This window comes from Kogia breviceps, chromosome 11 (assembly GCF_026419965.1).
Source record: "Kogia breviceps isolate mKogBre1 chromosome 11, mKogBre1 haplotype 1, whole genome shotgun sequence".
Classification (NCBI taxonomy): Eukaryota; Metazoa; Chordata; class Mammalia; order Artiodactyla; family Physeteridae; genus Kogia; species Kogia breviceps.
In genome coordinates, this window is record NC_081320.1 from 34,511,767 (window position 1) to 34,583,855 (window position 72,089).

Here is a 72,089-nt window from a genome sequence, read left to right on the forward strand (position 1 = left end):
AGTCAGCAAGCTCTGAGAGATTGTAATCTTTCCTTTCAAGGCAAATTTGATGGATAACTACATCAAATCAACCCAACTATAAACACTTTCCTCCCTTATTTTCAAATTTAGCTTCTATGTTTATCTTGCTCTAGGAATTATCATAACGATAATGGCAAAAACTTCGTGCCTCTTCTGCATCTCATAATAATAGCTATCACTTATTTAGGACTTACTATGTGCCCAGCTCCTATATGCACTGTTCTAAGTTTCTTATATATTAACTCTTCTACTCCTATCACAAACATTTTAAAATATCAACACAAGAAGGAGCTCTTGAAGAGGTAAAAAGCACCTTATAGAGAAAGATCAATACAGCAGAAGAAACTGTCTTTGCATAATGGCCACTGGGTCTCAGAATACTTAGCTGAGCACACCTTCTAAGTAAGGAACCCAAGGGACTGAGAAAAAGTGCTCTTGAGTCTGGAGTTCTAAGGTGTACCTCAGAAAGCTTGACATATCTTTACTCCTATATTTGACCTTTAAAATTCACCATAGATGTCAGATTTGTAAGCAGGTATGGACTGGTAGGGGGCACAAGGGAGCCTTCTGGGTGCTGGAAATTTCTATATCTGATCTAGGTGGCCATTATATGAATGTATACGTATATAAAAATCCATCCATTGAGGTATACACTTCAGATTCATGCACTTGCGGCTTCCCTGGTGGCGCAGCAGTTAAGAATCCACTTGCCAATGCAGGGGATACGTGTTCGAGCCCTGGTCCGGGAAGATCCCAGATGCTGCGGAGCAATTAAGCCCGTGCGTCACAACTACTGAGCCTGCGCGCTAGAGCCTGTGAGCCACAACTACTGAGGCCCACGTGCCACAGCTACTGAAGCCCGCACACCTAGAGCCCATGCTCCACATCAAGAGAAGCCACCGCAATGAGAAGCCCACGCACCGCAACAAAGAGTAGCCCCCGCTCGCTGCAACTAAAAGAAAGCCCGCGCACATCAACAAGGACCCAATGCAGCCAAAAATAAATTATTTATTTTTAAAGTTATAAAAATTATTTTAAAAGATTCTTGCCTTTTATGAAAATTATACTTTAAAAGAAAAAATTAATGACCAGCTCTCTCTTTGAGGATATTGTTCTCTTCAAGAGCTTCAACTATTATTTTTAGGAGTGTGGCAGGGTCAAAATACTGAAACACAAAAGACAAAAGCCTTCTCCCTCTCTGAAAGACTTCATTTGAATTTTGCATTCTAGCCCACGATAGATTAGTATTTGTTCGAATATAAATTATTGTGGGTTTTTTCCCAGCTTGTCAAGTAAGATTAATCCCAGAAGGATGTAACCTGCTCACCCCACGTTAGAGAAACACTTGGCCCCATTGCAATGCTCGCGAGACAGTTTGGAAAATAGTGAAGAGGGGTCTCAGTTAGGGTCCCAAGACAATCTTTTAAGGAGTCTGGCAGATGAACAGTAGCCAGATGTTTGCAAATCAAGTTAAAATTTCTATTATGGCCTTCAAATTATTTAAATGTTAATTTCAAAGTAAACTTGAGCTCTTCCCTAGAGTATTCATTGTCACGTCTGAAGATTAAGTTCACCAACAGCTCAGTGGTTAAAAACAGCAGAAAAGGTAATTCCTTGGCAGTCCAGTGGTTAGGACTCGGCACTTTCACTGCTGGGGCCTGGATTCAACACCTGGTTGGGAAACTAAGAACCCAGAAGCCGCGTGGTGCAGCCAAAAAAAAAAAAAAAGAACAAAGCAACAACAGCAGAAAAAGAAAGGTTCCTCTCTTTTTTCCATTATTCCTATTGTTATTATTATTAGGTGAAGAGAAGTACCTAATTTCAGTGATAATGAGAGGAGAGACGCCTGGAATCCCATCCCCCTACCTTGTTCAAAGTCCCCTGCCTGCTTCTCCCACACAGAGAACCCTGGTAGACTTCAAAGTCAGAGCAGAAGTGATAGACAGAGTCTGGTCTTTGATGCCTAAGAACATCGTATCCCTCAGTTTGATGTGAATGCAAAGTATCTGTACCTTTCAAACCTTTCATGTTACCTCACAGTTGCTAACAATAAAGCTGAAAAGTTTGAGGTGACACACATCAAAATATTTGGAACCAGGAACTTTTCATTTCTTTTTCTATCATATATAGCTTCTTTTACTTTGTGAACCACACTGGATAGTAAATTACTTCTGGCACGCAGCCTTGTCAGCTTGCCAAATTTCAACCGGAGCAAGTTTTTACGGCCGGGCTAATAAGCCCTGAAAATTAGGAGGTAAGTATAATGGAAATAATGACATGGTCTTTAACTGCAGGAGCCTAGAATGACAACGTGAGAGTGTAATAGATTCTACTTTTCAAAGTTTTTTTTTAATTCTAGTGAAATCGTTTAAAAAAATTTTAGGTTCTTGTAGTTCAAAACACATGTAAATGGAAAGAGTGTCTTTTAATTGGTGAAAAGCATTTTTGAGGTTTTTTTTCCCCTGTGGCTTAAGTTATTGCTTTTTGCAAACTCGAAACAAACAAAACCAAAAAGAAAACCAAGAATATGGTAGTTTGAGGATAACAACCTACTATTAAAACAAACTAAGATCTTGAAAAAACATGTTTGGAAATGATTGGCTTCCAGGATGGGGCCTGGCGATTGTTTGTATATGAATACATTTCATCAAAACCATAGCTCATTAGTTACATCAACTTGTTTTCAGTTTGCCCCCAATCCAGATAGAATCCCCAGTCCCTGCTAAGTAACTTTCAGGTCTTTATGGAACAAATCTTCAAAAGATGGAAAATTAATATCACATTTAATTGTTATCGCTGAAAGAAACAGGTAGTATCTATTGCAAGGTAGTATCCATTTCTCTAAATTTAATTCTTACATCCATTCCCCTTGCACAGTTTACAAATGACAAGGAAAATTCTTTTTCCCCTTCTCGTTCTGCCCTCCAATTAGACCTGGACTGTTTAGCTTCAGCATCACATGCTCAGTCCCAAACTGTTTAAGCAAAGAAGAGGTTTGGAGTTGTGTTGTGTGTGTGTGTGTGTGTTTAACTATACTAAAATAATATGGCCTTGCTCCAAAACTGCCAGCTCTCTTATAGCTCCCCAACTATACTGTGCTGTTTTATACTTCTATTAACACTCACTATTCCCTGTGCCTGGGATGTCTTTGTCCCCTTATCCACTTGGCAAATTTAGCTCATGGAAAAAAAAAGGAAGCCTGCCCTTAATGCCCCACTATCCCATCATCACCACCAATTTGTGTACTTATGTATATACATTTATATAAAGGGCTCAGTCTTCCTGTTTTGTTTTGTTTTTGGCTGCACCATGAGGCTTGCGGGATCTTAGTTCCTTGACCAGGGATTGAACCCAGGCTCCAGCAGTGAAAGTGCCAAGTCCTCACCACTGGACCGCAGGGAATTCTACTAAAGGGTTCCGTCTTTGAACCTCTTTTACTCCGTTCTCACTAATTCTCTAGGTCCATAAAACAAGAAACTTATCTAGGTCCGTAACATCAGATGTCATCTTTCAGTGCTGTCCAATAGAACGCCAGTGATGATGGGAATGTTCCACATCTGCACTGTCCAATACAAGAGCCTCAAGCCTCATGCGGCTGTTAAGTATGTGAAATGTGGCTAGAGCAACTGAGAAACTGAATTTTTAATGTCATTTAATTTAAATTTAAATTGCCACATGCAGCTAGTGGCTGTCACATTGGACAGCATAGATCTATGTGACTTCCATATTTCTAACACCAGTTCATAACTGTCCCCTGAACTCCAGACTCATGCCAGTATACCCAACTGCCTACTCAGTATCTCCACTTGCAGATCTTACAGGCATTTGAAAATTAGTACATTCAAAACCAAGCTACTGATGTTCTCCCCCAGTATCTGCTCTTGCTGTAATCTTCTCCATCTTGGTTAATGGCAATTCCATTCTTCTAGTTTCTCAGACCACAAACCTTGCAGTTGTCCCTGACTCCACATCTAATTTGTCAGCAATCTTCTCTGTTCTACAAAATATAGCCAGAATATGACCTCTCCCCAGCATTACTACTGCAATCATCCTAGTGTACACCACCATTATCCCTCACCTGGATTATTGCTAAAGCCTCCGACTCTTGTCTCCCTGCTTTCTTCCTGGCCCTCTTGAGTCTGTTCTTAACAGGAGTCTATTCTTAAGAACAGCCAAGGGGCTTACCTGGTGGTGCAGTGGTTGAGAGTCCACCTGCCGATTCAGGGGATACGGGCTCGTGCCCCGGTCCGGGAACATCCCACATGCCGTGGAGCGGATAGGCCCTTGAGCCACGGCCGCTGAGCCTGCGCGTCCGGAGCCTGCAATCCGCAACGGGAGAGGACACAACAGTGAGAGGCCCGCGTACCGCAAAAAATACAAATAATTTTAGAAAGAACAGCCAATGTTATTTTGTTAGAATATAAGTTAGACCACATCACTCCTCTGCTCAAAGCTCTGCAGTGGCTTCATGACTCAGAGTAAGAACTAAAACTCTTCCACAAGCCTAGAAACTTCCTACGATCTGGTGCCCTGCCCCTCCCTTTCCTTTCTGACCTTATTTCTCACCTGCTCTAGTTTCCTCCACTGCAGATACATTAGATTCCTTGGTATCCCTCCACAGGGCAATGCAGGGCCTTTGCACTGGCTATTCTCACTACCTGGAATTCTCTTATGCAGATAAATTCTTGGCTCATTCTTTCACCTCCTTCAATCTTTCTCAAATATCACTCTCTTGGAGAAGCTTTTCGTATTTAAAATTGCAGCTCCTATCCTCAACAATCCTTAATTCTACTTTCTTGCTTTTTTTCCCTCCATATCACTGATCACTATCCAACATGTTACAGTAGTGTTTATTATTTGTGTCTCTTCTGGCTTACACTGAAACAGAAGCTCCATGGAGCTGACATTTTTTGCTGTTCAATCTCCAGGGTTAGGTGCATAGTAAGTGCTCATTACATATTTGTTGAATAAATGAATGAATATTTGTGCAGTTTACTACTTAGTGTGTGCTGTAACTTTTTTCTTTAATCTACGTCTACCCTGTATAATACTGTGACTTCCATGACAAAGAGAACAAATATTTTATTTATCTTTGAAGTCCCTAAAACCTAGTGTTGGAAAACATTAGGTACTCAATAAATATTCACTGAAAAGAAACAACTCTACTAACACATACTATCTAAGAGTCACTCGCAGAGTTTAATATGCCCAAAACCCTTCCTGCAGGAAACTGATCTACCCACAGCTACTTTTTTCTTACCACCTGACCCTGGGCAATTTGCCACTACTGCTCAGACCACAAGTAAGCTCCTGACTCAAGAACAACCCTTCCATTGGCTGGCCAAAAACCTATAATGTACCTTGGCATGAAAAGATGAAATGAACTAACTTAACTTTCCCTCTTTGGATTCTGAATTAAGAAGTAAAAAGAGAATTACGTGGGGCTTCCCTGGTGGGGCAGTGGTTGAGAGTCTGCCTGCCAATGCAGGGGACACGGGTTCGGGCCCTGGCCTGGGAGGATCCCACATGCCGCGGGGCAACTGGGCCCGTGAGCCACAACTACTGAGCCTGCTTATCTGGAGCCCGTGCTCCACAAGAAGAGAGGCTGCAACAGTGAGAGGCCCGCGCACCATGATGAGGAGTGGCCCCCGCTCGCTGCAACTAGAGAAGGCCCTCACACAGAAACGAAGACCCAACACAGCCAGAAATAAATAAATAAATAAATATTTTTTAAAAATTACGTGATGGGAACATGTGAGTTAAAGCAAAAGAGAATCCAAGAATTAAAGATAGGAGCTTGAGGAGCCTGGCAAGGCAAAGTTTTAAGGTAGCAGAAACTACATTAAGTAGAAACTCCGAAATATAGAAAAGGTGTACAGAGTAAAAGGGGATGGGGGAAGGAACACAGTACCTAAGAGAGAGTCACTGAATAACATTAATAAGCGTGCCCTGGAATGAGGATCCACAGACTCCGGCAATTGAAGTCCCATTTGAACTGTTTTGAATCCAGTACTCTTGAAATTCTGGGCCCCTTCTTGCTCTCTGTGTCACGATAATGCCCAGTTGCTTGAGGTGCCTTAAAGAGATTGTCCCTGTAATTTACAACCCTCAACCTAACTAAAACACCATTCTTGGTTCATACAGTTGCGGTCACCTGTCAAAGAGTGAGAGTATTGCATTTTCGTATTTTCTACCAAATGATACACTTGAGATGTTCTTCAGAGCCTTTGACAATTGACCCTTTGAGCTTTGAACCTTTATTGGGAGGCACAGGGACAAATGTTCTCTTCAGAGCTGTTTGGTTTCCCTTAAAGTCACCCTCCTGTGGCAAGCCAGGATCCACGTATACTGTGAATGTACCTTGCTTTAAACAGATTTGAAACTCTGGATTTACAGCAATAGATTATTATGGGGTCACTTTTAACAATCTATTATTTATTTATTTAATCAGAAAAGTCACATACTGTTAGAAATTCAAAGCATATTCTTTTCAATAGTGAGGATTTATGAACCACAAGAGAGCCACAAACCTCAAGTTCCCTTGCTATGTTTCAGGGACTACCATTGGCTTGGGTAAACACAAAGCACCCAAGGAAAGGTGCTTTCTGCTTCAAAGACTTGGTCACAATCTTTCTCTTTTTCCTTCTCCATGAGTAGCCCTCCCCCATGGGTCCACACAGCTGCCACTACCCAAGGAAGCCAGCTATTTCAAAATGCATTCACTACTTTGCTCAAGGGGCAGTGGGGCATAACTGTTAACACAACCAGCTTTATTTTGAATACGTTTTGGCAGTATCTACCAACATTTTAAACATGCATGCTTAAGGCCCAGCCGTTGATGCCATTCTGACACCTACAAATCTATCCTACAGAAACACTAACGAAAATGCACGAACATATACATATAAGCAGGGTCACTGAAGCAATGTTTGTAATAGCAAAACCTTGGAAAGATCCTACATTGTCTATCAGGGAAGTGGTTAAATGAATTAGAATACGTCCATACAATGGTATACTAGGCAACTATTAAAGAGAATGAGGAGTGTGTTATGTAATGAAATGGAAATAGGCCTATGACACGTTGTTAAATCTAAAAAAGGCAAGTTGCAGAACAGCAGTTATTGTATAATCCATTTTAAATGTGTGTATGTGCGTGTTAGGAGCAAAATAAAAAGTTAGAAGGATTGTCCACCAAACCATTCACACATTGGTTACCTCTGAGAAGTGGAATGGTGACTTTCTACCTTACTATATTGTGGAGCAATATAGCAAAGGTGTATTATTTTTGTCATTTTTATTTAAATAAAACATTTCAATAAAGAGAAAAGAAAAATGAAGGAAGAGGCTTCAGAATCAAACTCTGGTTCAAATTCCAGCTGTGTCATCTTTTTCAGGTTATTTGGGATATTAAAACGAAAACGTGCTTTATCTTACCTTCTGACTGACTTCACAGCAATTGCTTGAAATACCTCAACTTTTACTGTGCACATTGTTTTTAAACACCAGAGAAGATTCTGCCTTAAGGGACTTAGGATCCGTGTTTCACGTGAGGAATACTTTTTGTAAGGTGAGTAATTTCATTCCTTAAGTTATCTGTTTGCTAATAAGGTATTCATAATAAAGAGGACATATTCTGTTGCTTTCGAAAATCCAGCTCCCTTTTCTCCCCTTCTCACCCCAAGCCTCCACAACCTGGGAGCTGTCCAGGTACAAATTAACATGTACAAAGACCTCTAGGTGTTCACACAAGCAGCTCTATTATTGCTCTCTCCTTTACAGCCTTGGTCTGCTCAAAAACCCATATTCAAATTGGATCACATCCACTCCAGCCCTTCTGCACACAGGTATTGTGGCAGAGAGGCTGCTTTTGGCTGCAAACCCCTTTATTCACTCTAAAATAACTTCATTTATAAGGTTCATTGAACAACTAGCTTGTGCCCATCACTGAATCTGACAAAGCATTTTTGCCTACCTGTCACACTAATCCTTACTGAAACTCTGTGGGTGGGTGAAGCTTCATTTCACAGATGAGCAAACCAAGGTTCCAGAAGGTGAAGAGACTTGCCCAAGTTCACACAGCTAGTCAGTGGGGGAGTCTGCTGGGAAATCTAGGCTTACTAAAGGTCTCCAATGGTTCTTTATCTTTTTCCTTTTTTTGAACTAACTAGTTTTAAAAGTCAAATAGTACTCTAGAACATGTAAAGGAAAACAGCCTTCCCCTACCCCACACGTCCCCTCTCTCCTATTCTAACGCGCCTGTGCAACTACATGCAAAGTTTTCAGCTCTGTCTACTGGTTTACCTCCAGATTTCTAGATAAACGCATGACCCGTGTGTTGCACAGATTTAACCATGGTATAACCAAAACACCACTCTACCGTCCACTCCCTTTGCTTGCTCTTGGTTCCTGGGGTCCCCCACCCCGCCCAGCTTGGAAATTCGATCGGGGCCCCTCTCTTCGCTCACATAGTCTCCAGCACCTCCGCTGCGGTAACTAGGCTGGCCAGGGCCAAGGGACCATCATCGGGACCCGGGCCGGGATGCGGGCTGAGCTGTCAGCCTCCTCTGGCCCGGCCAGGGCTCACCCCAGACCCCTCGAGGGCTGCGGACAGGGAGGGCTCCGGGCGGCGGTCGGTGTCTGTGAGCGAGGATTGGGCGGGGGCGAGAGGCTGGGGTCGCAGGAGAGGGTCAGGGTCGGAGGGTCGGAGGCCCAGGGCCTGGCCCGCGGGATGAAGATCCGTGTCAGCGGGAGAAGAAGGTCTGGGTGGGGGGCCGAGGGCCGGGGTCAGGGGACAAGGAACAGAGTCAGGGATAGAGGGCCCAGCGGGCGCAGCGGCGGAGATGGGCACTGGAAGCGAGGCGGAGCGGAGCGGAGCGGGCGCCTCCCCACCGGGCCGCGGTGGCCCTCGGGGGCCTCCTGCCGGCCGTCGATAGAGCGGCCTCAGCCCCGTGGACAGGGCGCCGCCCTCCGCTCCCGTCTGGTCCCCGCAGCTACTCGGCGCCGCAGCCCGGGCCCAACTCGCCAGCCCTCCCCTGCTGCCCGCAGGCCGTTGGCCTCCCAGGCCACGGATTCGCCGCAGGAGGCGGCCCGGGTCGCAGGTGGCGCGAGTTAGGCACCAGGGCTCCGGGTTTCCCGGCCCCTCGGCCCGAAAGCCGCCCCCGAGTTCGGGGTCGAGGGTTGCACCCCTGTCCCTTCCTCGGGGGACGAGAGGGTCCACAATCCCGCAGCCTTGCTCCAAAGAACTGCTGCAACCAAGCCCTCCATTTTTCCCTTCTGGCCCCGTTTGTATGTCCTTTCTCAGACTAAAGGGGTCCAAGACTTGAGCAGTTTCTGAGGGAAATGTCCTTTGTTTATGGAGGGGGCAGTCTGTTTCCCGTTCAATGTGGTATCCTCTTAGCAGTCTCTCACCAACTCTGTCCCCTTTTCTCCACACACACTCATCCTCCCCACACCGTGAGTTAAAACAATTTTTAATTTACATTATTATGCATTGAAAATACTTTTCACAGTGGGTCTGAGTAATACACTATGATTGTATCTCCTGTCTAGTCCCTAGAGTTAATCACTGTCTCAGGTCTTTGTTAAGCATTCTACATGCTGTATCTCACTCATTTTCCCCCAAACTGTAAATCTCCATTCATTCATCAGGTAAAATACATCTTATTTTGTTTTTTCTCGGGAATCTTCCCCCCATTCCAATCTTAACTGTTGCTCACTAAGCCAATTGCACAGGTGTTGTTCTGGGCTTTCCCTTCATCGTCATCCTGGGAATTTTCCTTACCTTTTTGTGTGAGTCCCCTGTGTCCTGGATCCCATGTCTTGTTTTTTCTCCCTCGTTTTGGTGCAGCACATCTTCTGCTAGCTTCCTGAGAAGGAGTGTAAAGGAGGTAATTTTATTTGGGATCTTGCATGTCTGAAAATATCTTTATTTTACCTCCTCACTTGATTGAAGTGATAATTTGTCTGGGTATATAATTCTAGTTTGGAATTCATTTTTCCTTACAACTATGAATTGTCTTCTAGCTTCCAGTTATCTCAACAGTTATTGTTGAGAAGTCTAATGAAATTCTTACTTTTGTACATGACCCATAGTCCTTTGTGTATTACTGTATTTTATTTCTGGAAACTTTGATTATCTTCTATCTTTGGTGTTCTGAAAATGCCCAATGATATACCTTGCTATACATCTTTTCATTCATTGTGTTAAACACTCAAGGGCCCTTTCAATTTAGAAATTCTTGCCCTTTAGTTCTGGAAAATTCCTCACTTTTCTTTTTTTCCTTGCATTACTCATTAGATCTCTCCCCTCCACACACACATACTCTGCTCCACTCCATCCGGATGTCTTCTCTGTTCTTACTTTCTCAAACTTCTCTTATCTGTACATCAGACTCTCCAAATAATTCTAATTCTCTCATCTTTTCTCTTCCACTTCTCATGTCTTTATTTTCCCTACTGTCTGCAGATTTCTTCATCTCTATTTTCCAAACTTTTCATTACCCCTTGGCCAATTTTGCCTTCTAAACAATGTTGTGCCAGTAAATGACTAACAACCAACTCTCCAAAGGCAGGTTGTGTGTGTGTGGGGGGTGTGGAGCCTTGATTGGTAGTGCTTGCCCATTTTCAAAGTGTAAATATTTGCACAGTGGCTGATTTTAAGCTACCAACATTATACCATTGAATGCAGAATTGGGAAGAGAAGCACAATAGTATATAATTATACTAGTATTTCTATAATATAGATACAAGAGACAATCTCAAGAGCATAGGTGATCATAAAATATCAATAATAAAATAATTTGGAAGTGATGGGTTTTGAGTATTACTTTTATTTTTAATATCCTTAATTTTAACCTTATATAACCTAATTTTAAATAACAACTGTGTTTAACAAATGGCTTACAAAATTCCTCAAGATCCACCAGTTGGCTCTTGCAAGCTGGTATGAGCCAGCTCCTGCAAATTATTGTTTCAAAATAAAAAAAACCATGGTCTCGAATGTAATAAAATTAAATCAGAGTAATCCTCCATATGCAGTTCTGATCACATCATTCCCCTGAGTGAAACTCTTTATTGCTTCTCTGCCCTCTGAAACCCTCAAGTCAAGGCTCAATTCACATTCTACCTTTCTTATTTGTTCATCCAAAAATATTGATCTGGTATCTGCTAAGTTCTAAATTAAAAGAGGCTGAGGATCCAAGGATGAATAATATAACACTACTATATTTAACATAGATAATTAATGAGAACCTTCTGTATAGCACAGGGAACTCTACTCAATGTTCTGTGGTCACCTAAATGGGAAGGAAATCTGAAAAAGAGTGGATATATGTATACGTATAACTGATTCACTTTGCTGTACAGCAGAAACTAACACAACATTGCAAAGCAACTATACTCCAAGAAAAATTAATTTTTAAAAAAGGATGAATAATATACATTTCCTTTCTTTGATGTAGTCCCAGTGTAGTAGGAGAAGCAGAAACCTAAATACATTCTATAGAATGTGGTAAGTACCTTTAAAAAGGTATGTACAAAGTACTATAGGAATGTCTAGCAAATGAATAATTCAGCCTGGGTGATCTACCAAGAAAAAACTCAGCATGTTTTTCCTTGTCTTCTAGGTCTACTAGTGGGTCAGGTTTTTAAATTTTATTCAGCATTATATATTTTTCTCATCACAAGCTCTAAGGGTAAAATGGAGTTTTCATTTTGAAAAGTGCTAGTGTATTTTTTTTTAGCTACAAGAGATGTCCTCAGAATAAACTGCTGGTTAATCCAGTTAAGTGCACAAATTTTAGACTGAACTTACAGAGGATTTTTTAAAGCTATGTATGGGAAAGATAGGAATATTAAAGTATGTGGTGCTAAGTTTCTGGACCATATTTACATGTATGAATAGAAGAAATGTCATAGAAATAATGTAAAACATAAATGGAAGTAATAGAATATAAGGCAGTGGATGAAATACACTTAAAAGTTGTAACTGAGCTCTAAGAAGCTTTCAAGAAATCATACAGGTAGAATTTCATAGGACTAGCAATCTTCTTATCAGAGGATCACAGAGATTTTTCTGACCCAAAATATTTGAGGCTATGATCTCATTCCAGACTGAGAATAACTGATCCAGCGGAATCTTCTAATTGTGTAAAGAAATAGGCCCAGAAAGTTGAAGCGACTTTTCTAAGGCTATGTAGATGTTGGTTGAGCTAGGATCCGAGAAGCTAGGTGACTTGGCTCCCACTTCAGTGTATCTTTCCCTTTAAATACTTTCAGTATTTACCTAGGGGCAAGCTCTGATGTCCACCAAGCAGCGCTGAAGCAACTTTATGTAGATATATTCATTTTTTGTTAATTAGTTCAACAAACATTTATTGAATGCCTTTTCGGCAATAGGCTTTAAAGATACACAGATGAATTAGATGTTAGCTAATAGGGTAGACAAGCACATACACTATGGGTAATTTATTCTATCTGGCAAGATTAGGCAGTATTTTCATGTCAGAGATGACATCTAAGTGAAAATGATAAATGTGCAGAACTTTGATGAGGGAAGGGGGGAAGGCATTCCAAGCACAGTAAGAAAGTATAGAAGTGCTCATGGAATAATGCTGAAACCAGTATGACTGGAGAGCAGGCAGTACAGCCAGGAATAGAAAGAGATGAAATATGAAAGTAGGAAGTGTTACAGACAAGGGTTCTTGGCCTACCCCAATCAACAGAAATTGACCAGAGGCCAGGCAAGAAATTCAGGCAAGGCTTTATTGGGGCCCCTGCTGCACCAGGGGGGAGTGAAAACAAGTAACAGGTTCCCTTGCTTGCTGGCTCCCTGAGGGGGAGCAAGCTTGTTCCTTATACCGGGTGAGGGTAGGGGTGTGTCCAGGGGTGGCTTAGGTGTTTTGCTCACTCCTTAAGTGGTGTTGTGTGCAGGGGGAGTGCGCAGTACCCTGCTTTTGCTCCAGGCTCTTCAAAATTGGCAGTTGGGTTTTTTTGGTCTCTTTGTATCTTTTGGATCCAGAATTTGCCCCAGCTGTGCCTGCATGCAGTCCCATATAGTTTCTTTGTATTTTATTGCTCGAGGAGAGGTGTGTCCATGTGCAAACACTGCAGCACTGCAGCAAAGGGTCCCAGGTCCCAGCCTGTCTCAGAAGGACTCTGATTTTGCAAGCCATTTTCCTGAGAAATTAGGGATATTTATTAACTTTGCAAAAAGCCCGATCATAGTGTTGTTGGAAGCAGGATTCAGTAGCTTAGGCACTTGAAAAAGTCTTCAAGACTCATGACTTTCCAGACTACTCGCTATATGCCATACTCCTCGATGAGATACTCTTGAATTCACAGTGTCAGGAAACATTTATCCCAGAATAAAACAAGTTCCCCAACTCTGTTTGGGGTTTCATGGTGAAGTTCCCTCTGTTCAGGATATATTCTGGGGCTTCCCTGGTGTCGCAGTGGTTAAGAATCTGCCTGCCGATGCAGGGGACACGGGTTCGTGCCCCGGTCCAGGAAGATCCCACATGCCGCGGAGCAGCTGGGCCCGTGAGCCATGGCCACTGAGCCTGTGCGTCCGAAAAAAAAAAAAAGATATATTCTGTTCTCCCTTCTTCTGCTCAGACACGTCAGTAAAATTTTAAGATTTCCAAGAAATGAAAACTAGCTTCTAACGAGAAAGAAAAGGAACTCTTGAGTATATAATTGAGTGTATAAGAAACATAATTAGAATCAGAAAGATATAACTGATACTACAATTTTCCAGGATCCCTTAACGTGAGAAACCTGAAACATGCCCCTTATGATGGGGACTCACGTTAAAGTGGAAGCCCCCAGTCTGGAGAGTGAGCTCTGCCAGGAAAGAGGAAGGATAACTGAGAAGTAGACCTTCAACTAGTTTGCTGTCCCCATTGCCTGTTTCTCTCAGTGTTTGCTGGGAAGGGCAATGAGCTGTGCCACCCTTCCTTTTACTGGGGGATTTGGTTGTCACCTCTCTCCTCTGTAACATTTCAAGTTTCCTGGGAAAATGAAATTAGTTCTTTCTCCAGCATATGGCTGATTCACTTTGTTGTGCAACAGAAACTAACACAGTATTGTGAAGCAGTTATACTCCAAAAAAGATCTATTTAAAAAAATGAATATCATGTTATATGTCAATTATATCTCAAGTTTAAAATAAATGAAAACCTGCATGTTGCAAAAAAGAAAAGGTGGTAGCACCTGTTAAACACACAAGTAATTATATTAACAGCACCATCTGGAGCTTCTTGGGGTAAGTGCTCAGGAAAGGGAGAGAGATTGAAAAGAACACGACTACTACTATTGAAAAGCAAACATTAAAATAAAAGAAATAGAGTCTGAGACATCAGTACAAACTCAAGTTTAGCTTAATGTAATAGAGATGACAGGCAGAAATAATTACATATTTGTGTATATGCACATGCTAGAATACATACACATATATCCTATCCACTGAGAGGGCCTAGAAGAAATGACACCTCAGAAGCTATGAGCACACCCAGCACCCACATCTTGGTTTCTCCATCATTTTATCATAATGAAAGGAACCAGAGGTCCTTAGAGAAATGGCTGCTCTAGGACTGGGGTAGGGAATATACAAGATGAGGCTGGCACTTGTCATAGTACAAGAAAGTAAGAAATGGCTAAAAGCAAAACACAAATGATGGTGCTGTGTGAAAGGGGCACATCTCCCCAATGGCCAAAGCAGCAACGATCTGAACAACAAATTAAATGGTGTAGTACTGAATATAGCCCAAAGTATCCAAGTAAATATCCATAAATAAATGATTGCATAAATACAGAAACGAGGGAGAAAAGTCTTCTATACAGAGGAATTGTAAATAACTTACAAAGCTACTCCCCCATCAAGGAAGTGGAGCTTAATTCACCACCACAACCTCTATCACCACACCTGAGTGTGGGCTTCACGTGGGGACTTGCTTTCAAAGAGTAGAGTGGAGAAGACTGTGAAATACTTAGTTGTTCTGGTGGCTAAGGTTAACATCATCAATGACAATCATGTTGATAGCAGGTACCCTGGATATGAAGTGATGAAAATGGCAATTCGTCTCTGGGATCTTCCTCCCCAAGACCCATAACCCCACTCTATTAGAAAAACATCAGACAAATCCAAACTGAGGAATATTATACAAAATACCAGTACTCTTTAAAACTGTCAAGGTCATCAAAAACAAGGAAAGTCTGAGAGCTGTCACAGGCCACAGACCAGAGGAGACTAAGGAGCGTGAGGAACAAAAGTAATGTGGTATCTTGGATGATGACAGGTGGATTGATAGGTAGACAGATATAGATGATTAACTTTATTTGTGTATGTGTTTTCTTTTCTTTTTCTTTCTTTCTTTTTTTTTTTTTTTTTTTTTTTTTTTTTGCCGCGAGTGGCTTGCGTGGATCTTAGTTCCCCGACCAGGGATTGAACCCAGGCCCCTGCAGTGAAAGCGTTGAGTCCTAACCACTGGACAGCCAGGGAATTCCCTAGATGATTAACTTTGGACACAACAGAAAATATCCATATTATTGAAACATCCATGGAACATTAAAAATAATTGACCATTTGGGGCCCTGAAAAAAAGACTGGGGACTTCCCTGGTGGCACAGTGGTTAAGAATTTGCCTGCCAATGCAGGAGACATGTGTTCCATCCCTGGTCCGGGAAGATCGCACATGCCATCATGGGGCAACTAAGCCCACGTGCCCTAGAGCCCACGTGCTGCAACTACTGAGCTCATGTCCTGCAACTACTGAGGCCTGCGTGCTGCAACTACTGAAGCCTGTGCACCTGGAGCCCATGCTCTGCAACAAGAGAAGCCACTGCAATAAGAAGCCTGAGCACCACAACAGAGTAGCCCCCACTCGCCACAACTAGAGAGAGCTTGTGCGCAGCAACAAAGACCTAACACGGCCAAAAAATTAATTAATTAAAAAATAAAAAGAAGTAAAGGTAATTAAAAAAAAGACTGAACAAATTCCCAAAAGCAATTTATACAGGGCTTTTTTTTCTTCTTACCATAGTGTAACACAGAATTAATAGAAGATGGGTTATTGTGCAATTCACCTTCTTACCCGGCACTATTCTGCACCATTTGACATGTTTTGAGCTGAATTTGTTAACCCTTTTTTGCTCCATTGGAGAAAAGATAACACTATTTGCCTTTTGTTTATTGATCATTCAGGAACCAAAAGTAGAACCCAAGTTTTATGATTTTTACAGAAAAGGAACATTAGGATGAATTTAACTTTGTTATAGCACACTAGAAGGTGATTTCTGTGATTTTCTTAGAATTAAAGAACGGGGATAACTTTAACAATAACCTATATCAGTGTTTCTTGATTTTTTTCCCTCGATATCTAATTTGATTTTTGAAAACTTCCTATTCCCCTACCCCTGTAACCCATGTCTATCTTTATAGGGAGATGTGCCTTAAGAACACTGATATCTGGAAAACTGTCTATCTCTTCATGTACCCACTGATACAGAACTTTATTTTCACTGATTATAGGGTAAAAACTGCAGATAGCTTTGTTTTTGCTTTCCAAAAATAAAATTATAATGTTGAACATGATTTTCCACATTACACATGATCTACCTTCAACTTCCAGGGATTCTGTTATGGACAAAAATCACTGGTCTAAATCAATCCTTAATTTTATATTTGAGAAAAGAAAGACCAGAGAACGTAAATAACTTTCTCAAACTCACACTGTGAAATAATGACCAAGTCAAGTCTTGATTGATAGTATAATGTTCTTTCTCCTAAGTTTGTTGCAAAGTGGAACTTGAGGAAAAAAATAGATTTTAAAAATAGAAATAGAGCCAGAAGCATTTCTCTCCTAGTAAGAAAATTCTCCTCGAAGAGTACGCTCTGAAGACAGCTCAACCAAATTAAAATTCGCCTCTGCGTGTCAATTTTGATCCTGATACACTAAAAGTACAGAAACAATTTATCTTGATATCAAGTTGAAGTCACACTCCCCCAATCGCTCTCTCTCTCGTCACTTACAATGCCTCTGTGATAGAAAATGGTTACAGAATTCTGAAATCTATTGTCAAATGCTTTTATGACCTCAATGAATTTTTTCCAGGCACGTAGAGTACTAACTATCCCAGTGGCAACAGGTAAGGTCTGTGCTGTTCTATCAAAAACAGCTGCTAAAGCACTCTGCGGTCTCTTCAGGACACCTCTCTTATTCAGCTCAACCATGAGGGTGGCAACTTTCGCAAATTAGTCACGTGAATAAGTTATTGTAGGAAGCCTTGAGTATGAAGAAAAAAAGTAGTTCAACCAGGAATAACAGCAATGTTTTCCCAGGGTCTAGTTCCACTGAATAGTGTGCAAGCAGAAATAAAATTCTGAGTCGAGTAAGGTGGATGAGGACTTTTTTTTAATGAAGTACATACCAAATATCCTAAAGAATACTGAATGTATAAGCTAAGAGGCAGCTTTTCCACAAATATTTAGCCCTATAGATTCTCTCTCGGCATATACTTAAACCTCCTGTGTGATCTTGGCAAATTAAACTGTGGAACTCAGTTTCCTCAGGTGTATAAAAAGAGGCTTAAGCTAGATACTATCTAAGTTTCCTCTAGCTATAAAATTTGTTTTCATCTAATAAATTAAGTTATAAACAGTAATTGCTAAATGTATCCTACAAACAAAAACCATATCATGGAAAGAAGAACAATATTTGTAAAATGACAACTAGCTAAAACTAAAGACCTGTATCTCTTAATTTGTTCTGATTAAAAGTAGTAATCAGCAATTGTAAAATGAAGGTGAACTTATAAACTTTAAATGGAAATCCAGACTATACCATTATTATGGAAGTGGTATAATACCTAGTTTTGTTGATATTATTTATGAAGAATGGTGACATAGTAATGCTCTTTTTTTCCTCAGAAAATGAAGGAAACATTTAGTTTGGAAACAATCAGTTCACACAAAGATAAGGGGTAACAACAGCAAGACTGAATTTTTTTTTCTCGGCAGGGCATGCGTGAGATATACACAGATTTTTTTCATCTATATTTCATTACTATTAAAGTAATCTTCATTACTCTTAGCATACTCTTGTTTTTAATGGTGTCAAAGTTTGAGGTGAGTATAGCCCAGAATGCATTATTAGTGTCATTTTAGCTCATTGTTTCTCATTATCAGGCTTGGGAAGGTAGCTGAGTGTAATGCGGTGGTTTTCAAAAAATATTTTTTCAGCAAGTAGATCCATTATCTTCAAACAAATTATAAACACATAAAAGCAGAACAGATCTGATTGAAGATGAACGAAAGGGGAAGCAGAGTCCACACTGTTTCCCTTGAGGTAGATTTTTGAAACTCTGGGGCTTCCAAAATGCTTCCTAGATACCTTTGTTATACTGGAAAACACATGGGGTTTTGAGTTCCCTGTAACTGGGTTCAAATCTCAGCTCACCCACTTAAAAGCTGTGAGATGGGGAGAGAGTTACTGAGATTCAGTTACTCATGTGTAAGAGGCTAACAATAGTAAATAACATAACTGTTTATGATTGTTGTATGGATAGAATGCTCAATAAATATCAATTCACTCCTGCTTTTGTTTAAAATTAAAGATAAAACCACCTGTCCTATAGTTTTAAAAATGGGCATAGTAGCTATCTCCAGATGTAGGGCTCCCAAAATTCAGGTTTAGATATTTCCAATTTGTCTCAGGTGGTTTTTCCTCCCTCAAGTTATTAGTGTCAAGTTTCTTTTTGTCTCAGGGGTTCTAACTATGCCTTACTAACACCCTTATTATATCTAGTTAAAACTAGATAAACACACACACACACACACACACACACACACACACACACAAATCAGGGGTTTATTATGAAAACCCCATAATACACAGTGAACGTTCCATGGTTCTTATAGTTTTCTTTTCTAGACAAAGGAAACAAAAATGTGCAAGCTTTTGATTTTAAACTTCAAATAGAACTGTTAAAATTGTTCTTTCACACTAACTTGTATTAGGAGGTTATTAGTATTTTTACTTTGGAGGCCATTCCTTTTTAAAAATCAAATTTGATTATATCTCTCCAAGAATTTATCAGCAAATATAACTTCAGTTCACTCAAAGCAAGACTTAAACATATATATTTTTTCTGATATAGCTTTTGTTGGCTTAGATTCAGTGCTTAATCTTAAGGTGATGGGAGTGGATGGAGGATAGAAAGACACTATACAAGTAAAAAGGAAAACTGATACCTAGGTTATTTTTCAGCAAATGCATTCAATACTGAGGATCATTCATTCCAGTGCATCAGAGGCAATATTTACTAATTTTTCTTGACCTAGAAATGACACGTGCAATATTTTATATCTCTAAAGCTCTCCAGTTTCATGGCATGATGGTCAAGAGTGAGAGCTCTGGAAGCAGATTGTTTGGGTTAGAATACCAGCTCCATTAATTGTCTTGTGCAAGTTACTTAACAAGACTTGCCTTTGTTTCTTCATCTATAAAATGGGAAAAATAATAGTTACCAACATCCGAGGGTTGGTGGGAGGTCTGAATGAGTTGGAATTGTTAAAAGCTTAAAATACTGCCTGGCACATAGTAAGTACTTAATTATTATTATCAGTATTTATGTTTATGCACTGGTGTCCATTCCTATTTATCAAAACTCATTGGATGAGCCCCTCTTCTATGCCAGGCACAGTGACAGACACCTCAGTTGCTAAAACAAATCACCCATCATCTCTGCCCCCAAGAGCTTACAGCCAAGTAGAAAGAAAAAGACTTGATGCTGTGACGCCAAGTTGTAAATCTGTATCAAATTCAGGGAGTCCCCGAATTTAGAGGAGAAAATAAATTACCTCTTTATGTACATTAACCTCTAACTGAAATTTAGCATTTCCTTCAACTACTAATATAGGTGACAAATCACAGTAGTGTTAGCAATGCCTGTGGCTTTGTTTCCAAGAGAAGTTACAGATATTTTCATATCACATTACACTTCTTGCAGGTATCTCAAAATATTATTTGCCCTCATCACTGCTTTGAAATTATGATAGTCATAAGACTGACCTGCTGCTAGATCTTATTTAGTAAATTTAAAAAGAAGCACCTATATTAACACATCACAACTTTGTTGGTTTCCCTTATAATCCAATACATTTTATATTTGTGCATTTACAAAAGAAGTTTTCATAGGCTCCATCAGACTGCCAAAGGGGTCCATGGAACAAGAAAGGTTAAAAATCCCAGCACAGAAGTCTCTGTAAGGCCAAGTGGGGACACTGATGAAAAAGGGCACAATAGGAAGGAGTATAAAATGATTTTTTTGGGTAAGAGAAGCTAAGTGGTCTTCAGTTTTTAAAACATACTTAAAAACCATCAACTTGAGATACTAAGGGTAACTTTATGCTGATTGCAAAAGTGCATAGAAATTGAATTTTAAAAACCTGGGTCCAGGGACTTCCCTGGTGGTCCAGGGAAGTGGTTAAGACTCCGTGCTCCCAATGCAGGGGGCAGGGAACTAAGATCCCCTTTGCTGCAGGGTGCAGCCAAAAAAAAAAACAAACAAAAAAACAAAAAAACAAAAAAAAACCTGGGTCCAACTCACAGCTCTGCCACTAAATGAGCAAATCACTTAACGTCTCTGAGACTATTTTCTCTTCTGTAAAATGAAACTAGTGCCAATTTCATAGGATCATTATGACAAAGTGAGGTAATATACATGAAAGCATACTCACAACTATAAAGGTCAAAATGATTGCTCTTCTTCTTTCCTTGCATGTATATCTAGTCCTGTGCTAGGAAATATAAAAGAAATGAACAGGGGCCTTTGCCTTTTAGGAGTTTACCAATTCCAAATATGCATGAAGGCAGAAACAAAGGAAACCCTGGAAAGCAATTCAAATTCAGTGTGAGTTAGGGGACTAAACATACACCTGTCTTTGACAGTGAATTGGCATCGAAAGTCTCAAAAACTGTTGCCACACCAACCTTAAAAATAACAACACAAAATAAATAAGCTGGCCACAGAAGTGACCAATACTGAGGTGATATACAGACATTTTACCTATAGGACAGAGTCTGATTAAGAGTACTGCAATGTAACCAAGAAAACCCCTCAATTAATTCTAATCTGTCCGAGGGTATAAGGATTTTTTTTAGTGTTCTACAAAGCAGACTACAAAAAGGGAGAATTTGTTACTATGCCCCTCCCATAGAATGGATGGCTTTGATTCTCATGACCAGTACTGGTAAGCGACTGTACGTTAAAACCATGTCCATGCTGAAGCCTAGAACGCTACCATGGCATTCCTAAAGGAAATACCCTTTAAGAACATCCCAACTCCTTTGGCCGCATTTTTCTGTTCATCAAAGATTTATAACCTGTGACTCGGTCTTTTTCTTTGACTGTACCTGTATCTCCACCCTCCCGTCATCGCAAAGAACCCTGTATAAATGACAAAGACTGGTAATTCTGCCAGTTACATTTACTGTTAATTCATAAATGAGCATTCTGGTTTATAATTTGATATCTTGCGATTTGCTTAGTGTGCTTTAGTTCTCCAGACCCTGACTGAATTGATGAAACTTCATTTTCTAACCCTGTAAAGCTAAAGATGAGCAGTTTAGCAAGATCTAAAACCCCACAAGCCTCTAGGGGTGGCACTAATCAGAGAAGGCTTATTTGAGAAATCTAAAGAACAAAACAAAACCTTTTTTTTTCTTGGTAGGGGCGAATATTTTTTAAAATACTGAGTACAGAACAGCATAACAAAGAGAGCATTCTGAACTTTTTGTCTGACTAAAAATATAGACTGTACTTAAAAATCAGCAACAGGTATACATAATTTCAGATGTGTTCCTGAAATGCCAAATTTTATACTACAGGCATCATTTGTAGAGCTCACTTTCTTATGTAGCAAATGCATTGTAAAATCAGCACTTTGGTTATTTAAATAACCATGCCAAAGGTACTTGCTTTGTAAACAGCGTTTTGAAGTGAATTCTAAAGGGCTCAAAGCAGGCATTTAAAAATATTATTGAAAGTATGAAACGGCTCTGTGTTTACAGATTAGAATTTTTGAAGATAATGTTTCATTTTAATGTAACACAAGATTACAGGATTTGACTTGGAAGAACATCCTTAGAGATCATCTTGTCCGACTTGAAATTCAAATCTTGACGAGTATTAGCTCAACTCCAAACCCGTCCGGGCCTATGCATCTCTCTTTTTAAGCGAGACCGGCTGAACACCGGATCCCCTCTCCAGTTTTGGAGCGCAAAATGAGCAGGTTCTCAAAGATGGGTGTAGGTACTTCTAAGAAATCATCCAGTTTGTCCCTCTGGCCACTCCTGTGGTGTCCGGGAATCAAAAATCTAAGTGTTGCTTCCAACACGTTGAGAAGCCACGACCGCTCTCAGTAAGGATCCGGATGCCTCACCGCACCTACAGAAAATCCTTTTCCTCATTTGATAGGACATTCCTGCTCCCTAGAAATCGCTCCCTTTGGTGGAGCCCAGCGGTGTCCGAGAGCAGCAGCCGCAACCCCTTGGCTGCCCCCAGTCCTCTCCAGGGCTCGCTGGGTGGGATTCGGCCAAGGGTGGCTTGAGTCACGTGGTGGCGAGGGGACAGGGGAAGAGATCCTCGCCCTGCGAGCCCCTCAGACCAGAAGCGACCCGACCAACACCAGGCAGGCCCCTTCCTGTGAAGTTAGAGACTCGATGATCCGGCATGGATCTCAGTTCATTTAATGAGCCCCTCGACCCCCCAGCACCCGCCCCGCCGTTCCTCAGAGGCCTGCCTCTCCTCAGGGGTCCTGTATCCCCCGGGGGTGGCGACTGACGACGCTCAGAAGGCGAGAAACGGCTCCCTAAGCCGCTCGCTGGGTCCCTCTCACCCCACAATGCACCGGGGCCAGCAGGAAGGCCGCTCCGACCCCTAATTTTCCCGCGAATTCAGTTCAAAGAGGCGGCAGGGCCCGCGGTCAGCAGCGCGCACGGGCCAACCAAGCTGCGCCTGCGCGAGAAGCGCCTCCGCGTGACTGACGGGGGAATGCGCGGGCCAACAGGCTGGGCATCAGAGCGCCGGGCGGGGGAAGTGAGCGGTCTCCCGAGCGGAGCGGGGCTCTCAGGAGGAGACACTTTTTTTCCCCTCCCTCCTTTCCCTCCTCTCCTCCTCCCTTCCCTCCCCCCCCCCCGCCTCTCTCGTCCTTCCCCCCTCGGTCCGCCGGAGCCTTCTGGGGCGAGCGGTTGGTATTGCCGGCGCTTACTCTCCGGGGCCGCCCGGCGGATAGCTGGTGTGGGGGAGGAGGCAGGAACCGCGAGGGCGCCTCAGGAGCACGGCGGTGGGGGAGGGGGCGGCTCGGGGCCCTGCGCGGGGTCCGGGGGAGGCGGCTTCGGGGGTTCAGTGGCGGCAGCGTCAGGCGGCAAATCCAGTGGTGGGGGCTGTGGAGGCGGCGGTAGTTACCTGGCCTCCTCCTCTTCCTCCGTGGCGGCAGCGGCGGGGGCCGCGGTGTTACCGGTGAAGAAGCCGAAAATGGAGCACGTCCAGGCTGACCACGAGCTTTTTCTCCAGGCCTTTGAGAGTGAGTGTGATGAAGGCTTTGAGGGCAGGAATCCCCACTCTTGCAGCGTTAGGGGGCCGGGACACTCGTGCTGGGACCCCCTTCCTCACCGGGAGTCGGTTTGATTCGGGAGTGGAGGGCGAAATTGAGGGGGCCATTCTGCCTTCCGGGGTTATGGCTCGAGGGGGCCCGAAGTCTAGGGCCTTTGAGGGAGGTGGATTAGGGGGTCCAGGTGAGGTTCGTGCCTCCCCGAAGATTTACACGCGAGCTGAGGCATGGTGCCCCGCGTTGAGAGCAGGCTGCTTTTTAGGTGGGGAGGTCACAGTTGGACTGTACAGTTGGATCTACCGTCAGATCCCAGGACTAGTTCTTGCTTTCTTTCATGCCTTCCATACTCTAGAAGTACAAGGCTGTCGGTTGTAGGTTTAGAGGAGCAAAATTAAGCCTGTGAAGAGAGGAGTGCAGTAAAATCGACCAAATTGTCATTAGTCTGAAATGCCTTCGCACTAACTTGGTGCATTAACATGGCACCGTTTGATGCTCTACACCTTTCACATCTTTCCACCAGTTTCATGGGTACGTAAACTGAGACAGGCAGTGTTTAAGCATCTTATTTCTCTCTAGACGATCTCGGAATTCTGTCCGTTTGTAGTTGTCTTCATTTCGGGACATTTTCTGATGTCAGTTTCTGTTTTTAAGGTCTGTTTCGAGGGCAGAGCTACGACTTAATTTGGGAAGGGGGCAAGGTGTCTGGAAAGAAGCAATAAAATATATAAGAAATGTCATGACTGTGAGTAAGCTGAACTGTTCTTGAATGAATATTACATCCTGATGGTTTTCCTCTTTGCTTTTGTATGGATGTTGTAATTTGGATGACCTTTAATAGCTAGATATCTTACAGAGACTTGAAAAAACTCAGCTCTACCACTCAGTGTCTTTATTTACAATTTTTTTTTTGTGGCATATGTTAAGGGCTTGGTATCAGCTGTTCTTGGAAAGATGTATTACGTTGTTTAATACCCTTCTTTCATTCTCTCTCATTAGTGCTTCATGAAATTCTAATTGGATTTTAATACAAGGAATTTCGGTTTTTATTGAAATTCGTATGGAACCTGCTTGAGAAAGATTCACATTATTCTAGCGTTTGTTCAATATACTTTCAGAAATCTGGAGAGGCTTTCAGTTGGAAATATGGTGGAGAACTAAAGCACAGTGATGACAGTAAACATACATGTTTGCAGCCTTTCTAAAACATCTCATCTCCTTTTAGTTTATTTGAAACTAAAACTAAACTAACTGAAGATTAAGTGGAAATTTAAAAAATTCTTTCCGTATGTAGTGAGAAGACAAATCCTGCAAGAAAGTTTTAGCTGTTTTGCTTTTTTGATGAGTGTACTTCAGAGAGATGAACTGTCATTAAGAGTTAGATATGGTCACAAAACAACTTGATTGTTCTCTAATATTGATCTTAGTTTCTGAGAAGTTTATATGCTTTGATGTATTTACTAATATAGTTATATTAGGTCATTTTTATACCGCTTTATTTAAAGAAACTTAATACTAACAGGTCATTAATGTAACTGCTATTATGGTACTTGTATATAAAATATTTTCTATCTGTAACCTAAGTCCTTTATAACAGATTTTAACTAAGCAGCATTAAAAACACTGTGGGAATCTGGTACTTTAAAAATATGTGTTGAGGCAGTATTTACATACTGAGGTAATATTTACACTGAGCAAAATAGAAACCTGAACTATAACTAGCAATATTCATCGAAAATTTTAGCTAATTTATGTCTTGGATTTCACTTTGATTATATCTGTATTAGGACATCTATCCAGGTAACGGTTTTATTCCATTTCGGCTTACTACTGTACAGACTTTTGAAAAGACCAGTTAAAAAGTGAACATTTTATTTTCTTATTTGGCTTCAATAAAGAGTTCCTTTACTGAATCCAACTCGTTCACTTTAGCTACTTTTTAGAAGGAGATGGGTTATAGTTTTAATTAAATAAATTAAATGAATATAACTACTTTTCAGTTCTTCATACAGCTAGTTTAAAAATAGCTACCTTAGAAATGCAAGGTTTAAGAACTAGATTGTAGAGAAACTTAAAGTAAATGTAGATGCATTTTGTGAATGTATGCTGTAGATTGAATGTCTTTTGATCTAATCGTGCTTACTTATTTTCTTGATGTAAATGTTCACTACATAGTTTCCATAATAGGTTATTGGTTTATATATTGGCTTATATAACATGGTCTGGGTTGGTATTTTCTTAACAATTTAAGTAATAAGTAAATTTAGATAACTTTGGATTTTGTTTCTGTTACCTAGAACCAACGCAGTTCTATAGGCTTCTTCGAACGCGAAATCTTATAGCGGTAAGTAATCAACAAAATTTACTGATATTATTTTTTTCCTAGAATTTCACCTATTTAATTTTAATATTTTAACTTTTTTTATAGCCAGTATTTTTGCATAGAACTCTTACTTACATGTCTCATCGAAACTCCAGAACAAACATCAAAAGGTACATGTTATGAATCTTATTTCAAGTTGTTCAAACCATGTTAAAATTTTGTTTTAAAGTATGATTTCTAATGAAAGATTAAATATGAAAACTGAGGTGAAAGAGTGAATTGGTTGCAAAGTGATTTTTAATAGTATCATTTTTGTAAATCCCAGTTGATTGCCAGTTTTTTCCTAACAAGTGATTTGGTAGTGGAGTAAATGAAGTGATTTTACTGACTAATGTTTTTTACTCTGTGCTAATAGTTATTTTCAAGTTTGGTAGAAGTTGAGGATTTAAGTATTTACTAAAGGGCTCATGGGAACTATCTTTGATACATAAATTTAACAGTTAATGTCTGAATATTTCTTATATGTTCTAACAATAAAGAATTCACTTCTATGAGGATAGGTTCAGAAAGTCTCATTTTATGTCTTTGGTGGTTGTCTTATTAAAAGGGAAATACTTTTGAAGTCAGTAGGAGGAATGTCTTTAAAAACTTCTTAATCTTAATCACCTAGTCTTAAAGTGGAATCTGAAGGTGTCAGAGAGCTTGTTTTTGCTATGTAACATTTAACCGTATATAATTATAGAATGGTAGTTTCTTGTTCTGCACCCATGACTATTTACTGAGCATATCAAGTGAACAACTTTACATTTTTAAAGGAGGGAACCTCTACTAAGCATTTGGTATTGTCATAGTTTTGACTTAGTAAAACCATTAAGCTTTTCAATAAACTTTGAAACTAAACTCCTTTGGAGACTCCTGCTGGTTATTAAATAAGCACCGCTTTTTTTACAGCAAGACATAGTTTAGCTTTGTAGATATATCTAGATGTATTTTGAAGGATTGAAACGTTAAAACTATTTGTCTTCTGGTAATCTTTCTGAATCGAGAGAGAGAGAGAGAGAGAGAGAGAGAGAGAGAGAGAGAGAGAGAGCGCGAGAGAGCGAGTGAGCGCGCATTGCATTTAAGGGGTGAAACCTGCCAGGTGCCTAAATAACTAGGAAGAAGGTGATGAATTAAGCAGCAGAATTATGTCAGCTCTTTACCTGTCTACTCTATGCCAGGAATCAGGAAAATTTTTCTCTAAAGGACTAGATAGTAAATATTTTAGCCTTTGTGGTCCAGGAAACGGAATTGAGGATATTAGGTAGTATGTAGGTACTTACACAGAAAGAGAAAACGAATATCAACATTTTTTTTTAATTGATGAAATTCAAAACATAATAATTGAGTGCAGTGTTTTCTTTTTTTTTCCTTTTCTTTCTTGGGGGGTGGGGGTTGCTGCACGGCTTTCGGGTTCTTAGTTCCCTGACCAGGGATTGAACCTCCGCCCTGGCAGTGAGAGAGCCAAGTCCTAACCACTGGAGCCAGGGAGTACAGTGTTTTATAATATGTGCCTACTAGTGAGAAATGTGGGATTCTTTTATTTTTGTGGGGTAGGGTGGGAGGGATAACATTTAGCTTAATTGGGATTTAGAGTTAGTATTCTCTGTTATCAAATCACTTGCAAATGTTTTATCTGTAAAAACCATTCTTAGCTCATGGGCTGTGCAGAAACAGACAACAGGCTGGATTTGACCAATGGTCCATAATTTGCAGACCCTTGATTTACTCTATAAAACTAGGTGAATTTGATTTAGTAGTAAACTTTTTCTTTAAGTATTTTTAATATGGAAGATCAGTTACCATCTAGAGGGCTTCCCTGGTGGTCCAGTGGTTAAGACCCTGTGCTTCCACTGCAGGGGGCACAGGTTCGATCCCTGGTCAGGGAACTCAGATCCTACATGCTGAGGTGTGGCCAAAAAAAATTGTTTTTTAAGTACTGCAGTTATCATCTAGAATGCTTCCTGATTTTAATTTTAAAATGATAAAGTGTTTTCAGAATAAATTTGAGTTTAATCCATAAGTGTATTAAAAATATACATCATGTTTGTTTATTAGACTATTTGACTGCCTCATTGTGGGATACATTTCTGTTGTCTGCTAATGAGTGGAGGCAATTTCAAAAGCATGGCAGTAGAAATGAACTTTCTTAATTTAGTACCCCTTAGGTAAAAAAATTTCCTTTGGGACAGTTTTGAAGCAGTTTGCCAGCCAAGAAACATACATTCCATTTAATTTACTTCCATGTAAAAATGCATTAGGAATCGCTTAATTCTTTTGTTGTATGCCTGGCATATATAAGACAATAAGACTGATTTTTAACAAATTATACTACAACTTAATATCTTCAAATGAACGCTGTCCTTTTCAAAGTAAGTTGGTGAATTTGGAAGGTGATGAATTCAGCCCAGCGATTGTGGTCTTTGTTCCAAATGTTTTTGGAACTGCTTTTACAGAATTGCTTTTAGTACAATCCCTTTGCTCAGAATGTTTTTGGAACTCCTTTTGTACTGTTACACAACAACATCATATTCACTGTTGGAGTACACTTATCACTCCTTTTGAAGTTGTACAAGCAGGTGTAACATTAATCTGATATATTTGTTAAACTTGCCTTTTACTTTAGTTGCACTTCATAGAGGTATTCAGATTCTGTAGCCTGACACTACACTGGCACAGTGGAAATACTGGTGAGGACAACGGCGTCTTTTATTGAATCCATTTTAGTAGGTTTTATGTAAGCTGTTTCTGAATCCTCCCCTGAAAATGTCTTGAATTTTAAGAATATTCTCCTTTATGATGACCTTTTGATAACTATTTCCCTTGTTAAATCTGAGCTACAGTAGCAGTACCTTTCTAAAGAAACAGAAATACTTGGTGTTGGGAGGTGGGGCTGCTTTTGTATAGTTGCCTATACAGTTCGTTTTGTTTTTCCTAAGGAATGCTGGGTTACCTGTATGATCTATTCAAATGGTTGTTAATATTCAGTTTTCCTATGTACAGCTGCATAAAGTTGGAAGAGGTGAACCTTGTGACCTACAGTCTTAACTTTTCTTCCTACAGACAGGGTTTCTTCTTAGTCATTACACAAAGATAAACATACTATTCTAAAAAGTTTTCAGTAACTTTACAACCCTCCTCAGTAGTACATTTCAGTATTTATACTGAAAAGTTCTTTGTAACTAGCCTAAAAGAATCCTACATTTTTCTTCTTTCTTCTCTCTTATCTATGGAGATTGAAAATGTATTGCCTGCCATCCTTCGTAAAGAACTCCTTACTGTGCTTTATTGGGGGAAACTTTAATATTGAGGTTTTCAGTAACTCTAAAGGTAAAGAGAGAAGCTTTTTTATAAAAAAGATCTTTTGTTAATGGAGGCTATTTATTCACCTGAAATATAGATCGTATCAATTCTGCTCTTCCTATCAGTGTTTTACTACAATATATTTACATTAACATTTCTCTACTGATAATTTTTATTATAGTAGTTGAGTACAATAGCTGTTTTTGAGGAATGAGCATATTAGTAATTTCTAATATCTGAATTCAAATTTTATAAGAATACATGAATCTTTCCAAGTTCTATATTTGAAGAAAATATATGAGTATAAATAGAAATATTTGTTTCCAATTAACATATATGGGTCTAATTTTTCAGCCTCTAGAAAATGTATATAGTAGAGCACCTTAAGAACTAAGATGAGGCTTGTTTTAGAATCCATTCATTCTTTTTTTTTTTTCCAGTATGCGGGCCTCACACTGTTGTGGCCTCTCCTGTTGCAGAGCGCAGGCTCCGGAAGCACAGGCTCAGTGGCCATGGCTCACGGGCCCAGCCGCTCTGCGGCATGTGGGATCTTCCCAGACCGGGACACGAACCCGTGTCTCCTGCATCGGCAGGCGGACTCTCAACCACTGCGCCACCAGGGAAGCCCTAGAATCCATTCATTCTTAAATTGCTTGCTAAGGGTGTGGTTATTCTTAATATAAGCTTCTATTTTATTGGAAATTACTTTTTTCTCTTAAAGTTGTTAAGTTAAAAGCTGATAATTTTGTTATGATTTGATGGGTATGTCCTTTAAACTTCAAATTTTTTTTGTGATGGTGACAACCATCTCTTTAAAATGACATACTTAACTTTAGCCATTGCTGCTAATCTTTGAGGATGTTTTACTAACTTCATATTTGTTTTATGGAATATCCATATTTGTCAGGTTACTTAATGGAAATACAAGTGTTTCAAAATATACATAATTTGCATTTGTTTGGCTCAGTCCAACAAATGCTTGAACACCTACCAAGTATAAGGCAATATGCCAAGCACTATGTGGCTTTCCTTGAAGAAAACAAATCTCTGCCCTTCAGGAGCTAATAATCTAGTAGAAATAAAATATTTATGCAAGTTTCAGGTTTAGGAGACTAAATGTCAAAATAAATGTAAACCAAGTGCCATAGGTGGGGAAAAAAATCACTCTGGTTTGGGAATAATTACAAAAGGTTTCGTAGAAAAGTTAGCATTTGAGATGGGGCTTGAGGGCTTGTTTGCTGTATTACAACATAACACTGTCTCGATAGTATTCATTGTTATGGCTAACCATCCCATAATTTATCTTATAAATAAAATCAGATCTCCAACTTGCCTATTATAGTGACAGTAAAGTATAATCTGTTTGTTTTTCCCAGTTGAGAAGTGATTATTTTGTTTATCTGTCTCTTCCAGGAAAACATTTAAAGTTGATGATATGTTATCAAAAGTAGAGAAAATGAAAGGAGAGCAAAAATCTCATAGGTAAGATAACCTAAAAGTTTACATGAAGTGACATACTTGAGGAAAGAGGAAAAAGTACAGTGATCATTTTCCTAGTGATCACCTCAATATTGTAAGGAGTTAGAATGAACCTTAGATCCCACTTGGTCCAAACTCATACACAGATCAGGGATTACTTCTGTAGCATCCCTGGCAGAGAATCAGTTCTTAAGCCTCATCTTGAATATCTCTAATGCTGGGAACTCACTGTTTTCTAAGGCAGTTCTGTTCATTATTGTTTTTCTCTACTACCAATTTCTTGCATTCTGAATCAGAGTTTCTGTAACTTCTGTATTTAGTGTTAATCCTACTATCTCCTCTAAAGAATGATGGAGACTCATTTTTTATGGTATATGCTAGGTACTGTGCCAGCTGCTTCACAACATCACATGTCTTCTAAGTAATCATCTACAATTCTGAGAGAGGCTCTCTCTCTTTTTTTTCCCCATCTTGTCCTTGCTCTTATTTACAACTTTCAGGCAAAATATTCTTAACTTTAGTTTATATTTGAAATATGTTTATCACATGATAGTTTCAGAAACCTGGCCCTTTGGATGGAACCTTCTTATTGTCTGTTTTCACATGTGTTACCCAGAACTAATCCCTAAATGTTCTGACTAGCCTAATATCTGCCTAGGCTACACAGTATGCTTCCCTTCCTCGACAGTATGCTTCTATTTGTTCTTTCATATGAAAACTAAAGAAAGTTGAATATTATTCTAAAGAGAAACAGGGACTTGGGTGGTATTTGTTTATTCATTGACTACTTTTAGGAAGAATGTAGAACTAAAAATACTAGATTAAAAAAAATGGAATTGGGAAAATTGCCACATGGATTTTTCTTTTTATCTTGAAGTTTTAAATCATATCTTGCCAGTTTAGATAGGATGTACACTGACTTAATGATGCTTCATTTATACTTTCTCATTTTTGTGACTAGTATAAGATGTCCTTTTTCAATTGCTTTTATTTTAAGTTTGCCTTTTCAATTAGGTTATTTTACTGGAATTATTTTATTGCATTTTAAAATTTTTGTATCAGTATCTTGCAGTCTTGTAGGACTGAAGTGTAATTTATATTTCCATATCTAGGCAATCTTGATTTGTAAATAGACTTTGATAGTCCATTCCCAAATCTTTACCTAATCTGTTATTGCCCAAGGAATACCTTACAATACCGGTTTATAAAGACTGAGAATATTCCCAGCGCATGCACTCTCTATTCTTTGCTTGAATTTCTATTCCAGATCGTTGGCTGTTTACCTACCCTGGACAGAGCTTTTGGGATCCTCAGGGCCTTTTTAACTTATAAAGTATAAAGCTGTAGTCAGAACCTAATGTGACATCCTCACTTCTTTTCTTCTAAACACCTTAATAGTTTGCCCTCCAGGTCTTTCAGGGCTCATGTGAGAAGGAAGAATGAACCAAGAGGAAGAAAACTTGACCCTTTTCTTCATCTTCCCCATCAGGGTTCTACCTTCATCACTGCTAAACGTTACTACTATCTCATTGTGACCCTGGCTTTGATAAATATTACAGAACTTCCTTGATAGTGTGTGTTGTGAGGAAGATAGATTATACTGGTCAGTTCTCTCTGAATAATCACTCACCCAATAATTATATTTCTTTCGACCCAATGGGTTCAATAGCTAGGCCAGTACTATAACAGGGGTATTGTTAACCACCTCACAGAAACATCAGAGAGTTGCATAGAATTCCTGCTTGTAATTTTGAAAAGCAACTTTTTCACTCTTTAGGATCTAGCTGGGACCAGTGAGTTGGTCATTTCAACACCCAAGATCTTTTTTATTTCAAACAGACCTAACTGTTAGAGCTGACCATGCTTATTTAATACCCAGTGAGGCACTTTAGGCCCAGGAGGTACTGAGTTACTGTACTAGGTGCTTCAACCGCCCCCCTGGCCGCCATCTTTATGAATGTCTCATTGTTGCTCCCCGAGTCACTAAAATTAATTGAGAAGTTGCTTCATTTTAAGTTTACCCCTAAGGCCCTGTATTATTAAATTTCTTCAGTGTATTTCTCATCTCAAATTAGGCATAATTGGTTTAGTAGACCAATAGGTCTACTAAACTTATCACATAGGATTGTAAGAAGTTCTCTAGATACCAGTATATAATGCCAGCATTGTAAAACTTTACTTGTAAAATCTATGGGCAAATTCCCTGAGAGAACAAAATAAGCCTTTGTTGTTAATTCGTAGATGTTAAAATCTTAAATCACATACACAAAGGTATTTCCATGTGTATGTTTATTCTTTACCATCTCAAACATAGAGATCTTGTTCAGTTTAATTGGATCCTGGGTCTGTTCAGTAGCTACTGTCTGGATGTCTCCCACTGGAACTCATGTTCTTTTAGTACTTCCACAGTTTTAATGTCTCCACTCTCAAACCCAATGTATTTCATTCTCAGAGTTCCAGGAGAATATCAAGATACCCCAAATTACTGTAGTACTACAGCCCAAAGCTTAGAACAGTCAAATGCCTGACCTGTTTATGACAGTTGTAGTGACTTACAAACAAACCCAAATTCCTGGCATTGTCTGTACAAAATAAAGTTGGTGTCCCAGGATCTCTCTTGTGTTTTATACTCTAGATCTATATTTGTCTTACTTGTCTCAGATAATGGCAGAAATTTATTAGGGGAAGGAGCTGATAGAAAAAAGAAACATGGGACATTTCATGGTTTTCACTTCTTTAAGGTAACCATTTGTGACAATAGACCAGAATTGCATTTGTAACCTTAAAACTCAACCATAACACCCACCAACTATGAAGATTGTTTCTTTTCTTGAACAGTGGCTTCTAAAAACTCCACAGCAATTAGCAAATTTTAGAAATTCATAGTGGTCAAACTACTTGACCAGGTTTTTCACATAGTCTAGTGACCAGACCTCTAGTCTCCAGGTTTTTCCTAATCTTTCTCCTTGCTCTTTTGGTGTGGTTATGTATATTTAAAATATCTTTATTTTCTTTTTAGAATTTCTGATGTAATGCCTTATATTCTGTCTTCTCCGTCTCTTGTTTCTGGCATGCCAGTATATTGTGGGTTTTGAGTTTATTTTGCGTTTTGACCAAGCGCCATGGTTTATTGGTATAAATCTCTGATCTTTCTGTAGTTTTCTGTTCTAGCAGGATCCCAGGGGGTCTCTTGGGCTATTAATCCTACCAGTTTTGGAATTCTCTAGTCATATCTCTTGTCTTCTAAGTGCATCTCCACTGACTGAAAGGTATCATGAAAAGATTTCCAAGTTGGAATTGCTTCCAGAAGTATTTCCTGTGGTCAGATTAGAAGCATTTCCACTTAATCATTTTCTGTTCCTGGTCTACTGTTAGTAGCTGGAGAAATCCCCTCCAAAGGTAACTGAACTAGAACATCTACTAGATATATTTTCAAACCTATGTTTTTAGTAGGTTGATAAGGTAAAGTACCTTTCATCACTTTTTGTTGTTGTTATTACAACCTAAACTTCTGAATTAGTAATCTTCCTTTTATCATCTTTTTGTACTGTAACAAAGTCTGGGATTTTTTTCTGGGATTCCCATTTCCTCAGTGTACCATGTCCCAGACCCTATCCTAAGTCCTAGGGGATATAATAATGAGCAAAACAGATGAAGACCTTGCCTGTATGGAACTTATTGGCATTTAGGAGAAAAAGACGTCATTCCAGAATAATGGGCTTGATGCAGTCACCAATTCCTCAGCTTTATAATACATCACAGCATGACATGTAACAGTGTAGATGCCAAATAGCTTATCATCACACTTGGGCTATTTTGAGGTGATACAGCCGTGACCCTAGAAATGAAGCCTTACACCTGCCACTATCAGATTAATGTGTACAAATTCAAGGCCCTAATCTTGGTTTCTTTCCTGCATAAAAATGTTGGTCCTCCTGTGGCATCTGGCTGTTCTTAAAATTTGAGTTTCCTACATGAATCTCATCGCAAAATGTTAGTCCCTTATGAATTTAAATGTACTCAACCTTATTCTGCAGACTTCTTTAGAATTGTCAGGTACTTGTGTTTAGACTCTTATCCCCAAATTTCACATTCCCCCTCTAGTTTCCTGTTGCCATATTGCTTGCTTCCTAAGATACAGATAGGGAACACATCAGGAAGAGGAACCAAATCCTTATCTGATATCTTATCTTGATCATCTAAGCTAGATCCTTTGCTGCCTAAAACTAAAGAGGCCTGACCTTGTTTGTTTCTTCCCTTCTCATTCCCCTCTTCTGATCCAGTTTAACCAATTAAGATGTGGACACAGTAGCAACAAGAGAGGGAAGAGGGTAAATCAGAAAGGGAAAGAAAACTGCCCTTTTTCCTTGGACTCAGCCATCAACTAGGCCTCATTGTTACATTTTATTCTAGGTCCATATCAAGAGTGTTTACTTTTAGGAGGGGAAGGAGGAGGGGAAATTGTGCATAGCAAATCACATTCCCAAGTTTGTTTTTTCAGTTGGTTACTTGAAATTTGGAATTCCTTTTCTCAAAGAAATGTTGTAATGGTGGCTGAATGTCCTTGCCGTCTTTTTTTTTTTTTTTTTGTGCTTGCCATCTTATTTAACTTATAATGTAGCAATTAAAACTGTGTCTCAGACCATCCTTTGGTGACCTTTTTGTTTGTTTTTAATTTCCAGTCTTTTTTGGATGGATACTTTTGTAAATGTACTGATCACATACTTGGATGTTATGTCAATGTTAAATTTTTATGAAAGTGGTTAAAGTCTTATTCTCAACTTCTTGCCGTGTTGTGGAATGGTAACAGTATCCCGGATGACCTCAGTCTGCAGACCACGTTTTGAATAACACTAATTTAAAATATTTTCTGGGGTAGATCAATGCAAGGTATTTCTGTCATTTCACAGTTGGAACTTAGAATCGCATTCCCTATAAAAACAATGTAAATAATACTATAAGTACTACAGTATAATGGGTCCTGATCCCTGACCTTAGAAATCTTATTACTCTAGGGAGGACATCATTATCCTTTTGAAAATCATTTGTTGAGTGCCTTTCTGTAAGACACTGCTAGGTGCTAAGGACACTGATATGTCAAGAGAGAATGTGTGTGAAAAATTGTGACAAAAAAAGTGGTAAATACAGGTGCTTGTAAAGGAAATTAAGCTCTGGGATGTTTGGGGATGGGTCTTTGTAGAAGAGGGAGAGGGTATTTTGATGGATTGTTTAGTATTTTATCCAAGCCTCACAATCTTGAGAGAGGTTATCTCCTCATTTTATAGATATCAGGTCACAGCTAATAACTGGAGCCAGAATTCAAACTTGGATTTTGTCATCCTATTCTACTTTCCTATATATGGCTTTAGAGGTAAAAAGGAATGGGAACCATATTACAGACAGCGGTTAGACAAAAGATTTCACAGTTGGGGACCCATTAGAAAATTGGAGAAAGGAATGATTCATACAAAATCATTTTAAGAAAATTTACCTGGCCTTAGTAGGTAGGTTTAACTGAAGCAACTAAGAATAGGATAAACTGGTTGGGACTAATGGATTATCTTCTAGCAAGGAAACTGTAGAATATTTCTCTCTTTCAGTTTTGTTTTGGAGTTTCACCAATTCTGCATTGTTAGGTTACATTTATGGAACAGTTTTGATAGGAAAATGCTAATTATCTTTTAGTAAGATGGCACGTAGATTTCATAGATGGTACATATACTTTTTAAAAATCAACTTTGGGTATAATTAATATTCAATAAAATACACTCACCCTAAGTATATAGTTTGAGTTTTGCCAAATGTATGCATTCGCACAAGCATAACCACAGTGAAGATATAGAACATTTTCATTACCTTGAAAAAGTCCTTTGAGCTCCTTTACAGTTGATCCCCTTAATGTACTTTTTTTTTGAGGTATAAATGATATGCAGTCCAGTTCACTCTTTGGTGTATAGTTCTGATGCATTCAGTCAGGTAACAACCACTACAATTAAGATAAACCCTACAGATTCCCTCATGCCCCGTTTATAGTCAACTCTCCACTCCCTCTGTGTTTTTGAAATGTATCTGATACGTGTTAGAAAGTAAGATACATGAATTAACTGTTTTCAAGAATCCCGTTTTATTTTCTTGATACTTAAGTTATAGTTGCTGTTCTTAGTTTTTCTTTTCTATGTTTATGCTTTCTAACTCTGCTTGGACCCTTACACTTCTACTCTACCATAGTCATTTTGTTCTCTACTGATATCCTAGCATACTTTTCTTAGTACTAAGGGCACTAGAAGTGCCCTTCAGGACCCCCACCTTGTAGTTTTTTTAAGCATACGCTTTCATGGATTACCTCACTAAGAAAATAGAGGTATCCTCACATCTTCTGTTGAAATATCTCACTTACCTCCTGTTTCTCTAAGAAGAAGAGTCCTGGGCAAAGTTACAGAGCTAACCTCTTTATAACATGTCCTCATTTCCAGTCATTACCTGTTCCTTAACACTCTCTTGCCTCAAAGTCTTTACATAACTCTTCCCCTCTGATTATAAGGATGCGTAGATTGTCACCATCATTTAAAATAAAACACAAAAACATACCCTTTATTGATCCTTATTGCCCTTTTACTGCTATTTACTTTGATTCTTTAGTAAGTTTCTTGAGTAAAAGTACTGCTTCCCTTTTCCCAACATCTGTTCTGGAAAGTTATGAATGGTTCCTGATCACGAGATAGATTGCTCTTTTTCCAGTTGAAAGGTACTATAAAAGCCTGTTGATGTTTTTGTTTATTCTATCCCAACTTACTAGTTTTTCCATTGGTAGTAAATATTTTTCAAAACAAAAGGATCATTATAGTTTATGCTTCCTTTTCATTGCTTCTAAAACTAAAAGTGAAAATGACAAGTTGAAACAGTAAATTACAAATCTATAGCAGATTTGTGATTGTAATATTTCATCCCTAATTGAAGTAGAAAGTGATGGTTCTGCATCATTTGTTAGGAGGTTGAAATTCCGTAGCTTGAAAATACTCAAAAACTTTTGCCTGGATTCAGCTACCGTTTTGACGGGTGGGAAGGGAAACCTGTCCCCATTTTATAGGTAGAACACTGAAGCACAGTAAATTATCTTGCCTCTTATTTGGTGGTTTATTTTTTTCTGCCTTGCTTCTTTGGTGTTTTTGTTTTTATTTGTGTGTGTGTGTGTGTGTGTGTGTGTGTGTGTGTGTGTGTGTTTAATGTGTATAGACACACTGTATTGGATGTCATACTTAACAGGGAGAGCATGGGGTCATGGGCTTGAACAGAGTTAAGAATTAGGCAGCCAAATATTTATATATTAGCTGAAGTAGCTTTGATTTCAGTGTTATATTTTAAAGTTTAGGTTATTTTTATTATAGAATATTAAAGTGATAAAATTTTTTTGTTCTGTTTAGCTTGTCAACTCATCTGCAGCTTACATTTACTGGTTTCTTCCACAAAAATGGTATGTACTTAAACATATTGGCATTCTAACAACAAAACACCTTTGTGACTGAAAAAAATTGCGTGTAAATTCAGAAAATTATATTTAATGGAAAAGATGTTGATGTTGATAATTTAATTTCTCTTTAGTGGATTTCTCCAACAGTTTCAATTATTGCTTTATTTGGTCAATGGTGGGATATGGAGGAGGTAACTTGCAACTCATTAAACTTTAAAAGTAGTAGTTCTTAAATTTTAGTGTGTGTAGAAGCATTTTGACAGTTTGTTTGAAATACATATACCTGGACCCTACAGGGACTCAGATCTAGCAGGGTTTTGGTGGAGCTTAGGAGTCTGCATTGTAATAAAGCACCAAGGTAATTCAGAAGTAGGTTGTCTGAGGAACAAGTTTTAAGAAACTCTGGCATTAAAAAAATGTGTCAATATATATGTGTGTAACTGAGTCACTTTGCTGTACAGCAGAGGTGGGCACAACGTTGTAAATCGACTACACTTCAATAAAAATAAATAAATAAGAAACTCTGCCTTAAAAGTTTTTTTAAAATTGTAGGTAGACTTTATACATAAGGTTGTGTTCATCGCCTTGTTTTCTTATTGCTGTCTTGCTGTCTATTTAAGTTTTAAGTAGATTTTTAAATTATTAAAATAATCAGTGCTGTGTGGGATCATTCTTGAAGGTAAATGTTAGCTTCATCTGGCTCATATCTAAATAGATGAAATCCCAGCTCTTACCGCTCAACCGTACCTTTTAGGGCTCTAAGTATCACAGTTTTAAAAATGCTGTGTAACATTATCTTACCCAACTCAGAGCCATCATCTTTCCAAAGATTGTAAGTAGAAAATAATGGGAAGGACTTGTAATGAAATTCAATTTCTTAGATTTTGTCATTTTTTTATTTCCAACGTTTTTCAAACTTTAAATTATAAAGACTAATGATGAGAATTGTAATTAATTGCCTTAGAACCTGGAATAGGTGAAGAGTCTCCTGAGTAGAGCCCTTTCTGCATAAACATTTTGAGTATTTTTAATACAATAATAAAACAACTGAAACAACCACTGCTACCAATGGGATATATCAATGTGTTAGATATTATATAAAGAAAATTATATAGTCGTAAATGTTACTTCATTAAAAGAGGTGAAAGCATACTGGGTAAAGTTTCCGTTGGTTTCAGAATGAATAAAATGCCTCTAGGCTTGTCCATCTTAAATTTGTGTGTGTATCCTTTAATAATCAGGTAATGGAATAAAACCTTTATAAGAAACAGGTCAAGTTGGTCATCCTTGGTATTGTTTAGTAAGAAACAAAGTTTAATAATAAGCAGAATGGTTATATTAGAACAGTTTGATAACTAGTCAGGTTTTTAATGTAAGAAATTTGAAGTCTGGTCATATCTGTATTAGCAGCTAATGTAACTTTACTTATAGTTTTGCCTTACATCTGGTCTATTTAAGTAACCTCAGTAGCATTTTCATGTTTTTTCCTCCTAAATCATTTATAATCATCTTGTAGAGATCATATTTCTAATCACTCATCATACTTTGTCTTCTGTGATACTTAAAAAGTACATGAACTCTAATACTTTAGAAGCTTATAATTTGAATTTTATAGGTTTGTTTGCCCTTTGTTCTCAGGGACTTCTATAAAACATATAAATTATTCATCACTGAAATCATTGATGGATATTAATCGAATAATATTTACTAATTAATATTATTTGATTAATTAATAGTAATTGAATTTACTTGAATTAGTTAGTTGAAATTAACTGGAACATGGTACGATAAACTTCTTTCCCATCTACATGGCAAAAAAGTTCAAAAATTGCACAAATTCACTTAAACTCTATTTTCTTGATATTACTGAAGTAAATGAGAAAGTAAACTCTGTTGATACTTCTATTTCCAGAAAATAATTTCCCATTGTAACTTTGAAATTAGTGGAAGTTGGAAAGAAGCAGATATATTGCCTCCTTTGTCTATTCAAGGTATATTTGTAGTTTTTTTAAAAGAAATAATATTTTTAAGAAATCAGGTTAGAAAAGCAACATCACAATCCCTAAAATATGATTATTTTTTCTTTTGTTTTTAAATGAAGACTCTTGTTTAGCAATTACTACTTGAGACTGCTTAGAATGAATACACAAAGATTATTAGGGTACTATTTTCATGGTGAGTATTGTTCAGAGAGTATTTTTGGTACTGCATTTTAGATATTCAGTTATTTTTTGGTATATTAAATTATTTTTATCCTGGCTGCAACTTTCAAGAGACTGATTGAAATGTATTTTATGTATATACCCTGAGTAAGAAGAATGTTTTCAAGTAGAAAGAAGTATTGTCCAAAATCTCAGAACAAAAATTATATTATTTCTGTATATGTTTATAGATTTATTTGTAATATATAGAGAACTATATAGAAGTACATAGTAGTTCAATATATTAGGAACTTAATGATGAATGAATGATTAAATATTAAAGTTTTTTGGACTATTAATGCCTTTGGGATTAAAGACAAGCTGTAGGGAAGTATTCTGGAACCTTAATTTGCAGAAACCTTTGTTAGAGTTCATTGATATAGAGAATATAGACTATTACTTTAAAATTAAATTTCCTAAACATTATAAACCAAGAGATTTCCCTAGGTAGTAAATAATATCTTGATTTTTGCTATCCCATTTAGGCATGTAAGTTTTATGTTTAATATTTTTTGAAAACTTTTTTTAATCCCTTTGGTTATAAGTTTCGATCAAATCAAAGAGCCTTTTAAGTTTAAATATCTGAGCATTCAAAATAAAATGAAATATGTAAAAATAGTAACCAGTTCAATTTAAATGTATCTTAAACTAAATAATTTTTCTGATAGATTTTAGAAGAAGGAAAAAAATTTTTAATGTTTATTTTGTGTGTTACCTCGCCTGAACTATTTCATTTGTGCTTTCTACTAAGAAGCCTTAACTGTATTTGTCAAATTTGAAACTGATTTTGGGAAACAGGAATGAGTAAACTTCTGAGAAGACTTCACTATAGGAAGTCTTTTTTGTAAATTCTCAGACTTCTTAGGAAAATGAATACTATTTTTTTAAAAATAGATTTTAATCATTTCTCAGCCTTTTGGCTAAGATCAAGTGTAAAATAGATTTTAAAGTATTGATTTTCTATTTAGATAAGCCATCACGAAATTCAGAAAATGAACAAAATTCTGTTACCCTGGAAGTCCTGCTTGTGAAAGTTTGCCACAAAAAAGGAAAGGTAATGTATAGGATGCTACTGGTAGATGAAATGGAATAATTTTTTTCATTGAATATGTTTATGCATATATATTGTTTATGCATATAAACCTTAAAAGCTTTTAAATATGTTGATGGCTGAATTGTAAAACTGATAAGCTCTTTTGCCAACCTCCCATATCTTCATGTTTTTTTCTAATCTGGCTATAGGTATCTGCATAGAACCTTCTGTTACAGGAGTATGACAGTGAAGGGAAGAAGCTATCTTTTAGCATCTTAGGACATAAATTCAGTTGCTTCCTGCCACTTCAGCCTCTTAGCTTATTTTTTGTAGCTATTTGTACACATTAATGTTTTAAATAAGGTCTAAGAGAGAGTTTTTCCCAAAAGGATTATATTGTAACACTACTCTCAGGCAAAGAAATTTCTGTTTCTAGCATTATCAGCCATTAACTTATAAATATATTGCTTCAAGTTTTTATTTATAAGATGAAATCATTTCACCGTCGAAACAAGTATTATGGTGGTTAAATTTCCTGGGCAACCCACCAAAGCCAACAGAGATACTTTTAGTAGCCTTAAGTCCTTGGGTATTTTAAGAATGGGAGGGAATTCCCTGGCGGTCCAGTGGTTAGGACTTTATGCTCTCACTGCAGGGGGCCTGGGCTCCATCCCTCATCGGGGAAGTAAAAGCCCACAAGCCATGTGGTGAGACCAAAAAAACGAGGAATGACCTGTATAGAGGTTCTGATTGCTCATGCTCTTCCAAAATCAATCACAGTAAGGTGATATGGTGAAAACTGTGCTAGAGCATTGGTATGGAATAGACCAAGGTGATGGGAGACAGCAGTGTAAGTACATATTAAAAACTCCCACGCTCTCACCCAACACCCATACACAACAAGTAGTGATGTGAAAATTCAAGATAATATTATTATTTAGACAAAAAAATGTGCCTGTAACTATAGTATGATCCTTTTTGTGTTTAAAAAAAAGTAATAGGCATACATATTTTCTTCAGAGGATAAATACAACCAATTGCTAATACTAGTCTTCTCTGGAGTATAAGACCCGGGGAGGGGGGTGGAGGCGACTTTTATTTTTCTCGTTTTATATTCTTGTAGAGCAGACTTTTAAGACCATAAGCATGTATTCTGTTTGTTTTTAAAAAGAAGTTACCTAAAATATGTACTATATTTTCTTGTTAAAAAGGTCTTTTGCATCTTGCAATTTTTCAACTTTGCTCTTTCGGCATAACTAGTTATATAATTACAGAACATTACTCATAAGATGATTAATGTTACTTCTTATAAACAATTATTTAAATATATGGATTTACTTTTTCTCAGTGTTGTTGACAGTGGGGTTATTGTAATAATCTTTTTTCATTTCTAATAGTCCTATCAGTCATTTTGTTAAAATAGAATATTTAAGGGGAAAAGATTAATTTACATGAGTTGTAATATTTTAAGCATGGTTTTAGTTCTATATTTCTAACTTAAAACTTTCCGATGACCATCAGCTAAATATTAGATATACTATTATATCATTGTTTTCATTGTATTGAGGATATCCTAAATTGGGCTAATATTTGAAAGATAGTTGATCCAAATTTTCTTTTTGCTTCATCACAATTTTCAGATTTATGGTTAGAATTTTAGCATGCCATTTGGAAATCACGGCCTATACCATATTTCCTATAGCTGTGATTAGAGGTTTTATTGTAATTCTTACAATTGCATATGCATAAATAAATATAATAATCTTTGCCTTTGCAGGATGTACGTTGTCCAATAAGACAAGTTCCTACAGGTAAAAAGCAGGTGCCTTTGAATCCTGACCTCAGTCAAACAAAACCTGGAAATTTCCCGTCCCTTGCAGTTTCCAGTAATGAATTTGAACCTAGTAACAGCCATATGGTGAAGTCTTACTCATTGCTATTTAGAGTGACTTGTCCAGGAAGAAGAGAGTTTAATGGAATGATTAATGGAGAAACCAATGAAAATATTGGTAATTTTTATTTTAATAATTTTACTAGATTTTGTTGTTGGAGATTAAGGTGATCAGTGAAAATGATTGAACTAATCCATCTTCATAGTATTCGTAATTGTGTACAGAATATTTCTTTTTTTAGTTATTTTCATAATTATTTAGAGGGAAAAGTGGTACAGAACTAGAAATAAATGCATGTGTTCTAATAGCATGGCCTTTATTTATTTGCAAATCTCTTATAGTCTAATGAGATACTTAATTTTATGGTACATTGGCCTTGCTGTTAGACTTTTGGCTATTATGTTGTATTAGGTATTTAATCTGTAAAATTCTCATTGTATGATGAAACATTTCATGCAGCAAAATGAAAATACACACACACACATATATATATATATATATATGTATATATAAAACACTGGATGGAAAAGACTGGTGTTTAAATTAGTCTCTCAGCAAACAATGAATTCATTCCCCCCTCAACATTTTATTGTGAAAAATTTCATACATATGGAACAGACAAAAGAATTTGGTAGTGAGCACCTATCTACCCACCACTTAGAGTCTACAGTTAACATACATCTATCCTTGTATCCTCCCAACAGTTCTGAATCCACCTTTGAGGTAATCATTCAAACAACAACATATAGGTGTTGGGAACACAGAGATGATTAAAAAGTCCAGTCCCATCTTCCAAAGGCTCATAACCTAGAGTATGGAGATAAACATAAAATATAATTGCAGCTAAATGATATGTGGTATAATAGAGGTATTTGTGAAGTTCAGGGGAGAAGCAGCTTGGAAGAAATAATCTTTGAGTCTTGAAGTATCCTTTGAAGTTCCTGGAAAGTAACCATGAATGAGGAGGGTTTTTTCTCCTTGCCTAGCAATAAAGATCATTCTGAACAGAAAATAACATTTGCAAAAATGTGGAGTTAATAGTGTCAATGAATATCAGAAAGTAAGGACATACACATAAGGTTGAGACATAAAGTTGAAGAGTGTTTGGATATTATTATATTGCAACTTAAGTTTATTTGTACCTCATTTGGGATAAATGTAGTATGTTATGTGAAGGGACTATATATCATAAATCTGTTTTTGCTTGAATATTTGATTCATGAGAAATGTTTGTCAAATTCAGATGTCAATGAAGAACTTGCAGCTAGAAGAAAACGAAATCGTGAAGATGGGGAAAAACATTTGTTGCACAAATGACAGTATTTGATAAAAACAGGTAATGTTGATGGACAAGCAAGGCTCCCATGTTTTAGAAATGTTTTTATTTTGAAGCAGAATATAGTGATGATACTGTTTATTTGCCTTTGTTTCTCTTTATTCTTATGGATGAAAAAACAAATTTGCAAATACTGAACTTTTGTCTTTATCACCTAGAAAGCAATAAACACAGATGAGGAACTATTTGAACGGCTCAGTTAAGATTGTTCATTCAGCCAGTATTTTCTGAGTGTGTCCTCTTTGTCAGACACTGTTTTAGGCAGTGAGAAGGCAACAAAACCCCTGCCCTCATGGAGCTTAACTTCTAGTGGAGGAAATAGACACCACCCCCCAAAATTGTATCAACTAATGTCACTTAGTGGGAATGCTGTGAAGAAAAATAAAGAGAATAAATGGTGGTTTTGTAGAGAAAGCCTCTGAGAAAAGGTCATATTTGAGCAGAGACCTGAATAAAGTGGGCCCCATGCAAATCTTGAGATTATGTATTTACTAGAGTTAAGGAAGAAAAGTGTGTGAAATCATCGTTTGGCTCTGTGTGCATTTGGCACAGGGTAGCAAGGAGCACTTGGATTTATAATCATCTCTGCAGTTTTCAGTTGGGAATGAAGCATCTTAGTGCCAGTAAAAGAACCTCTGGGAAGCAAATACAGTATTCTTTTTTGATAGGGTTGAAGGGTGAAACTTATAATATGTCATGATTTCTTGTCCTAGGCTGCTCACTGGTAGTTAACACAGTCCACCATCAGGTATGGGAGAAAGAGCCAAGAAAAGCAATGAGTGTGTTTCTCCTGCTCTTTAAAAAGTAACTTGTTGCTTTAATGTAATCCACTTATTAGCCACTAGGGTAAAGATAGGTTATAGGGCTTTTAATGGGAAAGCAAAGGTGATTAGGAATAATGCCATGGATTTTGCTACCATATTGTCTTAGAATATATCACTTAATGTCGCTTAATGTTACCAGCAGAAACCAATATAGTGTTTTTTTAAAGTCAGAAATTTGAATGTGGATCAAAAATTTAAATGGAGAACAACAGAAACATATATGCTAAGAGATAGGGGTTGTGTCTGTGGGAGAAGCAATTAGGCTGTTGTTGCACACTGGGCTTCATCAGTGTTGGTAAATGTTCTATATATTTTAGGCAGCGTGAGGGTAAGGGTACATTCTTTTAAGAATTCTTTCTACCTTCCTTGTATTAACATATTCCTTGTACGTTAAAACAAAGAAACTGCTTTTTAAAAAAGTACCAAGAGGAAATCATGGGAGAATTTTCCCCAAACTTCTTTTGAAAATTTCCAAACCTATAAACATGTTGAAAGAACAATGCAGGTAGTAATACCCATGTACCCTTCACCTAGATTCATCAGTTGTTAACATTTTACCACATTTGCTTTATTTGTGAGTGTATTTTTGTGACAAACCATTTGAGGGTTAGATCATGACGCTGGATTTCATTCCTTATTCATAAACACTTCATTCAGCGTGTATCTCCTAAGAGCAGGGACATTTCCCTCCATAACCACAGTACGCCTATCATATTCAGAAAATTTAACATGATACCAAAAATACAGTACTCTCTCCCCAGTTTCCTCGATAATGTCCTTTTCTGTTCCCTACTCACCCCAGTTAAGGATTGCGATCTGTCAGTTGCCATATCTTTTCAGTCTCCTTCAATTTGGAACCATTTTCCAGCCTTTTTTTTTTTTTTTTTTTGCCTTTTGTAACAACACTTTAAATACAGGCGTGTAGTTTTGCAGAATGTTTTTCAGTTTGGACTTTTGTGATTGTTTCTTTATGTTTAGATTCAGGTTAAACATTTTGGCCAGGAACACTCATTGGTGATGTGTTCTTTGTGGACGTCACAGACACAGCTGATATCAGGTTTGATCGCTTGGCTAAAGTGGTGTTTACCATATTTCTCCATTGTAATGGTCCCTTTTCACTTTAATTAATTAATATGCAACCTCTGTAGTAATACATGAAACTGGATAAATATCCTTTTTTCTCCCAACAGTTATTTTTTAACGCAATAGTTTAGCATCCATTGATGATTCTTACTTGAATAAATTATTCTATGGTGGTGGCCACATGGTAACTTTCTATCAGTTCTTCCATGTTTGGTTTGTTGGCATTTTTCTGTGAAGAAGAACGTTACTTTTCTCAACCTTTTTTTAAATCAGTATGGATTAACGAATTCCACTTTTATTCAGTCTGTTTTAATCTATTGATGTTGCTATATTAATGCTCAAATTGTCCCAAATTTGGTGAGGAGGAGCCCCTCCAAGCAGGCTCCTAAGTCCCTTTGACTTGTTTTTATTTATTTATTTTCTTGTTTTCTGCAATATTCTTCTAGATATTCCAGGCTTTACATTCTCCTTTTCCTACCTCTGCTCTGGAATTGGCTGTTTCTTCAAAGGGTCATAGTTCTTTTCAGTAGAGGAGAAGTATTTGCCAACCAAGATCTGAGGAGTTAGATGTTTTAAAAATTCTTTTTATAATCTCTTGAGAAGCTAAAGTCTCCTTAAAGAATGACTAAAATTCAAAAGCCATATTGAAAGAGTATGAAATATGGAGTGAAATAAAAAAAAAACCTTCTTCTGAAAACAAAAACACCATCATAAGCCAAGTCAAAATAAAGATAACAAGTCAGGAGAAGATTAATTTCAACTCATAATGTATAGATAGATGCCTCATTCCTTTAATATAAAAAGATTATACTAAGTAAAAAGAAAAACACCACAGGCCAGTAGAAGAATGAGGAAGGGATATCGTGAAAATGTTTACAAGAAAAGAGAATATATATGGTTTTTAAACAACTAAAAGGTAAAACATCTGAATATAAAAGTACACTGAGATGTCATTTTTTCACTTAGCAGTTTGACAGATATCAAAAAACTTGATAAAGCACTGTTGATGAGGCTGTGGGGGAAAAGGCCCTCTTCATAGACTACAGGTAGGAGAGTACATTGGATTGTAGCTATCACACGTTCAGCCATAAAATAGAATATTATGTAGCCATGTAAACATGCAGGAGGAAAAAGTCCTTTCCATTTTAGAAGTATACTAATGTATTACCTATTCAAATTAGTAAATAAAATTATCTTCTAAATTATTAAGTTGAACAGCCTTGTTGATAAATTATTGAAGTAGAATAAATTCAGTAGCACAGCATAAAGACAAGAATTCTTTTTTTCTTTTTTCTTTTTTTTTGCGGTACGCGGGCCTCTCACTGTTGTGGCCTCTCCCGTTGCGGAGCACAGGCTCCGGACGCGCAGGCTCAGCAGCCATGGCTCACGGGCCCAGCCGCTCTGGCGGCATGTGGGATCTTCCCAGAGCAGGGCACAAACCCGTGTCCCCTGCATCGGCAGGCGGACTCTCAACCACTGCGCCACCAGGGAAGCCTAAGACAAGAATTCTTAAGGCTCAAAATCATGCGGTGTTAAGAGCCAGACTTTGGAGACAGATTGCCTAGATTGTGTTGCTAGCTCTGGCTACTTACTGTGTCATCTTAAGGCAAGTTATTTAACCCTCTCTATGCCTCAGTTTCTTCTGAACAATGGAGTAATAACATCTACTTCATAGAGGTGTTGGGAAGATTAAATGAACTCTGTAAAGTCTTTAAAATAGTGCCTGGCATATAGTAAGCACTCAATAAATGTCAGCTAATACCACCTAACAGAATTTCTCTAAGACTGATGAAGAGATGCCAGATTCTTGATATACAATTAATTATTGAGTATGGTTGAAGAATGGTATTTAGGTTAGTAGTGTTTAATTGTATGGAGAAAATAACATAAACTATGTATACACACACAGATATGTACACACACATTAAAAGTATACTGTGAGTATGGGTAGAATTTCATCGATTCTTTGATTCAACCAGTATTCCATTTATTCATTCACCTATGAAATGTTTATTGAGCACCTGTATGTGCCAGGTGCCCCCCAGGTTCTTACAGTTAATTAGTTTACTGGTCAAGTATAAAAGTCAAGAATTCTAGTTCAAGTACTTACAGTAGTTAAAGATAACAGAGACCTAATTCTTAGCTGTTCCCTAAAGCAAGTATTATAACACCGTTGTTACCTTGTTTTTAAAAGTATAAAGCCTGCGCACATGCTTTATACTTAACATTTAAAACTTAGCAAGTTTTAAGACCTTAGGCCTATTATACTTTAAATGTTTAAAGTTATATCTGAGTAGCTACAGTAATGAAATAATTATCTAGTAATAATTATCAGTACAAATCATTAAAATTTCTTTTGTCAGGAATGGAGTGTAGGTATATCTTTAAGTCTTGTTGGGCATGTAAGCTAGTTTATAAATTTAATAAGTGCTTTTTAGTATAAATCTAAAGATGTAGAATTTGTGTACTTACAATAATAGTCAGGTTACTTTAAAGTGTATGTGTTTGTCTAACAGGCGCTTACAGCTTTTAGATGGGGAATATGAAGTAGCCATGCAGGAAATGGAAGAATGTCCAAGAAGCAAGAAAAGAGCAACATGGGAGACTATTTATGATGGGAAGGTATGGACTACTTAGAAGACTGAGCATGTTATAGTTATGAACTCCCATTTTTTATTGATGTTTTGTTCCCCAAATGCAAATTCACATTGGAAGGAATTCAGGTTGGAAGGAAGAAGTCCTTTTTTTTATACTTTGAAAAACACAAGTCAAAATTATCTAGTTCAGAGTATTTAATGGAAGGCATCATCCTTGGAACCAGGTTGCCAGCTTCAAATCTCCACTCCTAGCTATGTGGCATCTGGCAAATTACTTAATCCCCTGTGTGTCTCGGTGTTCTCATTTGTGAAACAAGGCATAGAATTGATGAATTAAATGAAATAATTAAAGATGCTTAGCACCGTGCCTGGCATAAAATAAGTGCTCAATAAATGTTAACTGATATTTTCAATTCCATTCATAGTAACAGCAGGTAACATATGACTAATTTATCAAGAAATCTTCAAATCTTAGATGAAGCAGGCTTAAAATAAGTCTTCTAAGAGACTTAAAAAATAAATAGGCATACATACATTTCTTGGATAGGCAGACTCATCAGAATACTAATGTCATTTATTTCTAAATATATTAGATCAGTGTACCAGCACAAGCAAAATCCTGATTTTTTTAAGCCTTAAATTAGTCTCAAGTTAACCTAGAACAATATGTAATAATACTAAGGAAAATTATGGAAAAGTTTTTTGAGAACCTTTACTTACCAGATAACAGAACATAGTATAAAGTTAAAAGAACTTAAATTTATGGTAAAATCTTAGCAATAGATAAGCCCATCACTGAAGCGTAGTCTTGAAATAGACCTGTATATTTTGAATTTAATCTATGATAAAATTGGTGTTAGATCTGTGTGGGAAAGATAAACTGTTCATTATCCATGTGACAGAATTGGTCTCTAGCCATCTGGAAATAAACTTAGACCTAATGAATTCCAGAAGGCTCATAAATGTAAATGTGAAAATTAACACTCTATAACTTGGGAAAAAATATAGCTGAATATTAATGTAATCTTGCTATGCGGAAAGCCCTTCTAGGTATGCTACAAAAGCTAGAAAGCATAAAATAAAAATGACTAATTAAAGTGAATCATATACTGCACAAAGCTAAAATTGAAAGCAAATGATGGACTGGGGCTAATATTTGTAACATACAGAAGGCTAATATGAATATGCAGTTAATAAAAACATAAGCAATCTAATTAGAAAAAATGGGTAAAAGTGTGACAGTTCTTAAAGCAGCAAATATAGATGACCAGTAAGCTTTTTAAAAGATATTCAATGTTACTAGTATTCAAAACTACGCAAACAAAATCAGAGATACTACTTTTGACTAGTAGTTTGACAACAGTTACAAAGGGTTGAGAGTTTCTAGTTGGAGACGTGAGGGCACATGCTCTCAAATAATGCTTTAATGTAAGAATAAGTTGGTATAACCTTATTGGAGGGCAGACTGGCGATACAAATAAAAATTTTAATTTTGTATATAATTATTAACAGTTTTATGTAACAGTTTTCATTCTACAGTTTTGTTACAAGGTAGCAACTGTTTAACTGAAAAGATGTAGATAACAAGTCTTGCCTGAAATTTTTTTTTTTTTTTTTTTTTTTTTGCGGTACGCAAGCTTTTCCCTGTCGTGGCCTCTCCCGTTGCGAAGCACAGGCTCCGGACGCGCAGGCTCAGTGGCCATGGCTTGAGGGCCCAGCCGCTCCGCGGCACGTGGGATCTTCCCGGACCGGGGCACGAACCTGTGTCCCCGGCATTGGCAGGCGGATTCTCAACCACTGCGCCACCAGGGAAGCCCCTAGGTGATGGGACTTTAAATAATTTTTATTTCTTTATACGTATCTACAGTGCTTGAATTTTCTGCAGGTATTATCTTTCTGTTTTAAATTTGTTTGTTAAAGTTTGTTACGTTTATCCATGGGAGAGTAAGGATTATTATATGAGTTGTTGGGTTTTCCCAAGAAATTGAGGCAATACAAAATGGGTATCCTTGTAAGTCAGGTCATGTAGATTTGCTTCTTTTCAACAGCTCTGTGTTATTGTTTTAAATAAATGTCCCATAATTTACTAAACCAATGTCACTTCAATGGATAATTTATTTTACTTTTTTTACATTTCACAAATGTTGTAGTGAGTATACTTGTATTGGATTGACCACAAAGTTCGTTCAGGTTTTTCCGTAAGATCTTAATGGAACACCCAAACGAACTTTATGGCCAACCCATACGTGTATCTTTTTGCATTGCAAGTATTTTTATAAGATAAATTCCTAGATATGGATTCACTGTGTCAAAATTGGTTTATATGATTACACTTTCACTTCATTCCGGTCTAAAATTATAGTTTTACGAGGGTTATTTGTAATAAAGATGTAGAGGGAGATTGGACTTGTGTGGCAGTAAAAATAAACAGGAGCCCATCGAAGGATTTCTGTGAAAGGGAATAGCATGAAAGCAGTCTTTGAGAAGATTATTTGGTCTCCTGGATATGGATTGGGAAGTAAAAATTAGAACCTGGGAGAGCAGCAAAGATACTGGACTAATAAGATAGTAAGGATCTATATACTTGATGATGATGTAAGAAAAGCAGAAGCAAGAATAGGGGTCAAATGTAATTCTGAAATTTTTAGTTTAGGGTCACTAGTAGACTGATAATGCTTGGAACAAAAATAATAGCACCTTAGAAGGAAAGAAAAGATAATACATTCAGGTCTAAAAACATATTTTATTTATTTATTTATTTTTCTCAGAACGCAGGCCTCTCGCTGTTGTGGCCTCTCCAGTAGCGGAGCACAGGCTCCGGGCTCACAGGCTCAGCAGCCATGGCTCACGGGCCCAGCCGTTCTGCGGCACATGGGAACTTCCCGGACCGGGCCACGAACCCGAGTCCCCTGGATCGGCAGGCGGACTCTCAACCACCGCGCCACCAGGGAAGCCCTAAGCTGCACTTTTTTAATAAGCTTCCTGGGCAGTCGCACAACAGTGGTCCATGTATAGAGTGACCAAATTATTGTGTCTTCTCAGTTGCTTTGGGGAGTCAAAGTGGGCAATATTTAAAACTGCAGCAGGCATATGTAGAAACAGGGAATATTCAAGGCAAACAGAGGTGTATAGTAATTGTATGCATGAATCAGATTTGAGAAAAGCTAGCCTGGTGGTTAAAGAACACAACGCTTAGGACAGACAGACCAGAATCTATCCTACTTACTTGTGTGAGTTGGACCAAGTTCTTTTATCTTTCTGACTGTTTGCTCATATGGAAAAGAGGTATGGCTGTACATAGAGCACAATATTCTATTTTGGCAAAAGTTGCTCTGGGTCCATTTGTGTTCTCTGCAACTTAACCCTTTCCAGTGTACAAGCATTTTTAAGTCGTTTGATGAAGTATTACATTTGACGTTCAGCTGTTCATTACTTTGGGCAAAGCTACTATAGTGCTGCAGAGGTCAGAACCTATGCAGAGATAGTGAGAGGATGCTATAAGCTTCTTCTGCCGGTTTTGTAAAAATGTTTCACCTTTTCTCCACTTCCTCCACCTGCCACCAAGAGATGAGAAAGAAGGCAGAGGCTGGAAATGCACACCAGGCAATACTGTGTCAGTTTGCCTTTTCTTCCGCTGCCAGTACTTCCCAGAGAGATTTCACCAAAAGTGCCTAAGCTTGCCATGGCCATTGTTGTGCAGGAATTTTCTATCTCTTGCTGGTCACATCCCCTTTTCCTTCTCCTGGGGCTTAATGGATGTTTGGGGTCAGGGAATAAAATTTAATACAGTGAAGTGTATATTCTGATTTAATAGGCTTGGGTTGAGGCCGGGCCATTGGTAGTTTTTAAAATCTCTCCAGATGATTCTAATGTACAGCGAGGTTTCAGAATCACAGTTATCGATGAAGCACTTTGGGAATTGCAAAGGCATTGCAGAAATTAAAAGTGGCTATTGGTATTCCTTCACTATTCCTGCATTTTCCTTCCTGCATCAGGACTGTTGTGCAGGTGCTGATCATTTTCTTTTCAGCCCTTTTCACTGTTTGCCTAGACCCTTCATCCCTCTCTCTAACCTCACACCCTACCTCCTTCTTGTCATTCACCCTGTAGTCCGTCATCTATTTGGGATTTATCCTAAACTTGGTGGGAAGCCATTGCAGGGTATAAAGAGAGAAGTGGGGTTGGCAGAGATGCCTTTTTCAGACACCATACTGGCTAGTGTAAGAGAATGGCTAGGAGGGGGCAGGACTGGATTTGGGGAGACTCATTAGGAGACTGGCTTTGTGCACAGTGGTGGCCTTGGAGGTGGAGTAAAGCAGGCAGGTTAGAGTCCTATTTGGAAGGTTAGTGATGGCTTGGAGGTGAATAGGAGTTAGTGATGAATTGGATGTGGGGAATGTGGGTTAAGGATGTGGAATTGGGTAAATGGAGGTGCTACTTACTGAAATGGGAAACGTTTTCTGCCCCCATACTGGCCTGATAAACACCTTCTCACCCTTTAGACCTTGAATCAGAGATGCTTTCTTGTTTTATTTAGTTGTATTTTATTTTATTGCATTTTTGTTTGGGCTGTGATGCCAGCTTGCAGGATCTCAGTTCCTCAACCAGGGATTGAACCCAGGCCCCCTGAAGTGGAGGCACGGGGTCATGACCACTGGACCACCGGGGAATTCCAGCAGATATTATTGCTTTTCATTTTTTTTCTTTTTGTAATATAAGTTTTCATTAATTGATTAATGAATTAATTCATTAATTAATTTTTGGTGGCCATGGGGCTTCGTTGCCGGGCGTGGACTTTCTGTAGTTGCGGCCAGCCGGGGCTTCTCTTCATTGCCGTGCACGGGCTTCTCAGTGCAGTGGCTTCTCATGTTGCGGTGCATGGGCTCTATGCACGTGGTCCTCAGTAGTTGTGGCGCGTGCGCTCGGTAGTGGTGTCTCGCGAGCTTACTTGCTCCGTGGCATGTGAGACCTTCCCAGACCAGGGTGAAAACCCGTGTCCCCTGCCTTGCCAAGTGAATTGTTTTTTTTTGTTTTTGTTTTTAAACATCTTTGTTGCAGTATAATTGCTTTACACTGGTGTGTTAGTTTCTGCTGTATAACAAAGTGAATCAGCTGCATGCATACGTATATCCCCACATCCCCTCCCTCCTGCGTCTCCCTCCCACCCTCCTGATCCCACCCCTCTAGGTGGTCGCAAGGCACTGAGCTGATCTACCTGAGCTGTGTAGCTGCTTCCCACTAGCTAGCTATTGTACATTTGGTGTTGTATAGTTGTCAATGCTACTCTCTTACTACCTCCCGGCTTACCCTTCCCCCTCCCTGAGTCCCCAAGTCCATTCTCTATGTCTGCGTCTTTATTCCTGCCCTGCCCCTAGGTTCATTAGAACCTTTTTTTAAGATTTCATATATATTTATTAGCATGCGGTATTTGTTTTTCTCTTTCTGACTTTCTTCACTCTGTATGACAGACTCTAGGTCTAGCCACCTCACTGCAAATAACTCAGTTTCATTTCTTTTTATGGCTGAGTAGTCGTCCATTGTATACATGTGCCACGTCTTCTTTATCTATTCGTCTGTCGATGGACACATAGGGTCCTTCCCTGTCCTGCCTATTGTAAATAGTGCTGGCAGGCGGATTCTGACCCACTGTGCCACCAGGGAAGTCCCCAGAGATTATTTCTTTAGGGAGGCCCTCCTTAAGCCCCATCAGTCTCTTCCCTGCTGCCATAGTCTCCCACAGCATTACATAACTGTTCCTTCTTAGCACCATACACAGTTTTAATTTCATACATATTTGTAAGTTCCCTTTTTGTAACCCTGTGTTCTAAAGGACCTTTCCCTCCTGCCTCATCATTTTATGTCTAGTGCCTACTAGTGCTTGGCATATCTTCGGGTCTCAGTAAGTGTCTGTTGAACAAAGAAATGGAGACAGAGGACAGGACTTTGGAGGGAAGATCAAGGCTTTGTTTACTATATGTTGAGTAGAAGATGCCCTTAAGACATCCGAGTGGGGATGTGTTTTGCGCAATTGTTGTGAGGTTGGGATGCCTTTGGAGATGGTCATGGCCAATATTTTAAACCATGGGTGTGAATAAATTTGTGAGGGAGGATGTGTGAAATTAGAAGGGAAGAGGGTCCCCGACTAAGGTGCACCCTCAACATGTGAGAAGAGGAGGTGAAACCAGCAAGAGTGTGAAAAGCAGGGGTAGGGAGAAAAACTGGGAGAGTGTGCGGTCGACGAACCCAGGGAGGAGAGAGATCAAGGAAGAGGGGAGGCTCAACCATGCCATGTGCTGCCAGCCAAACAAGATTGAGGACAGACAGGTCAGTGTCTCGTAGGTTGAGCAACTTCGAGGTAATTGGTGACTTTAATCAGAGCAGTTTTGGGAGAGTGGCAGAGGGGGAGGCCAGGCTGGAGTAGGGTGAGGAGTAAAGAGTTAGTACCTCTGAGAAGAGTATCCTTGGCAAGCTTTGTGGTTTTTAGAGGGGACCATGTTTGCTTAGAATAAATAAAGTAACAGTTATCTCTGGAACATGGGATTTTGATTTTCTTCGTTTTACTCCTGTTGCTCTACCTTCAAAATATCTTTAGAATGTGCCCACTTCTCACCACCTCCCCTACTATCTCTCCATCCTGAGCCACCATCATCTCTGACATCGGTGACTGAAGAGCCTTCTCCTAACTGATCTGCCTGTGTCTACCGTGGCCCCCACAGTCTGTTTTTCATCCAGCAGTCACCGTGATCATGGGGAATGTGATCAGTCATGCCACTCCTCTCCTTAAAAGCCTTCACTTTGTTAGCTTGTGAAGAGCTAACAAAGCCCGCAGAGCATCGTTCAAGGCCATTCGGGGTCTGAGGACGAGATGGAAAAGAGATGAGGTGTGCCGTGGGGTGTACCATTCCAGAAGGCAGACTGGGACTGATGCCTGCCAGGGAGTCAGATTCTGAATTTGATATAGACTGCTCTAGCAACTAGCAGTGCTTAGATCTGTCTAGAGAGTGCTGGGTGGTCTGTCACTGCAAAGTTTCTGTATAGACTGATGACCACTGATTGGTGATATGATAGAGGGAGGCTGATATAAAGGATGCTCTAAGATACTGTGATTCTACACTACTTTTACGATTCTATCCCAGACCTCAGAGCTCCTCATTTGTGAGCTACAGAGCTCCTTGGATGTCTGCTCTGACATGTTTCATCCATTGACATGTGCCACTCATTTTTCAGGTACAGAACAAAGAATCGCTTTGCAAAAGCCCGAAGGGATACACTGAAAGAGTGATCGGAAAAGAATAATACATAGGTATGTATTTGAATTGACTTTCTGCAAATATTTGAGACAGGGTAGCTGGTTAGTGGCTGCTTTCTCATGCTCGAGCCCTTAGAATGTGATCACCTCAGAATGTCATAGGGACTGGAGCCAGTCAGAGCCTGTCTGTCTCTGCGCACGGCCCCTAGTTTCTTCTTGTCATTGCTTTCGATACTGTGTAAGGCCCTTGTCTTTTCCTCCTGCTCACAGCAGACATTGAGTAACCTCTAGTTGTTACTGAGATGCATATTTCACAGTATAGTACTTTAGAAATGAGAAAGGTTTACTTATTGTGGAAACCAATGTCGGCTCTTGGGAGTGTTAGTGTCACTTGGTAATGTTTTTCCTAGGGCTGCCGTGGTAACTGACGTTGCCTGGTTACTCCCTAAGGTTTGAAAAGAATTCTTCCTTGGATCTCAGGTGATAGTGGTACATTCCTTCATTCATTTGTTCATTCAGGAAATATTTTCTGAGCACTATGTATGTGCCAGGTACGTTTCATATGGACAGTGAACGAAACAGAATTCCTGCCGCAGTGAACTGTATATTCTGATTTCATTGGTTTGGGGTGAGGCCTGGCCATGGGTAGCGTTTAAAATCTCTCCATATGTTTCGAATGTACACCGAGGTTTGAGAATCACAGCTATAAATGAAGCACTTTGGGAATTGCAAAGGCATTGCAGAAATAAAAAGTGGCTATTGGTATTCCTTCACTATTCCTGCATTTTTCCTGCCTGCATCAGGACTACTGCACAAGTGCTGATCATTTCCTTTTCAGCCCTGTTCGCTGTTTGCCTATACACTTCATCCCTCTTTCTAACCTGACACCCTGCCTCTTTCTTGTCTTTCAAGCTCCAGTCCATCATGTGTTTGGGATTTGTTTAAATGTAAGTTTTGATTAATTGGTTAATGAATGAATTTATTTATTTATTTATTTATTTTTGGTTGCCTTGGGTCTTCGTTGCCGGGCATGGGCTTTCTGTAGTTGCGGCGAGACGGGGCTACTCTTCATTGTGGTGAAAGGGCTTCTCAGTGCAGTGGCTTCTCATGTAGTGGAGCACGGGCTCTCTGCACGCAGTCCTCAGTAATTGTGGCACGTGGGCTCGGTAGTGGTGGCTCGCGGGCTTACTTGCTCTGCGGCATGTGGGAGCTTCCCGGACCAGGGAGCAAACCCCTGTCCCCTGCCTTGGCAGGCGGATTGTTTTTTTTGTTTTTGTTTTTAAACGTCTTTGTTGGAGTATAATTGCTCTATGCTGGTGTGTCAGTTTCTGCTGTATAACAAAGTGAATCAGTTGCATGCATACATATATCCCCACATCCCCTCCCTCCTGCATCTCCCTCCCACCCTCCTGATCCCAACCCTCTAGGTGGTCGCAATGCACTGAGCTGATCTTCCTGTGCTGTGCAGCTGCTTCCCACTAGCCAGGTATTTTACATTTGGTATTGTATATTTGTCAATGCTACTCTCTTACTGCCTCCCAGCTTCCCCTTCCCCTTCACCGAGTCCTCAAGTCTATTCTCTATGTCTGAGTCTTTATTCTTGCCCTGCACCTAGGTTCATTAGAACCTTTTTTTTTTAGATTCCACATATATTTATTAGCATACGGTATTTGTTTTTCTCTTTGTGACTTACTTCACTCTGCATGACAGACTCTGGGTCTATCCACCTCACTACAAATAACTCAGTTTCGTTTCGTTTTATGGCGGAGTAAGAGTCCATTGTACATATATTCCACATCTTCTTTATCTGTTCGTCTCTCGATGGACACTTTGGTTGCTTCCCTGTCCTGGCCACTGTAAATAGTGCTGGCAGGCGGATTCTGAACCACTGCGCCACCAGGGTAGTCCCCAGAGTTTATTTCTTAAGGGAGGCCCTCCTCAAGCCCCATGTGTCTCTTTCCTGCTGACATAGACTCCCATAGCCTTACATAACTACTCCTTCATAGCACCATACACAGTTTGAATTTCTCACATATTTTTAAGTGCCTTTTTTATAACCCTGTGTTCTACTGAACCTTTCCCTCCTGTCTCATCAGGTTATGTCCAGTGCCTACCAGTGCTTGACATATCATAGGGGCTCAGTAAGTGTCTGTTGAATCCATAATTGGAGAGAGAGGACAAGGCTTAGGAGGGCAGATCAAGGCTTTGTTTTCTACATGTTGAGTAGAAGATGGTTCAAAGCAGGAGCCCTTGAACCTGAGCCTCTTCCCCAGTGAGCGGGGATCCAACCCGAGCCCCCTGCAGTGGAAGCGTGGAGTCCTAACCTCTGGACTACCAGGGAAGTCCCCCGTGTACCTTTAACTGAGGTCACAAGCTCCGGCGCAGAATAGGAGGCACACGTGAGGCGGATGAGGTCGATTTGCTCCGGGTGAGGTGCTCGGCATCCCATTGGTGGGTCTGGTGTGGGACGTAGGCGGACCAGAAGTGAGGGAAGGCCAGGGCTTGGTTTGGGGCTTGGAACTCCTTGGGCTTCTCATCGCCTCCTCAGCTGGCACAGCGCTCACTGTGCCCAGAAGTCACCTGTAACGCATTGTTTTTTTCTGTGGTACTTGGATGCCCGTCAGGGAGGCTCACGGTGACCCCTGTAGCCCCCAGCATCCATGGCATGGCACTGTCTAGGTCACTATGGTAACATAGTACCAATGTGACTAACCTGTGGTCTAGGAGGCCCCCAAAGTACCCGACTATTCCCCAGCCACCACGGTGACACCTTGTGTGTCCCCTTGGTGCCTGCGCACCCACGAGACCATCTTTCAGCCTATCCAACCTGGTGTGACCGTGGCTGAACTTGCTCAGATGAACAGCCTGGACCCCATTGTGGTGCAACTGCCTCAGGACCAAGGGCATGTAGTTGTGGCTGGAGGGAGGTCAAGGCAAATGGGTGGGCCCCTTAGGTCTTGGGATCAGGCAGGATACATTGCCTGGCCTGGGGCAGCCTGAGGGAGCCTCACACCACGATTGTGTGGGCACCTCCGAACCTCCTACACTGCCCAGGGCCAGGCTAGGCCCCCAACGGCCCCAAGCAGCCCGCACACACTGCAGCCACCCATCCACAAGCGGGGACTCCCGCATCAGGGCCCGCGTGCGCTCCCGCGGACTTGGGGTTCTGGAGGTGGCCGCCGTGGTGTGCACACGGGTTACCGGCCACAGCAGCAAACCCAGCAGGAGCAGCAGACCCAGCAGAGGCCGCTGGCGAAGTGCGCGGTGACCTTCGAGGCCCACCGGGTCGCAAGCTGCACAGGGCCAGGCAGGCGGGCAGAGGCGGCGGGTCTGAGAGGGGCGGGTGAGGGGGTTGTGCCCGTCAACACAGGCCACCCAGCGGCGCGGCCTCGCGAGGGGCCCTGGGTGAGGGAGGGGATACAGGGTCAGAGGACCCTACGACCCGTGTGCGGAGAGCCACGATCCGCGAAGTCCGGAAGCCACGGGGCAGCACTGCCCTCCCGGCACCTGGTCAGAGGTCCAATGGGCTCAGCTGGCCTCTTCTGAGAGCCCAGTGGCCTCCCATCGTGGGTGCCCTCTGCGCCCGGCCCCCTTCCCACTCCCACTGCTCCGAGGGGGCGCCATACGTTGCTCTCCCCCGCCTCGAAACTTCCTGTCCAAGCTGGGGTGCTTCTCTCAGGGGGCCACCTGCAGCCCCAGGCCTCCCGGGAGCACACCTGGTCCCCATGCGCCTGCATCAGGCCCCGCCCACACCGAGAGCTGGGTGCGAGTGTCTCTGTGGCCGCAAGGGCTCTGGGCTCCCGGTTTCCCGGTACCGGGCCATTGGGGCTGGCATGGGGGAAGAGATAGTTTCTGGAAATGGTGGGGGATTACCTTGTGAGCTCTGGATTCAGGTAGGGGCCCTCTGACGCCGGGCTTCTCTCTCCACCTACTTGACTCTCCAGCCTTCATGACCATTCTCTGGGGACTTCAGCCAGCACCTGGGACCTATCAGGAACCTCCCCCACTTTGGTCAGCCAGCCTCAGGAAAGAGCGCCCTCAGGAGTTGCTACACGCCCCCCAGGGCCCGAATAGAGGGACTTTGGGGATGTGAACTGAACAACCTTCTGGGGAGAGTCAGCGACCCTTTTACTCACCAGAGCAGGAACCCAGTCCATACGGTATTTGAGTGGAAGGAAATGAAGTCATTTCCATGGCAGCAGAGCCCCCAGTGCAGCACCCTTCCTCCCAGAGCTGCCGCTGGCTGTCCTTCTGGCCAGGATCGCTCCTACCTCAGCGTGGAAGGCCCGGCCTCGTGGAGAAGTATAGGTTCTGAGGAGAGATCTGGCACCTGGCTTCTGCTGCTCCACTTGCCTTCTCTCGTGGCCCTTGTGGCTCTAGCTTTCCCAGAAACCTCAAGGGCTAAGTGCCTGTGCTCGCTCAGAGGCCGCACGCCATTCCCCATTTCCAGCCTCAGGCCCTCCCCCTAGCTGCCTCCTCTAGGGACCCCTTCCCCCCACCACCTCCCCACACAGTGGGGATGTGCCGTCTCACAGAAGCTCAACCACTGAGATGCTTTAGGGACTGTGCCCAAACTCCTTCATCCCCAGCCTCTCAAGTTTTTGCTCTGATCCCTGGCACCCCCTGGAGCTGTTCCACCTTTGGAACCTTTCCCGGGTGGCAGGAGTGCCTAGCACAGGGGTGGTGACCTAAGTCTGAGCTGTGGCGACCTTTAGAAAACTTTTACAGAAAAACACTTTTCCGAGCAGTAGGGGACGCCACTGGGGACAGAAGGGGCTGGGAATAAAGGAGCATGTGTACCTTGGGGCAGCGTGTGTGCTGCTTGACTCTCCATCCTGTTCTTGCTTCTGGGAGCAGGAAATGGGGGGTTGTGGGGGAGGGCGGTTGGTAACCTTGTGAGCTTTGCCATGGCCCTCTCTTGAGAATGGCTCAGCCAGCAAGATTCTGTGGAGTCCGCCTCCTGGCACCATGCTACAATCGCCGGATTTGGGGTCGGGAGCAAAGATCTTCGTCCGACTCTTGCGGAGCGCACTTTCTCTTGGGCGCACGTCTGGCGACTGGCTCCTGCTCCGATTCCACCATTGCTGGCGTGGCCTAAGGAACATCCCCGTAGGCCCGGTAGCCACCAGCCCGGCAGTATGTCTCCCCATGGCAGCCCAACTGCGTTTCCCCACACCCTCGGTTGAGGACGTGGCAGTGACCAGCTGTACGAGGAGAAACGGGAGCCGCTGCTGCTGCAAAGAAAATCAAAAGTGACCAGTCCCTTCTGCTCTACACAGTCTCCTGGCAGAATCTCCCTCTTTCATGTCTCTCCCAGTTTGTGGCCGGAGACCTTTCATCTACTGGACATCCAAAACACAGCCTTGGCCCATCACCTCTCTGAGTCCCTGGAGAAGGGGCCCTGGCTGCAAAAGCGATTCCTAGCGCCTACGGCTGCAGCAGATGAGGGAGTCTCTTCACCGTTTCCGGGGAAAACGGTAGAACCCGAAATTCATTGCAAGCATGATCCTCTCCATCTCTCCCTTCCACAACAGAGAAAACATTTCTTGCAGTCTGTCACTTGTGAGGCTTTAATGGAAATATCGTTCAAGTTTTGGAAAAAGGTAATCTAATATAAATTGGTTCAAAACTCCTCCCAACTTGGCAACCACTCTTGGGTCCCATTTTTACAGTGCCTATTTCAACCACACGGAACTCTAATCCTGTGATACTTTTACGTCGATTAGAGCAAGGCCACATACTGAGGCAGAGTGATCGGGAGACTCAGAACCGGGTTCTGGGTACCATGTCTAGGCTCACATCAACCCAGCCTCCTGGGACACCATCTCCTCAGCCCTCCGGTCTCACTAGCACTTCATCACGCCCCCTTGGTTCTTCCGCTCCTGCCATCAGTAGGGCACCACCGTCGGCCCTAGTACTCAGCAGCTCAGTATGGGATGTGTCTGAGGGGACCGATCTCGATGTCTCCGTGCCAGCACAGAGGTGCCTGGGTTTGAAGGTGCGGTTTAAGGGTGGCCCTCTTCCTCAAACTGCTCCATTTACCATTCGTCAACAACAACGCACTTGTCTTTTGCTAAGAGGCCCATCAGGAAATGGTCTGAATGGAAGCATCCTGTAGCCCAAAGGGGAAGGCTCCTTCGATACAGATCAGAACCTTCCTGCACACTTGTCCAGGGATGACCTTTCACTTGTCCTCAGCAGTGAGCCCTGTGGGTACTTGAAGGTGTCCGGTCACTGGTATTCGTTATAGCTGGGAAAGTGCTCAGGTGTATGTGCTGGGCAAGCCCCAGGGAACATGTGGCAGCCGTGGGAAGTTGTGCGTACACCATGCCTCTTGGAAAGATGCCCGGTCTCGGTGTACCTCGTGCACTGCCCTCTCAGGGAACGTAGGACAGGTTAGAGTAAATGCAGAAGATCGGGTCAGTCATTCTCTCTCAGACAAGCAAAGATATTGGTATCTGGTGGAGAAGTGGTAGCGAAGTATCTCTGAGGGCAGCAGGACGTTTGCATCGTTACCCTGGATGGAAACTGTGAGAAGGCCTGTGAGGTCATCACTAGCCAGTGACGTCCTATAAGGAACCTGTGAGTTGAGGGGCAGGCTTCAGGAGGAGGGGCAGTTCTGTGGAGGACAGCAGGGTGGAGGCAGTGGTACTCTGCCTGGACCCTCACACCGGGGCCTCCCCACCCATGCCCTAGTCTAGTAGACACCCCACGTGGGGTGTGCCGGTGGGCTGGCACAGCCCCAGGGGCCACAGGAGGGCAAGAGAGACCCACATCCTGAGATCGGCTTGAGAGGCAAGATGAATGTTAGGAGGCAGCTAGGTTGTACGGCCCTGACCCTAAGAGGCAGAGATTTGTGTGGACTGGGGAATCAGGGAAGGCTCCTTGGCAGTGGGCCTGAAGGACAAGTGACATGTGGACCCATGGGGAAGAGAGGGCAGACATTCCATTTTGGAAGAAGTGTAGCAGAGACACACTCTTCTCGACCTTGTCCTGCCCCAAATATAAATTCATAGAACCCTCCCGTTATTACACCCAGGGGCTTCAAAAACCCGAGAGGTGAAGGGGCCTACGCAGTGTTACACAGGTCGTGGAGAGGTGTTGTGCTCAATGGTTAGGTTCATGTTGGGGCCCTGGATTCCCAGCTAATAGGAACGTGAGGAGAAACTCATGCCGTTTCAAACATTTCCAAGGTGATACTGAGAGAGATGTTAAAGGTGCAAAATGAGGGTGCTGAATGACCTCACAAAGTGGGAATGGTGGGCCCACTTTAACGTGAAAGTCCAAACAAATTCCTGTCGAAAGGACATCATACCGAATGATCACATAGTCATGACACTCGCCCTCTCCCCTAGAGGTAAAAATCATTAGAATCCCCTCTCTCTCTCCACCATGAAAGGATGAGAGAAAGGCTCAGCAGCAGCCCCCGTGAAAGACATGGTCAACACCGTGAAGAGGTGTTACTAACATGATTTGGTCCGACTCAGAGACGAAAGAGATGACTCTGCCCTTAGCCTGAGCAGGCCCACAGGGAGGAAGCACATTTGGGGCAGCCTTGGATAGTGTGGCAATGAGAGAGGACCTTCTTTAGGAGGGGACTCCCTGTTGCCGAACTTGAGAAAGCAAAGATGGGACATTCGTGTACTTGGGCTGTTGCAGAGGGGATGTGCCCAGGAGGTAGAGACTGCTTGGACTACCATTTTAGAGGTTGGGCCACCCTGGTTGAGAAGCACAGCACCTTGTTCTCCTAAAGTGCTTGAATCAGCGGGTGCCCCTTAGGACAGAGGAAGTCAGGCCTCATTGGAGCAGACTGCCTTTGGGAGTGGTAGAAGGTGAAGTGTGAAGGGGAATGCTCTGGAGGAGGTTTGTCGTGGCAGGTGGGCCAGCATGAGACCATTCAGCTTCTCCAAGGCTCCAGAGATGACTTGGCTGGGAGCATCCCTGTGATGTGGTGCGGGGACTCCAACCTTAACAGGACCTGGCTGGGTACCTGGGGGAGGCCGAATAAACGGTTTCTTAACTTAGGAGAGTGAGAGACTCACCTGGGGAGTTCCACAAAAGCACTTAAAAAGACTTGTACCTGGATTCTTGAGACAACCCTCAGAAAACTTATCTAGATGTGGAGTAGGGCTCAGGAAGCTGCAACTTCTGTGTGTGTGTGTGTGTGTGTGTGTGTGTGTGTGTGTGTGGTGCGTGGGCCTCTCACTGTTGTGGTCTTTCCCGTTGCGGAGTGCAGGCTCAGCGGCCATGGCCCACTGAGCCAGCTGCTCCGCGGCATGTGGGATCTTCCCGGACTGGGGCATGAACCCGTGTGCCCTGCATCGGCAGGCGGACTCTGAACCACTGCGCCACCAGGGAAGCCCTAAGCTGCACTTTTTAAGTAAGCTTCCTGGGCAGCCCCACCACAGTGGTCCATGTATAGAGTGACCAAATGATTGTGTCTTCTCGGTTGCTTTGGGGAGTCCAAGTGGGCCGTATTTAAAACGGCAGCAGGCATACGTATAAACAGGGAAGATTCGAGGCAAACAGAGGTATATGGTTACAGTATGCATGAATCAGATCTGAGAAAAGCTAGCCTGGTGGTTAAAGAACACAACGCTTAGGACAGACCAGATTCTGTCCTACTTACTTGTGTGAGTTTGACCAAGTTCTTTTATCCTCCTGACTGTTTGCTCATGTGGAAAAGAGCTATGGCTGTACATTGAGCACACTATTCTCTTTTGGCAAAGGTTGCTCTGGGTCCGTTTGTGTTCTCTGCAATTCTTTCCAGTGTGCAAGCATTTTTAAGTCGTCTGATGAAGTATTACATTTGACTTTCAACTGTTCATTACTTTGGGCAAAGCTTCTGTAGTGCTGCAGAGACTAGAACCTATGCAGAGATAGTGAGAGGATGCTATAACCTTCTGCCGGTTTATAAAGAAGTTTCACCGTTTCTCCACTTCCTCCACCTGCCACCAAGAGATGAGAAAGAAGGCAGAGGCTGGAAATGCACACCAGGCAATACTTGTGTGTCAGTTTGGCTTTTTCTTCCACTGCCAGTACTTCCCAGAGAGATTTCACCCAAAGCGCCTAAGCTTGCCATGGCCATTGTTGTGCAGAAAATTTCTCTCTATTGCTAGTCACATCCCCTTCTCCTTCTCCTGGGTCTAAATGGATGTTTGGGGACAGGGAATAAAATGCAATACAGTGAAATGTCTATGCTGATTTAATTGGCTTGGGGTGAGGCCTGGCCATTGGTAGCGTTTAAAATCTCTCCAGATGATTCTCATGTACAGCGAGGTTTGAGAATCACAGTTATCGATGAAGCACTTTGGGAATTGCAAAGGCATTGCAGAAATAAAAAGTGGCTATTGGTATTCCTTCACTCTTCCTGCATTTTCTTTCCTGCCTGCATCAGGACTGTTGTGCAAGTGCTGATCATTTTCTTTTCAGCCCTTTTCGCTGTTTGCCTCGACCGTTCATCCCTCTTTCGAACCTGATACCCTCCCTACCTCCTTGTTGTCTTTCAGCCTCCAGTCCATCATCAGTTTGGGATTGATCCTACACTTGGTGGGAAGCCATTGCAGGGTATAAAGAGAGAAGTGGTGTTGGCAGAGATGCCTTTTTCAGACACCGCACTGGCTACTGTAAGAGAATGGCTAGGAGAGGGCAGGAGTAGATTTGGGGAGACTCATTAGGAGACTGGCTTTGTGCACAGTGGTGGCCTTGGAGGTGGAGTAAAGCAGGCAGGTTAGAGTCCTATTTGGAAGGTTAGTGATGGCTTGGAGGTGAATAGGAGTTAGTGATGAATTGGATGTGGGGAATGTGGGTCAAGGGTGTGTAATTGGGTAAATGGAGGTGCTACTTACTGAAATGGGAAACGTTTTCTGCCCACATACTGGCCCGATAAACACCTTCTCACCCTTTAGACCTTGAATCAGAGATGCCTTCTTGTTTTATTTAGTTATATTTTATTTTATTGCATTTTTAATTGGGCTGCGATGCCAGCTTGCAGGATCTCAGTTCCCCAACCAGGGATTGAACCCGGGCCCCCTGTAGTGGAGGCACGGGGTCCTAACCACTGGACCACCGGGGAATTCCCAGCAGAGATTTTTACTTTTCGTTTCTTTCTTTTTTTAATATAAGTTTTGATTAATTGGTTAATGAATGAATGAATGAATGAATTTTGGGTCGCATTGGTTCTTCATGGCCGCGCGTGGGCTTTTGGTAGTTGCGGCGAGCAGGGGCTACTCTTCGTTGTGGTGCCCGGGCTTCTCAGTGCAGTGGCTTCTCATGTTGCGGAGCATGGGCTCTATGATGCACGCGGTCCTCAGTAGTTCTGGCGCGTGGGCTCGGTAGAGGTGGCGCGCAGGCTTACTGGCTCTGCGGCATGTGGGGCCTTCCCGGACCAGGGTGCGAACCCGTGTCCCCTGCTTTGGCAGGCGGATTGTTTGTTTTTGTTTTTGTTTTTAAACATCTTTGTTGGAGTGTAATTGCTTTACCCTGGTGTGTCAGTTTCTGCTGTGTAACAAAGTGAATCAGCTCTATGCATGCCTATATCCCCATATCCCCTCCCTCCTGCGTCTCTCTCTCTCACCCTCCTGTGCCCAACCCTCTAGGTGGTCGTAAGGCACTGAGCTGAACTCCGTGTGCTGTGCAGCTGCTTCCCGCTAGCTAGGTATTTTACATTTGGTATTGTATATATGTCAATGCTACTGTTCTTTCGTCCCAGCTTACCCTTCCCCCTCCCCGTGTCCTCAAGTTCATTTTCTATCTGCATCTTTATTCCTGCCCTGCCCTTAGGTTCATGAGAACATTTATATACATATATATATATATATATATATGTGTGTGGTAGCATACGATATTTGTTTTTCTCTTCCTGACTTACTTCACTCTGTATGACAGACTCGTGGTCTATCCACCTCACTACAAATAGCTCAGTTTCATTTCTTTTATGGCTGAGTCATATTCTATGGTATGTATGTGCCACATCTTCTTTATCTATTTGTCTGTCGATGGACACTTAGGTTGCTTTCCGGTCCTGGCTACTGTAAATTGGGCTGGCAGGCGGATTCTGAACCACTGCACCACCAGGGAAGTCCCCAGAGATTATTTCTTACGGGCGGCCCTCCTCAAGCCCCACCAGTCTCTTCCCTGCTGACACAGACTCCCACAGCCTTACGTAACTGCTCCTTCCGAGAACCATACACAGTTTTAATTTCACAGACATTTGTAAGTTCCCTTTTTATAACCCTCTGTTCTACTGATCCTTTCCCTCCTACCTCATCATTTTATCTCCAGTGCCTGCCAGTGCTTGGCATATCTTAGGGGCTCAGTAAGTGTCTGTTGAATCCCTAATTGGAGACAGAGGACAAGGCTTAGGAGGGAAGATCAAGGCTTTATTTTTGTTTTCTACATGTTGAGAATTGGTCCTCGTGGGCGCGGCGATTTATCCAGCCGCGCGAAGACAGTGGCGCGGGCTGATGAGGGCCCAGCGTGAGGCGTACCGGCTGGTTCAACTCGGGCCGCCACGCGGAGATCAGCAGCGGCCCGGGTCGCACCAGCACCGGTCGCGGGGGGCTCCGCTGCCCACTCTGCCGCTCTTCCTGCTGCCACTGTAGAGCCCGCGGGATGCGCACCACAGGCCGGGGCTCGTTGGGACCGCGGACCGTGAGGTCCCGGCGAAGCGCCAGAAGCAACCGAGCCACGAGCGACAAGAGCCGCAGCAGGGGTGCCAGAGGCCTATTCCCCTTGCTGCGGGAGAGGCGCATGACAGTGACTTCACGGGTGCGCCAAGTTCTGGCGGTCGGTGGCTGGCGCGGCTCAGTCAGGGCCGCGGAATTGGCGAAGTGTGTGGAAGGAGCGGGATGTGTAGAGCTCAGCAGCGGCGAGGTGGGTAGGTCTGAACAGGGGCTGGTGACTCCAGGCCCCGGCCAACCTTGGGGAAGGGTGCGCGATGGAGGCAGGACGGGGGTCCGCGGATACGCGGTGATGGGGCCCTGGCATTAGGAGCCAGGAGGGTGGCGGGCTTGTGGTGATCCGATGTCGGATCCCTGCAATGCTCTTTTGTCACCCTCACAGCTCCTGTCATGGCTTGGCCAGTTCTGGTCTCCCCCTGTAACTTATGAGGGTGCGGCGATGTTTTCCCAGATGGGGTCCCCGTGCAAGGTCTTTGAATACAAGTTATTTATTGAGAGTCTGAGTGAATGGTCAGGCCTGGGGGCCGACCCCAGGAGTCCGGAGTCCTAGATCCAGGCTCACCCTTCCCTTAGAGCTCCCCGGAGAGCTGAGGGCGGCCCCGAGGGCAAGCAGATGGCCTTCAGCGTATCTTCTCTTCAGTCAAGAGAACTCATCGCTTGGTACTTTCCCCCTTTCTTTTCAGCTGAGGCTCATTCTCCCCTCCCTTGTCACCCTTTCCAGCTTCTCATGCTGAGCCCACTGCTTTCTTGGCTTGTTCACCTCCACCGGCTTTCCAGTCAGCTACCTCGATTCCGTAAATAGCAGCGAGGAGGGTCCTGCTACAGGTTTGCGGCTTGTCTCACAAAGCCAGGGTCAGGCAGGATATTCTACGTGAGTTCGATTGTTCAGGTTGCCAGAAAGCCTTACACTACTGGTACTTCTTGAACGGATCCCGAAAATGGGTGTCAGATCATTTCTGTCATTTCCAGTGCCTGGGGTAGGAGATAAGGTAAATGCGGATTAAGCACCTGGGAGCTTCTTAACCTCTGGAGAAAGAGTATTCCTTTGGTGTCAGGAGATACCGTTATAGAGATAAATACTATTCAATTTCCTATAGCATTTTGATACACGATAGACTTTCTGGAGGGTTAGCTGTTAAGCCAGCAGAGGAGAGCGTTTTGAGTACTCATGGGTGAACAGCGCCATGGGATAGAGCAGTGGCTCTTGAGTGAGGGTGATTTTGCCCTCACCCTTCCCCCAGCACGTTTGACAATGGCTGGAGACATTTTCCTTGGTTCACATCTGGTCGGGGTGGTGCTGCAGGCATCTAGTGGATAGAGGCCAGGATGGTACCCCATATCATACAAGGCACAGGACAGCCTTTCCCCACCACCCCAAAAGAATGAGCTGGCCCAAAATGTCAATAGTGTGCTATGGAGAAACCTTGGATAGAGGCTGAGGACTGAAGAGAGGCTGAGGTTGTCCGATGTACTCTCACGTCAGGTAGTCAGTCACATTTGCCAGACTGTTGTGTGGCCCTGCCCCTTTCCCAGAATCTGTAGCAGGCACGTTGATGCCAATGCTTGTCATGTCCTTGGGGTGCGAAACCCTTGGGGGCTCCTGAAAGTCCTAAACACAGGAAGGAGTGATTTAGGAGGGTGACGTGGGAGCCCTAAAGTTCTCTTCCTAAAGAGAACTTTAGGAAGAACAACATTGTCCTCATGTGTTTGGGAAATGTGCCAGATGGAAAAGAGGTGAGGTGTGCCCTGGGGTGTCCCATTCCAGAAGGCAGCCTGGGAGTGATGGGTGCCAGGGAGTCAGATTGTGAATTTGATATAGACTGCTGTAGCAACGAGCAATGCCTTGATCTGTCTAGAGAGTGCTGGGTTGTCTGTCACTGCAGAGTTCAAGAGTTCCTGTATAGGCTGATGCCCACTGATTGGTGATATGATAGAGGGGGGGAGGCTGATATAAAGGATGCTCTAAGATCTTGTGATTCTACACTACTTTCACGATTCTTTCCCAGGACTCGGAGCTCCTCGTTCGTGAGCTGCAGAGCTCCTTGGAGGTCTGCTCTGACATGTTTCATCCGTTGACACGTGCCACTCATTTTTCAGGTACCAAGGAAAGAATCGCTTTGCACAAAGCCCGAAAGGATACACTGAAAGAATGATCAGAAAGGAATAATGCATAGGTATGTATTTGCATTGACTTTCTCCAAATATCTGAGACAGGGTAGCTGGTTAGTGGCTGCTTTCTCGTGCTCGAGCCCTTCCAATGGGATCACCTCGGAATGTCACAGGGATTGGAGCCTGTCGGAGCCTGTCTGTCTCTGCCCGTGGCCCCTAGTTTCTTCCTGTCGTGGCTTTCGATAGTGTGTAAGGCCCTTGTCTTTTCCTCCTGCTCCCAGCAGACATTGAGTAACCTCAAGCTGTTACTGAGATGCGTATTTCCCAGTATAGTCCTTTAGAAACGAGAAAGGTTTACTTACTGTGGAAACCAGTGTGGGTTCCTGGGAGTGTTAGTGTCACTTGGTATTGTGTTTCCCACGGCTGCCATGGTAACTGTCATTGCCAGGTGACTCCCTAAGGTTTGAAAAGAATTCTTCCTTGGATCTCAGGTGATAGTGGTGCCTTCCTTTCTTCCTTCCTTCCTTCATTCATTCAGGAACTATTTTCTGAGCAGCATGTATGTGCCACTTACTTTTCATATGTCCAGTGAACGACACAGACAAAATTCCTGCCCCAGTGAACTGTATATTGTGATGTAATTGGCTTAGGGTGAGGCCTGGCCATTGGTAGATTTTCAAATGTCCCCAGATGATTCTAATGTACAGCTAGGTTTGAGAATCACAGTTATCAATGAAGCACGTGGGGAACTGCAAAGGGCATTGCAGAAATCAAAAGAGGCTATTGGTATGCCTTCACTATTGCTGCATTTTTCCTGCCTGCATCAGGACTGTTGTGCAAGTGCTGATCATTTTCTTTTCAGCCCTCTTCGCTGTTTGTCCAGACCCTTCATCCCTCTTTCTAACCTGACACCCTCCCTACCTCCTTGTTGTCTTTCAGCCTGCAGTCCATCATCTGTTTGGGATTGATTGTAAACTTGGTGGGAAGCCATTGCAGGGTATAAAGAGAGAAGTGGGGTTGGCAGAGATGCCTTTTTCAGACACCATACTGGCTAGTGTAAGAGAATGGCTAGGAGGGGGCAGGACTGGAATTGGGGAGACTCATTAGGAGACTGGCTTTGTGCACAGTGCTGGCCTTGGAGGTGGAGTAAAGCAGGCAAGTTAGAGTCCTATTTGGAAGGTTAGTGATGGCTTGGAGGTGAATAGGAGTTAGTGATGAATTGGATGTGGGGAATGTGGGTTAAGGATGTGGAATTGGGTAAATGGAGGTGCTACTTACTGAAATGGGAAACGTTTTCTGCCCACATACTGGCCCGATAAACACCTTCTCACCCTTTACACCTTGAATCAGAGATGCTTTCTTGTTTTATTTAGTTATATTTTATTTTATTGCATTTTTAATTGGGCTGCGATGCCAGCTTGCATGATCTCAGTTCCCCAACCAGGGATTGAATCCGGGCCCCCTGAAGTGGAGGCACAGGGTCCTAACCACTAGACCACCGGAGCACCGGGGAATTCCCAGCAGAGATTTTTGCTTTTCGTTTGTTTCTTTTTTTAATATAACTGTTGATTATTTGGTTAATGAATGAATTTATTTATTTATTTATTTTTCGTTGCGTTGGGTTTTCGTTGCCGGGCGCGGGCTTTCTGTAGTTGCGGTGAGCCGGGGCTACTCTTCGTTGTGGTGCATGGGCTTCTCAGTGCAGTGGCTTCTCATGTTGCGGAGCACGGGCTCTTAGCACGCGGTCCTCACTAATTGTGGCACGTGGGCTCGGTTGTGGTGGCTCGCGGGCTTACTGGCTCCGCGGCACGTGGGAGCTTCCTGGACCAGGGAGCCAACCCAT

At 41.4% G+C, this 72,089-nt stretch overlaps 1 protein-coding gene across 1 annotated transcript; it reads left to right on the forward strand.

The window, feature by feature from the left end:
• The first annotated feature begins 22,752 nt into the window (after window positions 1-22,752).
• On the forward strand, window positions 22,753-49,247 carry LOC131765156 (polycomb protein SUZ12-like). Its single transcript, XM_059078622.1, is given in 12 exon segments — window positions 22,753-22,839; window positions 22,981-23,118; window positions 23,254-23,605; window positions 25,927-25,973; window positions 26,058-26,122; window positions 30,708-30,776; window positions 38,195-38,244; window positions 41,411-41,496; window positions 43,253-43,484; window positions 44,611-44,658; window positions 44,661-44,703; window positions 49,127-49,247. Coding segments are annotated over 12 exon segments (1,338 nt in total).
• Window positions 49,248-72,089: the final 22,842 nt, after the last annotated feature.